The sequence below is a fragment of the Arachis stenosperma genome, chromosome 5, assembly GCF_014773155.1.
Source record: "Arachis stenosperma cultivar V10309 chromosome 5, arast.V10309.gnm1.PFL2, whole genome shotgun sequence".
Taxonomy (NCBI): domain Eukaryota; kingdom Viridiplantae; phylum Streptophyta; class Magnoliopsida; order Fabales; family Fabaceae; genus Arachis; species Arachis stenosperma.
This window is the reverse complement of record NC_080381.1, coordinates 51,035,213-51,107,301: the sequence shown is the minus strand read 5'-3', so window position 1 is coordinate 51,107,301 and position 72,089 is coordinate 51,035,213. Positions and strand designations below refer to the sequence as shown.

Here is a 72,089-nt window from a genome sequence, read left to right as displayed (position 1 = left end):
TTCAACGCTCCATCATCCCTACTAGCAACCGATCTGAAGTTACTGTGGATCGGGCCATCATGATTCATAGCATCATGATTGGAGAGGAAGTAGAAGTTCATGAAGTCATCTCCCATGAATTCTACAAAATAGCCGAAAAGCCCTCCACCATGGCAAGGCTAGCTTTTCCTCATCTTATTTGCCATCTATGTTACTCAGCTGGAGTTATCATAGAAGGAGACATCCTCATTGAAGAGGATAAGCCCATCAAAGAAGAGGGATGGAGCAAGCAAGAGAAACCCTCCACGGATCTCAAGAGATGCATGAGGAAGCTCATCATCAAGAAATCCCTGAGATGCCTCAAGGGATGCACTTTCCTCCCAACAACTATTGGGAACAACTCAACACTTCCCTAGAAGATTTGAGCTACAATGTGGAACAATTAAGGGTGGAACATCATGAGCACTCCATCATTCTCCATGAAATAAGAGAAGATAAAAGAGTAATGAAGGAGGAGCAACAAAGGCAAGGAAGGGACATAGAAGAGCTTAAGGACATTGTTGGTCCTTCAAGAAGAAGACGCCACTAAGGTGGATTCATTCCTTGTTCTTATTTTTCTACTGTTCGGTTTTTATATTATATGTTTATCTATGTTTTGTGTCTCTACTTCATGATCATTAGTGTTTAGTAACTATGTCTTAAAGTTATGAATAATTCCATTAATCCTTCACCTTTCTTAAATGAAAAATGTTTTTAATTCAAAAGAACAAGAAGTACATGAATTTCGAATTTATCCTTGAATTTAGTTTAATTATATTAAATGTGGTGACAATACTTTTTGTTTTCTGAATGAATGATTAAACAGTGCATATTTTTGATCTTGTTGTTTATGAATGTTAAAACTGTTGGCTCTTGAAAGAATGATGAACAAAGAGAAATGTTATTGATAATCTGAAAAATCATGAAATTGATTCTTGAAACAAGAAAAAGCAGTGAAAAACAAAAGCTTGCGGAAAAAAAAATTTAAAGAAAAAGAAAAAGCAAGCAGAAAAAACCAATAGCCCTTAAAACCAAAAGGCAAGGGTAAAAAGGATCCAAGGCTTTGAGCATCAATGGATAGGAGGGCCCAAGGAAATAAAATCCAGGCCTAAGCGGCTAAATTAAGCTATCCCTAACCATGTGCTTGTGTCATGAAGGCCCAAGTGAAAAGCTTGAGACTGAGTGGTTAAAGTCGTGATCCAAAGCAAAAAGAGTGTGCTTAAGAGCTATGGACACCTCTAACTGGGGACTCTAGCAAAGCTGAGTCACAATCTGAAAAGGTTCACCCAGTCATGTGTATGTGGCATTTATGTATCCGGTGGTAATACTGGAAAACAAAATGCTTAGGGCCACGACCAAGACTCATAAAAGTAGCTGTGTTCAAGAATCAACATACATAACTAGGAGAATCAATAACACCATCCGAAACTAAGTTCTAGAGAAGCCAATCATTCTGAACTTCAAGGAAAAGTGAGATGCCAAAACTATTCAGAAGCAAAAAGCTACAAGTCCCACTCATCTAATTAGAATTAATATTCATTGATATTTTGGAATTTATAGTATTCTCTTCTTTTATCCTAATTGATTTTCAGTGCTTGGGGACAAACTACAATTAAGATTGGTGTTGTGATGAGCGGATAATTTATACGCTTTTTGGCATTGTTTTTAGGTAGTTTTTAGTAAGTTCAAGCTACTTTTAGGGATGTTTTCATTAGTTTTTATGTTAAATTCACATTTCTGGATTTTACTATGAGTTTGTGTATTTTTCTGTCATTTCAGGTAATTTCTGGCTGAAATTGAGGGACTTGAGCAAAACTCTGATAGGAGGCTGACAAAGGACTGCTGATGCTGTTGGAATCTGACCTCCCTGCACTCGAAATGGATTTTCTGGAGCTATAGAACTCCAAATGGTGCGCTCTCAATGGCGTTGGAAAGTAGACATCCAGAGATTTCCAGCAATATATAATAGTTCATACTTTATTCGGGAATTGACAACGTAAACTGGCGCTCAACGCCAGTTCCATGTTGCTGTCTGAAGTAAAACGCCAGAAACACGTCACGACCCGGAGTTGAACGCCCAAAACACGTTACAACTTGGCGTTTGGTGCACGAAATTGCAATAACACTTTTGCAATCCCGCACAACTAACCAGCAAGTGCACTGGGTCGTCCAAGTAATACCTTGCGTGAGCAAGGGTCGATCCCACGGAGATTGTTGACTTGAAGCAAGCTATGGTTATCTTGTAAATCTTAGTCAGGATATCAGAAATTATCAGGAATGATTGTAAAAAGCAAAAGAACATGAAATGGTTACTTGTATTGCAGTGATGGGGAATAGGTTGGGGTTTTGGAGATGCTCCATCTTCTGAATCTCTGCTTTCCTACTGTCTTCTTCATCAAACACGCAAGTCTCCTTCCATGGCAAGCTCGTGTAGGGTTTCACCGTTGTCAATGGCTACCTCCCATCCTCGCAGTGAAAGCTAATGCACGCACTCTGTCACAGTACTGTCAATCACCGGTTTGGTTCCCTCCCCTACCGGAATAGAATCCCTCTTTTGCGTCTGTCACTAACGCCCAGTAGGTTACAGGTTTGAAGCACGTCACAGTCATCCAATCATTGAATCCTACTCAGAATACCACAGACAAGGTTTAGACCTTCCGGATTCTCTTGAATGCTGCCATCAGGTCCTGCCTATACCACGAAGATTCCGATTAAAGAACCCAAGAGATAACTACTCAATCTAAGATAGAACAGAGGTGGTTGTCAGGCACGTGTTCATAGTTGAGAATGATGATGATTGTCACGGATCATCACATTCATCCGGATTAAGAACAAGTGTTATCTTAGAATGGAAGCAAGCATGATTGAATAAGAAACAGTAGTAATGCATTAATCCATCAAGACACAGCAGAGCTCCTCACCCCAACCATGGGGTTTAGAGACTCATACTGTGGAAAGAAACGTGTACAAAAATGTTATGAGGTCATAAGGTCCGGATACAATGTCAAAAGATCCTATAAGTAGTAAACTAGTGTCCTAAGGTTTACAGAAATGAGTAAATGACAGAAAATCCACTTCCGGGCCCACTTGGTGGGCTTGGGCTGAGCAATGAAGGAATTTCGTGTAGAGACCTTTTCTGGAGTTAAACGCCAGCTTCCATGCCAGTTTGGGCGTTTAACTCCAATTTTTATGCCAGTTCCGGCGTTTAACGCTGGAATTTCTGTAGGTGACTTTGAGCGCCGGTTTGGGCCATCAAATCTTGGGCAAAGTATGGACTATATATATGCTGGAAAGCCCAGGATGTCTACTTTCCAATTCCGTTGAGAGCGCGCCAATTGGGCTTCTGTAGCTCCAGAAAATCCACTTTGAGTGCAGGGAGGTCAGAATCCAACAGCATCTGCAGTCCTTTTCAGTCTCTGGATCAGATTTTTGCTCAGGACCCTCAATTTCAGTCAGAAAATACTTGAAATCACAGAAAAACACACAAACTCATAGTAAAGTCCAGAAAGTGAATTTTAATTAAAAACTAATAAAAATATACTAAAACTAACTAAAAGATACTAAAAACATACTAAAAACAATGCCAAAAAGCATACAAATTATCCGCTCATCACAACACCAAACTTAAATTGTTGCTTGTCCCCAAGCAACTGAAAATCAAAATAGGATAAAAAGAAGAGAACATACTATAGATTCCAAAATATCAAAGAAACATAGCTCCAATTAGATGAGCGGGACTAGTAGCTTTTTGCCTCCGAACAGTTTTGGCATCTCACTCTATCCTTTGAAGTTCAGAATGATTAGCATCTATAAGAACTCAGAACTCAGATAGTGTTATTGATTCTCTAGTTAAGTATATTGATTCTTGAACATAACCAGTGTATGAGTCTTGGCTGTGGCCCAAAGCACTCTGTCTTCCAGTATTACCACCGGATACATACATGCCACAGACACATAATTGGGTGAACCTTTTTTAGATTGTGACTCAGCTTTGCTAAAGTCCCCAATTAGAGGTGTCCAGGGTTCTTAAGCACACTCTTATTGCTTTGGATCACAACTTTATTTCCTTTCTTTTCTTTTTCTTTTCTTTTTCTTTTCTTTTTTTTCGAAATTTTTTTTTCTTCACTGCTTTTCTTGCTTCAAGAATCAATTTGATGATTTTTCAGATCCTCAATAACAGTTCTCTTTCTCCTCATTCTTTCAAGAGCCAACAATTTTAACATTCTCAAAGCAACAAATTCAAAAAACATATGCACTGTTCAAGCATTCATTCAGAAAACAAAAAGTATTGTCACCACATCAAACTAATTCAACTAGTTCAGAGATAAATTTCGAAACCCTGTACTTCTTGTTCTTTGTGATTAAAGCATTTTTCTTTAAGAGAGGTGATGGATTCATAGGACATTCATAGCTTTAAGGCATAAACTTTATTAATTTTATTAATTAAGAACAAGACTCAAATATAGATATAAGATGAGACTAGAAATAGAAAAACAAGAACAAAAACGAAAAAAATAGGCTCCTAATGATAGAGGTGTTCACAAAGTTAGGACTCAACAACCTTGATTTTGAGAAGTGGATGCTCCCTCAGCTTGAGAGGAGAGCTTTTGGCGTTTCATCTCTTGAATTTCACGCCCCTGCTTCTCTTGTTCCTTCAGCAATTTGCAGAGCATGCAGTTCTGATTCTGCTGTTCTTCCTTAGTTGCTCCATAGTCTCTTGCAACTTGTTAATGGATGCTTCTAGGTTGGACCAGTAGTCAATTCTTGGAAATTCAGGGAGGAATTCCTGTGCCCTCCTCTTGATGGAGTTGTCTTGCACTTGTCCTTCCATTGACTTCTTGGTGATTGGGTGTTCAATGGGTATGAACTCATCTACTCCCATCTTCACCCCAGCCTCTTTACAGAGCAAGGAAATCAAGCTTGGATAAGCCAATTTGGCTTCAGTGGAATTCTTATTTGCAATTGTGTAGATCTCACAAGCAATCACATGATGCACCTCCACTTCTTTTCCAAGCATTATGCAATGAATCATCACTGCCCTCTTGATGGTGACCTCAGGATGGTTGCTAGTGGGCAATATGGAACGCCCAATAAAGTCTAGCCAACCTCTTGCAATTGGTTTGAGGTCTCCCCTCTTGAGTTGGTTTGGGACACCCTTAGAATTGGTTATCCACTTAGTTCCAGGGAGGCATATGTCCTCTAGAACTTGATCCAACCCCTTATCTACTCTCACCATCCTCCTATTAAAGGAATCAGGATCATCTTGCAGTTGAGGCAACTTGAAGATTTCTCTTATTTTGTCCAGATGGAAGTATATAACTTTCCCTCTGACCATGGTTCTATAGGTATGGTAAGCAGTTCCAGTCATTCTCTGCTTATCTGTTAGCCACAGATTTGAGTAGAATTCCTGAACCATGTTCCTTCCAACCTTTGTCTCAGGATTGGCTAGAACTTCCCATCCTCTGTTTCGAATTTGCTCTTGGATCCCGGATATCATCTTCTTTCAGATCAAATTTAACTTCCGGGATCACTGACCTCAGACCCATTATTTTATGATAATGGTCTTCATGTTCTTTGGTTAAGAACTTCTCTTCATTCCAAAGATTCTTTGAATTATTCTCTTTCTTGCCTCTTAAATGGTTTGTTTTCCCTTAGGAGCCATGATATTGATGAATCTTGGCTTAGTGATCACGGAAAAGCACACCAAACTTAGAGGTTTGCTTGTCCTCAAGCAAAAGAGAAGAGGGAAGAGAGGGGGAGGAAGAGAAAATTCGAATGGTGTGGTTGGAAGAGGGGAACAAACGTGTATTTATAAGGTGGGGAGGGGAGTTTTCGAAAAAAAAAGAGGAATTTGAAAGGAGATTTGAGAAGATATGAGAAGAAATTGAGAAAAGGGTGAAATTTTTGAACAATGTTGTAATTGATTTGAAATAAATTTGAAAAAAAAAGGTTTTGATTTTGAAGATTTGAAAGTGAATGATGAATGATTGAAGTGTGATTTTGTAGAAAAGTATGGGTGAGAAAAGGAAAGTTTGAAAAAAATCTTATTTGAAAACAAAATTGTGGTCCCCCCACCAAGCTGGCGTTAAACGCCCAGAATGGCACCCATTCTGGCGTTTAACGCCCATTTGTTGCCCCAATTGGGCGTTTAACGCCCAGCCAGGTACCCTGGCTGGCGTTAAACGCCAGAAATTCTTCCTCACTGGGCGTTTTTCTAAAACGCCCAGGATGCTGCACACCTGGCGTTAAACGCCCAGAATGGTGCCCATTCTGGCGTTTAACGCCCAAAATGGTACCATTACTGGCGTTAAACGCCCAGAATGGTACCCATTCTGGCGTTTAACGCCCAAAATGCCCCTTACTGGCGTTTTTTCGCCAGTAAGCTCATTTTCTCTGCTTTTTTGAGCTGAATCCTTCTGTAACTCTGTGAATTCCTTCATTTTTGATACTTGCCTTTGTAAGAACAATTCATACAACCTTCTAATGACTGGGTTGCCTCCCAGCAAGCGCTTCTTTACTGTCTTTAGCTGGACTTTCACTGAGAATCACTCAAGTCTCAGTTTTGAGCATTCCTGCTCAAAATTTCCTTCAAGATAGTGCTTGATTCTCTGTCCATTAACAATGAACTTCTTGTCAGAATCAATATCCTGAAGCTCAACATATCCATATGGTGATACTCCTGTAATCACATACGGACCCCTCCACCGGGATTTGAGTTTTCCTGGAAACAATTTGAGCCTGGAGTTGAAGAGCAGAACTTTCTGTCCTGGCTCAAAGACTCTGGTTGACAATCTCTTGTCATGCCACTTCTTTGCCTTTTCCTTATAAATTTTTGCATTTTCAAAGGCATTGAGTCTGAACTCCTCTAGCTCATTAGCTGGAGCAGTCTTTTCTCACCAGCTAACTGTGCATCCATGTTTAGGAATCTGGTTGCCCAGTAGGCTTTATGTTCCAGTTCCACAGGCAAATGACAGGCCTTCCCATACACCAATTGGTATGGAGAGGTTCCTATAGGAGTCTTGAATGCTGTTCTGTATGCCCACAGAGCATCATCCAAGCTCTTTGCCCAATCCTTTCTTCGGGCCATTACAGTCCGTTCCAGGATTCTTTTTAGCTCTCTGTTAGAGACTTCAGCTTGCCCATTAGTCTGTGGATGATACGGAGTTGCCACTTTATGGCTGATTCCATATCTAACCATAGCAGAGTATAGCTGTTTATTGCAGAAATGAGTGCCCCCATCACTGATTAGCACTCTGGGGACGCCAAATCTGCTGAAAATGTTTTTCTGGAGGAATTTCAGTACGGTTTTGGTATCATTAGTGGGTGTAGCAATTGCTTCTACCCACTTAGATACATAGTCCACTGCCACCAGAATATAAGTGTTTAAGTATGATGGTGGGAATGGTCCCATGAAATCAATTCCCCATACATCAAACAATTCTATCTCTAATATTCCTTGTTGAGGCATGGCGTATCCGTGAGGCAGGTTACCAGCTCTTTGGCAACTGTCACAGTTACGCACAAACTCTCGGGAATCTTTATAGAGAGTAGGCCAGTAGAAGCCGCACTGGAGAACTTTAGTGGCTGTTCGCTCACTTCCAAAATGTCCTCCATAATGTGATCCATGGCAGTGCCATAGGATCCTTCGTGCTTCTTCTCTGGGTATACACCTACGGATCACTCCGTCAGCACATCTCTTAAAGAGATATGGTTCATCCCAAAGGTAGTACTTGGCATCTGAAATTAATTTCTTTCTTTGCACACTGCTGTATTCCTTGGGTATGAACCTTACAGCTTTATAATTTGCAATGTCTGCAAACCATGGAGCTTCCTGGATGGCAAAGAGTTGCTCATCTGGGAAAGTCTCAGAGATCTCAGTAGAAGGGAGGGACGCCCCAGCTACTGGTTCTATTCTGGACAGATGATCAGCTACTTGATTCTCTGTCCCTTTTCTGTCTCTTATTTCTATATCAAACTCTTGCAGAAGCAATACCCATCTGATAAGCCTGGGTTTTGAATCCTGCTTTGTGAGTAAGTATTTAAGAGCAGCATGGTCAGTGTACACAATCACCTTTGATCCCACCAAGTAGGATCTAAACTTGTCAATGGCATAGACCACTGCAAGTAATTCTTTTTCTGTGGTTGTGTAATTCTTCTGTGCATCATTTAGAACACGGCTAGCATAATAAATGACATGCAGAAGTTTGTTATGCCTCTGTCCCAACACTGCACCAATGGCATGATCATTGGCATCACACATTAGTTCAAATGGTAATGTCCAATCTGGTGCAGAGATGACTGGTGCTGTGACCAGCTTAGCTTTCAGGGTCTCAAATGCCTGCAGACACTGTGTGTCAAACACAAATGGTGTGTCAGCAGCTAACAGGTTACTCAGAGGTTTAGCAATTTTCGAAAAATCCTTGATAAACCTTCTGTAGAATCCTGCATGCCCCAGAAAGCTTCTGATTGCCTTAACATTGGCAGGTGGTGGTAATTTTTCAATTACCTCTACCTTTGCCTTATCCACCTCTATTCCCCTGCTTGAAATTTTGTGCCCAAGGACAATTCCTTCAGTCACCATAAAGTGACATTTCTCCCAGTTTAAAACTAGGTTAGTCTCTTGGCATCTTTTCAGGACAAGTGATAGGTGGTTAAGACAGGAGCTGAATGAGTCTCCATATACTGAGAAGTCGTCCATGAAGACTTCCAGGAATTTCTCTACCATATCTGAGAAGATAGAGAGCATGCACCTCTGAAAGGTTGCAGATGCATTGCACAGACCAAAAGGCATCCTCCTGTAGGCAAACACGCCAGAAGGGCATGTGAATGCTGTTTTCTCTTGGTCTTGAGGATCTACTGCAATTTGGTTGTAGCCTGAGTAGCCATCCAAAAAGCAGTAGTAATCATGACCAGCTAGTCTTTCTAGCATTTGGTCTATGAATGGTAAAGGAAAATGATCCTTTCTGGTGGCTGTATTGAGTCTTCTGTAGTCAATACACATGCGCCACCCTGTGACTGTCCTTGTAGGAACCAGTTCATTTTTTTCATTATGAACCACTGTCATGCCTCCCTTTTTGGGAACAACTTGGACAGGGCTCACCCAGGGGCTATCAGAAATAGGATAAATAATCCCAGCCTCCAGTAATTTAGTGACCTCTTTCTGCACCACCTCCTTCATGGCAGGATTTAGCCTCCTCTGTGGTTGAACCACTGGTTTGGCATTATCCTCCAACAGGATCTTGTGCATGCATCTAGCTGGGCTAATGCCCTTAAGATCACTTATGGACCACCCAAGAGCTGTCTTGTGTGTCCTTAGCACTTTAATCAGTGCTTCCTCTTCCTGTGAATTTAAAGCAGAGCTTATAATCACTGGAAAAGTGTCACCCTCTCCCAGAAATGCATATTTCAGGGATGATGGTAGTGGTTTGAGTTCAGGCTTGGGAGGCTTATCCTCCTCCTGAGGAATTTTCGAAAATTCCTTTGCCTCCTCTGGCTCTTCCTGATCAGTTTGAGCATCTTTGAAGATGTCCTCAAGCTCTGATTCTAGGCTTTCAGCCATATTGATCTCTTCTATCAGAGAGTCAATAATGTCAGCGTCCATGCAGTCCTCTGGTGTGTCTGGATGCTGCATAGCTTTTACAGCATTCAACTTGAACTCATCCTCATTGACTCTCAAGGTTACTTCCCCTTTTGTACATCAATGAGAGTTCGTCCAGTTGCTAGGAAAGGTCTTCCTAGAATGAGAGTTGCACTTTTGTGCTCCTCCATTTCCAGCACCACAAAGTCAGTTGGAAAGGCAAATGGCCCAACCTTGACAATCATGTCCTCTATTATGCCTGATGGGTGTTTAATGGAGCCATCAGCAAGTTGGAGGCATATCCTGGTTGGTTTGACTTCTCCAATCAACCCAAGCTTTCTGATAGTGGATGCAGGTATTAAATTGATACTTGCTCCAAGATCACATAAGGCTATCTTGGTGCAAGTGCCTTCTAATGTGCATGGTATCAGAAAGCTTCCAGGATCTTGAAGTTTTTCTGGTAAGCTTTTTAGAATGACTGCACTGCATTCTTCAGTGAGAAACACTTTTTCAGTTTCTCTCCAATCCTTCTTATGACTTAAGATTTCCTTCATGAACTTAGCATAAGAAGGTATTTGCTCAAGTGCCTCTGCAAAAGGAATCTTTATTTCAAGAGTCCTTAAATAATCTGCAAAGCGGGCAAATTGCTTATCCTGTTCCGCCTTGCGGAGTTTCTGAGGATAAGGCATCTTGGCTTGATATTCTTCAACCTTAGATGCTGCAGGTTTATTCCTTACAGAAGTGGTTGAAGAAGCCTTGTTAGAGGGATTACTGTCAGCACTCTCAGGTGTCTGATTTTCCCTTGGCGTTTGGACGCCAGGAATGGGTGGAAAATGGGCGTTTAACGCCAACTTTTCCCCCTTTTCTGGCGTTTGAACGCCAGAACTGGGCAAGGAATGGGCGTTTAACGCCAGTTTTCCTTCCCTTTCTGGCGTTTGAACGCCAATATTCCTCTCTGGGCTCTTATTGTCCTTAGAGGGATTTTGAACAGTGGTTTGGTTGTCCTCTGTCAATTGTTCCTTGTTTGGCTTTTTGCTCTTTTGAGCAGTGTTATTCAAGGTCTTTCCACTCCTCAATTGAACTGCTTGACACTCCTCAGTTATCTGTTTAGATATTTGCTGTTTTGCTTGATTCAACTGTAGTTCTATGCTTTTATTAGCAACTTTAGTTTCATGGAGCATCTCTTTAAATTCTGCTAACTGTTCAGTCATCAGGAGTAGTTGTTGATTAAGCTCCATTATCTGTTTTGAGGATTAGAGTCAGTGACTATTGTCATGACTTCCTCTTCTGAAGAGAACTCATTGCTAGAGTACAAATATTGGTTTCTAGCAACAGTGTCTATAAGCTCTTGAGCTTCTTCAATTGTCTTCCTCATGTGTATAGATCCACCAGCTGAGTGGTCTAAAGACATCTGAGCTTTTTCTGTAAGCCCATAGTAGAAAATGTCTAACTGGACCCACTCTGAAAACATTTCAGAGGGACATTTTCTTAGCATACCTCTATACCTCTCCCAGGCATTGTAAAGGGATTCATTATCCTCTTGTTTAAAGCCTTGGATGTCCAGCCTTAGCTGTGTCATCCTCTTTGGAGGGTAAAAATGATTCAGGAATTTGTCTGACAACTGTTTCCATGTCTTTATGCTTGCTGTAGGTTGGTTATTCAACCACCTTTTAGCTTGATCTTTTACAGCAAATGGAAACAGTAATAGTCTGTAGACATCCTGATCTACCTCTTTATCATATACTGTGTCAGCAATTTGTAAGAACTGTGCCAGAAACTCAGTAGGTTCTACCTGTGGAAGACCGGAATACTGACAATTTTGCTGCACTATGATAATGAGTTGAGGATTTAGCTCAAAGCTGCTTGCTTTGATGGGAGGTATACAGATGCTACTCCCATATGCAGCTGTAATGGGGTTGGCATAAGACCCCAGAGTCCTCTTGGACTGATTAATTCCACTTAAGTCCATAATGGACAAAAGGGAAATGAGAATGATTGCAAAGAGATAAATTTTGTTTATTTTTATTTTTTTTTATTTTTTTTTGAAATAACCGAAAAAATTAAAATAAAATAAAATAAAACAAAAGGAAAATAAAATAAAATTCGAAAATTAAAAATAAAATAAGATCAAAGCAAATTGAGAACTAAATCAATTAGTAAAGAAAAAGATTTTGAAAACAGCAATTAAGAGGATATGATTGAAAGATTTTTATGAAAAAGATTTGATTTTTATAAAGAGGAAAGAGAAAAACAGCAAAAAGACACCAAACTTAAAATTTTTAGAAATCAAACACTAATTTTTTCGAAAATTTTAAGAGAAAAACACAAAGAGGACACCAAACTTAGAACTTTTGTGAATCAAAAAGGGACTAAGAACAAGAAAAAAAATTCGAAAATCACAAGAAAAACAACAGCATGCAATTGACACCAAACTTAAAATATGAAACTAGACTCAACTAAAAGACTCTAAACCAACAAAAAGAAAACAGTCCTAATCTAAGCAACAAGATAAGCCGTCAGTTGTCCAAACTCGAACAATCCCCGGCAACGGCGCCAAAAACTTGGTGCACGAAATTGCAATAACACTTTTGCAATCCCGCACAACTAACCAGCAAGTGCACTGGGTCGTCCAAGTAATACCTTGCGTGAGCAAGGGTCGATCCCACGGAGATTGTCGACTTGAAGCAAGCTATGGTTATCTTGTAAATCTTAGTCAGGATATCAGAAATTATCAGGAATGATTGTAAAAAGCAAAAGAACATGAAATGGTTACTTGTATTGCAGTGATGGGGAATAGGTTGGGGTTTTGGAGATGCTCCATCTTCTGAATCTCTGCTTTCCTACTGTCTTCTTCATCAAACACGCAAGTCTCCTTCCATGGCAAGCTCGTGTAGGGTTTCACCGTTGTCAATGGCTACCTCCTATCCTCGCAGTGAAAGCTAATGCACGCACTCTGTCACAGTACTGCCAATCACCGGTTTGGTTCCCTCCCCTACCGGAATAGAATCCCTCTTTTGCGTCTGTCACTAACGCCCAGTAGGTTACAGGTTTGAAGCACGTCACAGTCATCCAATCATTGAATCCTACTCAGAATACCACAGACAAGGTTTAGACCTTCCGGATTCTCTTGAATGCTGCCATCAGGTCCTGCCTATACCACGAAGATTCCGATTAAAGAACCCAAGAGATAACTACTCAATCTAAGATAGAACAGAGGTGGTTGTCAGGCACGTGTTCATAGTTGAGAATGATGATGATTGTCACGGATCATCACATTCATCCGGATTAAGAACAAGTGTTATCTTAGAATGGAAGCAAGCATGATTGAATAAGAAATAGTAGTAATTGCATTAATCCATCAAGACACAGCAGAGCTCCTCACCCCCAACCATGGGGTTTAGAGACTCATACTGTGGAAAGAAACGTGTACAAAAATGTTATGAGGTCATAAGGTCCGGATACAATGTCAAAAGATCCTATAAGTAGTAAACTAGTGTCCTAAGGTTTACAGAAATGAGTAAATGACAGAAAAATCCACTTCCGGGCCCACTTGGTGTGTGCTTGGGCTGAGCAATGAAGGAATTTCGTGTAGAGACCTTTTCTGGAGTTAAACGCCAGCTTCCATGCCAGTTTGGGCGTTTAACTCCAATTTTTATGCCAGTTCCGGCGTTTAACGCTGGAATTTCTGTAGGTGACTTTGAGCGCCAGTTTGGGCCATCAAATCTTGAGCAAAGTATAGACTATTATATATTGCTGGAAAGCCCAGGATGTCTACTTTCCAATGCCGTTGAGAGCGCGCCAATTGGGCTTCTGTAGCTCCAGAAAATCCACTTTGAGTGCAGGGAGGTCAGAATCCAACAGCATCTGCAGTCCTTTTCAGTCTCTGGATCAGATTTTTGCTCAGGACCCTCAATTTCAGTCAGAAAATACCTGAAATCACAGAAAAATACACAAACTCATAGTAAAGTCCAGAAAAGTGAATTTTAATTAAAAACTAATAAAAATATACTAAAAACTAACTAAAAGATACTAAAAACATACTAAAAACAATGCCAAAAAGCATACAAATTATCCGCTCATCAGCGTTCAACTCCAAAAGAAGCCTCATCTCGTGGATAGAACAAGCTCAGCCCAAACACACATCAAGTGGGCCCCGGAAGTGGATTTATGCATCAATTACTTACTCATGTAAACCATAGTAGCTAGTCTAGTATAAATAGGATAATTTACTATTGTATTAGACATCTTTGGTCTCAGTTTTATTTTATTATTCATCTTAGGAGACTATTGATCACGTTTTGGGGGCTGGCCATTCGGCCATGCCTGAACCTTTCACTTATGTATTTTCAACAGTGGAGTTTCTACACACCATAGATTAAGGGTGTGGAACTCTACTGTACCTCAAGTTTCAATGCAATTACTAATATTTTCTATCCAATTCGATTTATTCCTATTCTAAGATATTCGTTGCACTTCAAATTGATGAAAGTGATGATCCGTGACACTCATCATCATTCTCACCTATGAACGCGTGTGATTGACAACCACTTCCGTTCTACCTTAGACCGGGCGCATATCTCTTGGATTCCTTAATCAGAATCTTCGTGGTATAAGCTAGAATTGATGGCGGCATTCATGAGAATCTGAAAAGTCTAAACCTTGTCTATGGTATTCCGAGTAGGATTCTGGGATTGAATGACTGTGACGAGCTTCAAACTCCTGAAGGCTGGGCGTTAGTGACAGACGCAAAAGAATCAAGGGATTATATTCCAACCTGATTGAGAACTGACAGATGATTAGCCGTGCTGTGACAGAGCATTTGGACCTTTTTCACTGAGAGGATGGGATGTAGCCATTGATAACGGTGATAACCTACATACAGCTTGCCATGGAAAGGAGTAAGAAGGATTGGATGAAGCAGTAGGAAAGCAGAGATTCAGGAGGAGCACAACATCTCCATACACCTATCTGAAATTCCCACCATGGAAATGCATGAGTAACTTTATCTTTATTTTACGTTTATTTACTATTATTTGATTTTCCAAATTCCATAATTTATTTAAATCTGCCTGACTGAGATGTACAAGATGACCATAGCTTGCTTCACACCAACAATCTCTGTGGAATCGACCCTTACTCACGTAAGGTTTATTACTTGGACGACCCAGTACACTTGCTGGTTAGTTGAACGGAGTTGTGTCCACACATAGCAAAGAGCCATTATAATTATTCCATACAACAACAAAGAGTACAACATTGATGATCACAATTTCGTCCACCAACCCCCAAATGTGCAAATGCTTTATATTGGGCATTTTTCCAATCCAATTTTCATAAGGTTTTGTTAACTGCTTTGCTTGGCACCCTATTAAATATGTATACTACGATCTTTAAGACTTCTCCCTATAGTGATTCAGGCAAGGAAGAATGACTAATCATACTTCTCACCATGTCCTTAAGAGTTTGGTTCCTTCGCTCTGCAACACCATTCATGCTAGGTTTGCCTGGCATAATGTATTACGGAACAATACCGCACTCCTCTAGAAAAAAGAGCGAAATGTCTGGGACATTGCTTACTTGAACCGTCATATCTTTCGTAGTATTCACCACCACGATCAGATTTGAAAGATTTAATTTTTTCCTCAAGTTAAAGTCAACTTCAGCTATGAAAGACTTGAAAACATCCAAAGCTTGGGACTTTTCATGAATTAAATATAGTACATGTAATGAAAGTAATCATCTATGAACGTAATAAGATACTGTTGTCCATTCCAAGAGACAATAGGGAATGGGCCACATATATCGGTATATATCACTTCTAAGACATCTTTAACTCTTTGGCACCTAATTTCCTTTCGTTTATCCTTTTCCCCTTTATGCACTCAATGCGGACTTCAAAGTCTGCCAAATTTAGGGGTCCAAGAATTTCATCCAACACGAGCTTCTGAATTCTCTGTTTAGAGATGTGGCCTAGACGTTTGTACCATAAAGATGCCGAATTCTCATTTAGTTTTCATTTTGTACTTGTTTATAGTATTTCATTATTATCGGAATTCAAATCAAGCTTATATAGATTATCCACCAAACAACCAGAGCAAACATTATTTGAATTATAAAAGAGAATGACTTTATTATTTCCAAACGAATAAAAATAACCTAATTTGTCCAAACAAGAAATAGAAACTAAGTTCCATCTAAATGATGGTACACAAAATGTCTCAAACAAATCCAAGTAAAATCCACTCGTGGAACATAATCTAAAGGTTCCTATAGTTTCGACTACAACTATATTACCGTCTGTCACATAGATATATCTTTTAGCATCATTTGGTGGTCAGCTCCATAGGCAACCCTACATAGTAACACTTATATGAGTAGTAGCAGTAGAATCTACCCACCAAGTATCAATAGGTGCATAACTTGAACTAGTCTCAGAACAAACGAAAGTAAGAATCATATCCTTCTTTACACGCCAAGTGGCATATTTGGTACAAGCCTTCTTCATGACTTCATGTGTCCCACCTTCTTACATAAGAAACAGGTTGAAGCTTGATCCTGTTTCTTAGCCTTTTCTGCTTAGAAGGTGTATCCGCAGTAGTATCACGCTTTTTTTTATAATGAGAAGATGAAACTATGTGAGCACTTTCAGTCTTATCTTGCTGCAACCTCTCTTCTTGTTGCACACAGTGAGATATAAGCTCATTTAGGAACCAAGTGTCCTTCAGAGTGTTATAATTCACTTTGAATTGCCCAAAGTGTGCAGGAAGGGAGATCAAAATGAAATGCACAAGTAAATCTTCAGACAACTCTAACTTTAGTACTTTCAATTTAGAAAAAAGATGAGACATTTTCATAATGTACTCCCTTATGTTCCCTTTACCTTTATACCTCATGGAGACAAGTTTGCTCAAAAGGCTACTTGCCTCTGCCTTTTCATTTTTAGCAAAGAAGTTTTTTAACATCTTTCAGAAACTGTTTGGCATCTTTATCCTCAGTAATTGAGCCCCAAAACGCCTTGGGAATTGAGCGTTTCATAATTATAATACTCATTCGATTGGATCTCTCCTACTTCTCTATTTTAACCTCATTGAGATTTTCTAGAGTGAAAGTGGGTTTATCCTCTTGAAAAGATATATCCAGATTCATACAACTGAGGACAATCTCTACGGTATCCTTTCAAACTTTAAAGTTTGAATCATTCAGCATAGAAATATTGCTAATTTGTGCAGAAACATTAGCAATTGAAGCCATAGTTTTTGAATTAGGACAAGAAAAACATGCAGTAAATTTTAGTTAAATAGTGAGAAAAAAATCCATATTGAGATATCCAGAACAACATTAATTTTTAATTTTTAGATAGAAAAATTAACTATAAGTGATATTCTCATTGCAGTAATCAAATATTGTCAAAATTCATATCACACATTAAGCCTTTTTTTGAACCGACTAAATGCGCACATGGAAACTTAAACTTTGCAACTTTTTTATTACCGCATATATTTTTTCTTAATTGGCTAAATAATAACCTTTCTTTGACCGATTATTTATCGCAAGTATGTAATGCTTATTATTTAGCTAAATAATAAACTTTTTTTGGATCGATTAATATTTGCATAAATAATAAATAATATTTTTTATTACTTAAATATTATTAATGTGTACATATAACTTAACCAAATATAAATTTTTTTTAAGTAGAATAATATTCATATAAATAACATATACATAACAATCCTTATATCCTAAAAGGATAATCAATTACTTTACACCAAATTAATAGTGTGCACACAATTAAAACGAGACAATTCTAATTCAATAATACGAAAAGTATATATATACAATTAATATATCAATTGTAATGCTTGACGTGACAATATCGAAATTCATAAAGTTTCCTTGAGAAACTCGTAATATATATAAATCCATAGTATTGCGTCAATATCAAAAGGGCAATAAAAATAAAAAATTTCATATATTTGAATGATAATTATAATAATAATAATAGGATTGAATGATTCTTTTCTCACTTTTTTTTATTCAATGTATATAATACCATTCCATTAATGAACATTGAAATCCGCTTTTACGCAAGAAAATAGAAACACCAAAGATTTAAATTTGATTTTACAAATCTAAATCGAAAACATCGAATACGAACAAAAATAAATTTATTATTTCTTAATGATTCAATCATAGATGATTTTAAAACCACTTGTTAAAATTTTCTTAAAATTCGTTAACCCAAAAATTATTCATATTGAAATAAAATACTTGAATACAGAAGCATACCTAAATTCATGAAGTTGAATCATGATTGGAAAAGTTTGAATCTTATGGTTCTTTTGATCTTTCTCAATTAAAATTTTCTGTATTTTTAGGCGGCTGAATTGCAACTTCTCTTATGGAAAAAGAGTTACTGAGGCGACTTTGGTATATTGGGGCTGAGAGCATGGCACCCATTAAATCTTAAAGCCCAAATAAAATAGTATCTAAAGTCCAAAAGATAATTATATAAAGAATAAAAGATAATATCTGATTTTATTCTCATTTAATTCCAAATAAGAAGTAATTATGACTTATCCAATTTAGCATTTATAACAATAAATAAGACCACCATTATATAAGTCATTTAATTTGAAGAGGTATGCTACACATACAAGTCTTTTTGGCTTACAAGTCTTACAAGTTAGGTCAAATCTAACAAAAATAACATTTACCCACTAGAGTGTGATAACATGCGCGACACTTCTTCTTCTTCACGTTCCTCCTTCTCCTCCTCTTCCTTCTTCTTCTTCTCCTTTTTCTTTGCGTTTCTCCTCCTTTTTCTTCGCGTGTTTCATTTTCATCGTTGTTTTTTTATTACCGTTGTTGTTGTTGCATTTTTTTCCTCCTCTTTCTATTGATTTTGCAATATTATGTATTTTTTTCTTCTTTATTTGATTTTTTCTCCCAAGAAAAATTATAAGAAAACGAAATAAGAAGATGAGGAAGAAGAAGCAGTAGAAGATCAAGAGGCAGTAGAAGATGAAGAGGAGGAAGAGGAAGAGTTTTGAATTATGTAGAACTTATCAGAATAAAAATACACCCAAATATCTTCGTATTACACCCAAATGTCCTTGCGTTACACCCAAATTTGCTGTAAATACAGAAAAATATTTTCAATGTTGCATTTTTTTCTTCTTTTTTTTCTTATTTCTTTCTTTTTTTTAGTTAAATGAATGTAAGTTCATCCTCTTTCAAGTAATTTTGCAGCATTATGTGTTTTTTTTTGTTTGATTTTTTTGTTTTTATTCTTGTTAAGAGAGTAAAACAAGAAAAAACTTGAGAAGGTAAAATAAAATAGAAAATATGAATAAGAAAAAAAAAGAAGAAAAAAATTGTGATGATGATAAAAAAAAAAAGAAGAAACAGTAGAAGATGAGAAGAAGGAAGAGGAAGAGTTTTGAATTATGTAGAACTTATCAGAATAAAAATACACCCAAAAATTCTTAAAATACACCCAAATATCTTTGTGTTACACCCAAATTTGCTGCAAATAGAGAAAAATATTTTTTCTAATGCTACGTTTTTTTTTTCTTATTTCTTTCTTTCTTTCTTTTAGTTAAATGAATGTAAGTTCATCTTCTTTCAAGTGATTTTGCAGCATTATGTATTTCTTCTTCTTTGTTTGATTTTTTTGTTTTTATTCTTGTTAAGAGACTAAAACAAGAAGGAACTTGAGAAGGTAAAATAAAAAAAAAGATAAATAAAAAAAAGAAGATGGTAATGATGATAAAAAAAAAAGAAACAGTAGAAGATGAGAAGGAAGAAGAGGAAGAGTTTTGAATTATGCAAAATTTATCAGAATAAAAATACACCCAAAAATTCTTGAAATACACCTAAATATCTTCGTGTTACACCCAAATTTCTTCGTACTACACTCAAATTTGCTGCAGAAAAATTTTTCCTCTAATGCTATATTTTTTCTTCTAAATTGAACCACACCTTAGTCTTGGATTCAAAATAATAATCAATTTCGTTCTAGTTCAATTGACAATCTGAACTTGAATTATTTATTATCTTCAACAACGAGATAACTAATGATGAAGGAAAAAGAGAAAACGAAAAGAGGAGAAGAACTTTCAATGAAAAAAGATGGAGGAAGAGAAGGAGGAGGAAGATGTGGTGTTGATGACGACAATAATGAGAGAGAAAAATTACAAAAAAGAAGAAGAGGCACGGAGAAAGAAGAAGAAGAAGAAAAAGAGACACGGAGAAAAACATGAAAAACGCGTGAATATAAATGACTTGTATGACTTGTATGTAAAAACGCTTGTATGTGGAGAATAATTCTAATTTAAAATAGCATAATTTATTATTATAATTAATATATGTATTGTTCACAAATAAATTAGGACAAAATAAGGTATATCTGCCATAACAAAGTACAATCATATACTTTAATACCAAAATATATGGAGAGTCAAACTTTATTATAGAAGTAGCATATATGTGCCAAGAATTCAATATTAAATCTTTAGTCGATCAATAGGGAAATAAAAAAAATGACCCAAAAATAGAACATTTGTGTCTACAATATAGTGACCGAAAAGTTTCAAAAATAATATGGTGAAAATTTGAACAGCAAGTACATAGATATATTCTTCATGAAGTCTTTTAACTAGAATGGTGAAGTTTCTCACGAAACTTATATAGTAAACTATGTGTAATATAACAAAAACAATGGTAGTTATGCATTTATGCTCATCCTTCTTACTTCTGAATTCCATATCTTGAAAAACTTGGTGATAAATAAAGGAAATTTATAAGATTTTCACACTTACTTCAGTGGTGACAACATGTTCTCCTGCATTCCCCTTCCTATATATAATTTTGGCTGTAGTGAAGTCATTGTTAGATACATAACATTTAGTTAGAAAAAAAAATGCAAAGACTAATAGCTTGTGCTACTCACCTGAGCCCACTATATTAAGAGTGTGATGAGTCGCATATTAGATCGCTCCAACTTTCGCCGCAGAGGTGGAAGGAAAAAGAGTAATACAGTCACTATGTTTGGCAACATATATAGCAAAACCATGTAGGTGTAAAGTGACTGGTCACCCCAATGCCCTGCCCAACAAGAACCATATATAGTAGAACCATGATTTTTTATGGATTATAAAGACAATAAAACTTGCATTATATATATTCAATTACAAGAACATGCAACCTTGTTAGAAAGCAAGCACCATGAACTTCTAGAACTTGACCACCATTTCAGTGAAGGATTGAAAATTCAGTTAACATATCTTTTTAATTGACAAAAATTGAGAAGCAATTGCATGATTATGTTAAAGCAATAACATGATCTATATTGTTGTTGACAAATGAGTTCTCTTATATTAGATTGTTCTTCAGCTATGGTAATTTCATTCAATTAAAATTAAAAGAAATGGTCTACAAGACTACAAGAAATATGGTCAAATTTTCAATTGTAAATTGGCATCAATCCATTAATGTGGTAGAAGGAAAATAAAGATTAGAACATGAGACACATGAAGATAGATTGGTTTATATTATTGCAGAGGGAAATATGACAATGATCTCTTTCTATGCACTATGATAGCTGTAAAGTTGTTATGTCCCCATCTTTGTTACTACCAGCTTTAGGACATTGGCTTTGATTAAAGCAGATCTGCATGAAATCTCATGTTGCAAAGTTTTTATCTGAAGCGAAACGCATCGAATCGAAATTAACAAAACAATTCGCATTTCTAAAATTAAGAGTGCAGTGATGAACTCATTGCGAATGCTTACCCTATTCCTTCCCAAATTAAGCTCCTGCAAAAATCAACATAAGAAAATCATCAATCACCATGATCAAATCGCAGAACAAGAACAAGGAAATGAACAAAACGCTGAAGGAACTAACCGCTGAACAAGAGATAGCAGAAAGCTGAAATTGATAAATCCAAACTAAGTATTAACTGAATTAAATTTCTGTTCTAGACAACTATAGCATATATCACACCATTCCATGAAATTGAAAAGAGAAATTACAAATAGGTCAGAGATTATGAACAGTATATATCTTGCTGAATTATATCACACCATTCTATGAAATTGAAAAGAGAAATTAATTGCATGAAATTGAAAATCTAATCACCAAGTGAAGAAAAACGAAAGGCTTCAGTTTCGGTTAATTAGCAGAATGAAAATCTAACCTCCAAGCAACAGAATCACAAAAATAGTGTTCGGATTAGAGCAGCGGCGGAGAGAGCTCTGCGACAACGGCGATGAAGGGAGCAGACGCGACGAGAGCGGCGGAGAGAGCTCTGCGACAATGGCGACGAAGGGAACAACGCGACGAAAGCGGTAGCGAAGGGGGCTCATGAGATGCGAGTGGTGGAGGGGGCTCATGCGATGCGAGCAGCGGCGGCAGCAGCAGAGAGAAGAAGTAGCTCATTGACAGAGAGTGGAACTCGATAAAAGTGATGTGTGGTGTGAATGGAGCTCGATAGGGTGGGGACAATGCTAGGTTTAACTCAATTTTTTCGACGGAATATTTTAAATTACAGACAGAATTTCTGTCTGTAATAATTTAACAAAATACAACGTTTTTATTCATTTAAATATAGACAGATTTTTCGTCGGTAACTACTTTCCATTGAAAAAAAAATTTGACAGAATTATCGACAAATTCTTTTTTTATCTATAATTTATGCTAATTCATTTTCCTTCGTTTCCAACAAAAATTCCCTCGCAAAATCTGTCTGTACTTCCATAGGATAAAATCTGTCGGAATAATAAATAATTTTCTAGTAGTGGATGCTAATAGTTCTATTCTGCATTCTCTTCACCAAAATAGAGGGAATGGCTCTTTCTTACTTTCTGCATCTCCTTAATGCTTCTCTTTGCATTTGACTTATCTCTAGTATCTCCATAGCATCTTCTGGGTTTTCCTCTTCTGAGTCAGTCTCTGAAGAGTCTTCTGCACCACTAGAGTTTCCTTTCTATGCATGGGGATCAGCATTACCATGCATGACTAAGTCAGCATAGGTTCTCCTCTTTCCATTGGGTCCTACGAGGAGGTCTTGATAAACATCCATTCTTCTTCCCTTACCACTCTTGAGGTTTCACCTCCAAAGCCTCTTTCATCATTCCGGAGTTTTTCTTGTTCCCGATGAAGTTGGTCAGCTTCCTCGATGGTCGTAGTATCCAGCATTAGTTTGTAAATTGAATAAGGCTATATATGGGCTAAAACAAGCTCATAAAGCCTAGTATCTTGCTATTACTCTCACATTTCAAAAGTTTGGTTTTAAAATTACAAAATTTGATCCCACTTTATTTACTAGATTTATTGTCAATTCAATCACCTATATTTTGATTTATAATGATGACGAGCTCGTTACTAGAAATAATGACACAAAGATTACATACATTATTAATTAGCTATATTCTACTTTCATACTTAAGGACTTGGGGGATTTAACTTTCTTTCACGGTATTGAAGCTATTAAACATTCTGATTCCCTAATATCATTCAATCAAGCTAAATACATCAAGGAATTGCTGTCAAAAGCTAGCATGCATAAACCTAAACCTATGAGCACTCCTATGGTTAGTTCATCGTTCACTCTATTATAGAAAAGATTGCAATATGCAATAGTTATTCCACCAGATATTTCTCTTTCTTTGGATAAAATTAGCCAATATGTCTTTAATAAGACTGCTAATTTACGTTCATCTTCATTTTCAGATTCTAATTGGACAGCTGAGTTGGACGACAGAAAATCAATTTCAGGGTATTGTGTTTTATGGTCCCAATTTAGTTTCGCCACAATGCAGCAAGTAAACTACAGTCAGTCGCAGGTCTACTAAGCCAGAGTTTAGAGTATTAGCAACAGTGTTTTCGGAGGTTCTTTGGATCCAACTTTACATCAATCATGTCTCACTTTGTCCAGTGTTTTGTGACAATACGCCAACAATTTTTCTGGCCTATAATTCAATACAACATAATCTCACCAACCATTTTGAACTGAATCTATATTTTGTTCCAGATTGTGTTATTAATGAGGTAGTGGCAGTAACTTATGTTCCAACAGTAACAAATTACAGATATATTGACTAAATCTTTCTCACTTTTACCAGTTGATAAGTTTAAGGACATATTTCATATTACTTAATTGGCAAAGATGAGTCAATTATAGCTCATAACTGTTTCTATTATGACATTTATGAATAGTTAAGGTCCTTGGATTAATGTGATGTATATATAGACACTTGTATCAAATCTTAAGAGAACAGTATTCCATTCATTTATTTTTGCATCTCAATTCTTCTATTCTTTCTTCTCTGTTATCACTCTTTTAGACAAGGTACCACGTATCAGGAATGAAGTAGAGTGGGTTTTGATGCCCATCTCTTTTTTTCAACTTGAATAAATGACCATTTGTACCCATGAAAGCTCGAAACTAATCTTGTACCCATGATAGATACTCTCCGTGTGACAAAAGTGCCCTGGCTTGGATATGAGCTTGGTTCGTGGATTTCCGAACCTACGTGGCACTCCCTCCCTCATCTTCAACCCCTCTCTCTCTCTCTCTCTCACTCACACACTCTCTTTCTCTCTCTCTCTTCACTCTCCAATACCCACTCTGGCCCCTTCTTCCTCAACACTCCGCTCCCTCACCATCCAATTCTGCACAGTGCCCTCACATTCTCTACTATACTTCAATAGCCGTTACACTGTCTCTTGTGCCCAGTTTTTCAAACCAATACCCGAATATCCAACCCCAATGAACTCTTCCCACCACTACTAACCTTCTGAAACTTCAATCCTCTCGCATTGTTTTTTCAAACCTCCATATGGGTTGCTGCATCAGCAAATCCCAAACCCAAAACCAAAATCTATATCACCAAAATAATCAAACCTCTCAACAATACCTTACACCCTCTCTCCCCAACTCAAACTTTAACCAACAAATACCACAGCGGCAACCACCACCAGTGTTAGAGGAAGAGTCTGTGAAAGAGGTCCTATCAGAAACACCCATTGCCAAATGAAATCAAGTTCCAATTTTGAAGCCAGAATCGGACACCCTTCTGCCTCATCTTCAAAACCCTGATAACAAAATCGAATCAAAGAACCCACATCCCATTCTCAACCCCATTATCATCAACAAAAGAGAAGGTGAAGTCTCAGAGGTAGTGTCTCAGCTCTCAGAAGAACCATGCAGCATCAGCGGAAGCTTCTCCACGACTCCACCGCTACCACAGTTACGGAGAAGAGAGAAGAAGAAGTAACCAGCAAAAGAAGCATCAGGGAGGGAGATGAGTCTCCGCTTTGACGAGGTCGTGGCTGAGCTAAACGACGTCGTCGCTTTGAAGCGAGAGGCAAGCGAGCTTAGTGTTCGGTTGAATGTGGAGAGGGACGGTTTCAAGAGTGAACTTGAATGTGCTGTTCGCGAGGTTAGGAGTGTGAGAGAGAAGCTTCTAGAAGCTGAGATGAGAGAGAGGACTGTTCAGGAGGAAGCGGAGAATTTAGGACTTGAAGAAGGAGAAGGATTCGTCTGTGAGGTCACATGAGAAGGTGATCCTGTGATTGGGAAATTGAAGGAGGATATTGAACGTGCTGTGAAGAAGGGGTCAGAGTGGGTATTGGAGAGTGAAGAGAGAGAGTGTGTGAGTGAGAGAGAGAGGGGTTGAAGATGAGGAAGTGAGTGCCACGTAGGATCGAAAACCCACGAACCAAGCTCAGATCCAAGTCAAGGCACTTTTGTCACACGGATAGCATCTATCATGGGTACAAGATTAGTTTCGAACTTTCATGGGTACAAATGTCAGCGTTTTCATCTATCATGGGTACAAATGGTCATTTATTCTTTTTAACTTAGTACTAAATGGTATTTGTAAGCTTTTCTCAGATCAAGTGCATTATATTTATTTATTTAAGTCAATAAATATCATTGATTAGTAATCAAGGAAACTTGATACAATATGAACATACAATAATTTTTGTATCTAGACATATAATCATATAATCAATAAACTTTATACCACTCTAAAGAACTAGTAAATTATCAAAGACGATTCTCCATAACATTTCGAATGATGATAAGAGTACATCTGAGCTTGTCATGAATCTTGGTTCCGGTTCATTTTATTTATTTCACATGGGAATGGTTTTGGTATTTGAATTTATATTAGAAGTGATAGGGAATTTTACAACTTCCCAATTAACATTCATAAAGCATAGTATTTTTTATCATAAACGAAGTAAGAACAAAACATAGCATAATACATGATAGAATTCAATGACAAAATTTGATCTGTGTAATCAACTTCAACTAGTAGGCAAAGGTTCTTTATTTCTTGTTTCTTGATGTACCAAAATTAAAAATAAATGACAGTGATCATAAAACCATAAAAGGGAACTGAGAGAACAATATTACACCGTGCTACGACGGAAGCTATATGGGTGTTTAAGGACTTCAATGTCCAATAATGGGAAGTCAGCTACAAAACTATACAAGATGGTCACTGCTCTGACAAAAAAATAAAAGATGGTCACTGTAATCATCACCAGTATGACTTAATCAAATGTCTTGGAATATTAGAAAGCAATCAAATCTTGTTCTGTTTAGTTGTTAAGATCACATATATTAGGAAGATAAATCATTTCTGAAATGGATTTTAAATTCAAGTTGGCAATTGCATGATCATAGGCCAAAATAACATTTCATGCAATGCAATTATGAAGACCGAAGGCAATAAATAAATAATAAAATATGCTTCTATGGCTGAAGAGTGTTTGAAGCAGCATAGTAATCTTTGCTAAAAACTTTTCATGAAAGCCCGAAAACCAAAAAGAATGTTGATATGTAGTTTCAAACATTTAGCTCTTTGGCATTCTTGCATCAAAAAGAACAAATCCATAATTAAATAATGGGTAAAGTACTATTTTGGTTTCCAATATTTGGAGTGGATCCTATTTCGGTCCTTAATATTTTAATTATCCTATTTTTATCCCAAAACTTTTAAAATGGCATCAATGTTATCCCACCGTCAATATATATACAAGCTATGTATATATATATCAGAGATCAATAAACAGAAAAAATGATCAAGACTTGAAATACACACAAAAAACTAATAAAAATAACAATAAATTACATAATTAGAGTTGAAGCTTCGTTGCCACAGATAAAAGATCCAAAACACACCTTGCATATCTTCCCAGCATTAGAACCCAAAACCGAATATATATGTCATTTATAGCAGGTTTGGTTTTCCATTTAGAAATCTCCAAATCATATAGTTTGAACAAAGTTTCTCTAACACAGTTCTATTGCAAACCTTGATTGATTTTGGAAATTCAAATGAAAAAGAACCTGCATGTACTAATAGTTATAGTCTTCTTACGAACAAGGTCTACACTAAATGAACTTTATAAACATATATCAGCTAAGTTCAGGTAAGATTCAAGACATGATGTGGCATTTGATCATATAGTTGATCTCACCTAGTGGGACAAGTCTTTGTTGTTGTTAGGCCACCACCTTGGACGAGGGAAATCAATGCCATCAATCTCCACAACATTCAAATCATCATCATCAGCAGCAGCAGCAGCAGGGGCAGCAGCAGGGGCAGCAGCACCACCCGCTTCCTTGTTATCAGAGTTCAATTTCTCAACTTCTCTCTCTGCTAGAAACCTCAAAACATCGAAAATAAAGGAGCTCTTATTTTTCTTCTGAACATTTTCTTCTGGAGAAAACTCCAATCCACAAGCTGAATTCTCCATGTTTTGATTTTCTTCATTACATTCATTCTCAAGCATTGAGACTTCATTGGCCCCACTCACTTGTCCCTCAGCAGGAAGAACTTGCAGATGTTCAACATCAACAAGCCCCATGCAATGCTCATTACTCTCTGGGGTTTCCAGAGATTCAATCCCCAAATAAGCCCTAGAAAAATCACTACCTGATTGTGGCTCGGAGATTTTCGATTTTTTAACCTGCAACTCATCAGTATCTTCATCAACACCATCTCGTTTAATTCCCCGATGGCTCCAAGAGACCAATTCCTTTTGATCCCTTTGTGTCTCCGAAAACCCTAAATCAGAGTCCCTATCCAAATTGATGCCCTGGGAATCACCAAAATCGACGAACTCCAGAGACTCATCGGAAGCATCAAGCTCCGGATTGAGCGTGCAGTCATCCAACGGCTTCTCGCCGGAGCTGGGAACCGACGACTTCTCAGGCGGCGTGTGGAAAACGTCGTCTTCCTTCTGAGTGCTTTCACCGGCGTCAAAGCTTTCAGAACTCTGAGTCTCCGGCATCGAAGACATGAAGATGCCGACAGATTCCGTCTTGAACATGGCAGAACTCGGTGGCGTAGCCTCGTTGCCGGTGTTACCAGATTCTCCCTTAAAGGCACACTGTCGCATTACGTCTTTCCTGCGAGGGCAAAGTTTCATGAAATTGGGAAACGAAATGTAAGGGATTTTTTTCCTTCCAGTTTGCGAAGCCAAAGCTTCAAAGTTCAAAGTTCAAAGTTCAAACTCTCTAACAAGTAATCACAAACATCGAAAATTCAAAACTCGTTTCGTTGCTTCTTCGTAATTCTCACTCATACTTTCCCGCCAAAACTTCTACCAGAGAAATTTTTTTTTTTTGGTAAATATCAGAGAGCTTTTTTACTGTGATCTACAGGTTTTCTTTCTTGGACTTGCAACACTAGTTATTCACAACATAAGGCCCAATATATTAATAGGCTTTGTTATCACACTTCACACAAAAGACAAATAAAACAAAAACAAAAACTTTGCTCTTTGTTTACTTGTTTACACATCAATTGTCACTATTATTCTTTCTAAGAATGATTGATTTTCGGACCATACTTCCATCACTTTGGTGAACACAATTCAACGCTATTCTGTATAGGGGGCTAAAGCAATGGGTATGGTAGGGTAAAATCTAAGTCCTAACCTTATTCGCGAGTTAAAAATTTTATTAAAACTCTATTTTACTTTACTCGTAAATTGAGAATCTCTCATCTCTAACTCTACTCGCATCCTAAAGTTATAAACCCTACTCTATATTATTTGCAGAAATATCAATTTTTTTCAAAGTAAATATAAAATTCAATCATTTCGTATTTCATACATATTAATAAAATAAAAAATAAAAAACTAATTCTCTAAATTATTAAATTAACTAACTAGTATAATAGTTGTTCACTTATTGTAAGTTATTACATGAAAAAAATTGTAGATTCAACTCTCACCTCCTTTACTATATACCTAATTTTTATAAAATATGTGTTATATATACAAATTTTTTGATGTACCAAAAAAAAAATAGTGATGATAAAAGCATAAATCAAGATCTAAAGTGAAGGAGTTGATAAAATAATAAAAATAATCACTTTTAAATTAGAATAATAGAACATACATATAATAAGAATTACAAATTTAATAATAATTAAGCTCTCACTTTATCACTTTATTATAATATAATGGGGAACTGAGAGAACAATATTACACCGGGCTAGGATGGATGCTCTATGGGTGTTTATGGAGTTTAATGTCCAATAATGGGAACTCAGGTACAAAACTATACATTTAAGATGGTCACTATAATCTTAAAATATGGCTTCATGAGAATGCAATTATGAAGCCAAAAGGCAATAAAAATAAAATAAAATATGCTTCTATGGCTTAAGGGCCTTTGAAGCAACATAGTAATCTTTGCTGAAAGCTTTTCATGAAAGCCTGAAAAACAAAAAGAATGTTGATATGTAGTTTCAGGCATTTAGCTCTTTGGCATTCTAGCATCAAAAAGAACAAATCCATAATATAATACTATAAAAAAGGAAAAGACAAGAAAAATCTATCTGCGCAAGTAATGAATGAAATGGTCACATACAAAGTATACAATCCGAATCCATCATTAATTCAAATAAGAAAATTGGTTTGATACATAATTCAAAATTGATGAACAACTCTAAGAAAGTTATTTCATTTCTTCAATCTAAGAAACTTTGTGATCATTAAATTCAAATGTCTAGTTTGTGTGTTCTCAAGATTAAAATCTTTTAAAACAGACAGCACCAGTCACCTACATTTTGTGTTGGAACTTCTCAATTATTTAACATACTCCTTTTCTTGCTTTTGTGCTACATGATACCAAGAAAATTTTCATGTCAATGTAAATGGAGGCAACTAAATCGAACAAAAAAGTAATCGGAATTTTTGGAAACAAATACTGATGAGTTCCTCCCCAGCAAACTTTTCAGCCAATCTTGATAAATATCTTGAGTCTCCTCCCCAGACTTCGAATCGAAATATCATAGAAAGAGAGACGGGGAATGGTACCAATTAGCAAAACTCCTATGTCAATGGGTGAATCACCATTGTACAATTTCATAGGACTTTGAAGTGTCAAGATGTGTTAACCTTCACACAATTCAATTATTCAGCATCCCATCACGGCGCAGTTATAGACAAAGTTACCGGACCGTTTTCTAGCGAGTAGATTCCACTGTGGAGGACCTTCACCCGGCACCCATGAATTGAGTTCGATGAATCCCTCGCCATGAGTTCTAGGTCCACCAATAACCATAAGCCTATTTCCGCAGGCCCTGAATGCGAGACCCCAACCATTCATCGACACTGCCCGCTCCGGCAGTCTCCCAATCACAATCCACAATTTTCTTTCCTTATCGTATTTCTTAACCTCCATGTCAGCATAATCAGCAGCATACAATTCATTATTTACAACTGCAACCAATGGAGGTGCCTCGGCCATTGCAGGCATCTCCGACCCCCTGTTGCTACGTCCAGGGGACATGCTAGGAATCTCGGTCCAAGTCCTAGTCTGTAAATCATACTCCTCACCACATGTAAGAAGCTTCGACTCGCTTCCTCCGATTCCACCTATAACATAAAACTTCCCATCCATGAATACCCCGGAACACATCTTCCGGGGTTTCTTCATGCTTGGGAGTAATTCCCATGTTTGAGTCTCAGAATTGTATAGCTCTGCAGAGTCAAGGATACGCCCATCAGAATCACACCCACCAGCTAAGATTGCAACCTCTCCGAGGCTAGCAGAGCCAAACAAGCATCTCGGAGCATTCATCCTCATTCCGGAGGACCACGAGTTTGTCAAAAGACTATATCTGTATATAACAAGAGATTGCAGCTCCCTCCCAAATACAAGAAGATCGGTACCTACGGCTAAAGATTCCTTATCCGAACACATGAAGCACTCATTAGAGGCCATCCTTGGCAAATGCATCCATCGCTGACGGATCGGATCATAGGCCTCCCATTCAAGGAGAGCATAGGAGAAATAAATCCAATGTTCCATGATACCATTTAGTCTCCTCCATTTATAAAGCTCACCGCTTCGGATTACATTGCGGAAGCCCCTATTCAGAGAGGCAAGAGAGCCATAATCTGACCTTGAGCAACGGCTGAGACAGGTGATTGAGCTGTCCCGGTTCATGCGTGGCAAGAGAGAGCCAGAATCTGATGAACCCCCAGCATGGTTCTGCTGGTGGTCATCAGATTGCTGACCACATGATTCCAATAAATTCACAGCAAGCTCAAGCTGAACACCGGAATCTAATAAATCCCTGAGTTCAACCCGCTGCTGTTCTTCATTCGGTTGCCGAACACCAGAATCTAATGAATCATCTGCCACAAGTTCATCCTCTTGCTGTTCTTCGTCTGATTGATGAATACTTGAATCCAAGAAATCCTCATGTTCACCCTGCTGCTGTTGATCAGATTGATGCTCACCAAATTCCAGTGAATCATCATCATCATCATCATCATCATCATCATGCTGTTCTTGTTCAGCCAATGACTGGTCATCAGTCCAATCACCAGCTTCGTTGCCATCTTGGCAGATACTCAATGTCTCAATGGTTTCCTGATCCTCTTGGGAAACTACAGAATTCTCATTATCCTCAAGGGATTTCTGTTTGGAGTCCAACATCCTAGTATACTTCCTCGGACGATTCTCATCCTCGGATGCAATATTTTCCGCAGGGCGCTTGCCATTATTCTTGATGTCCAACTCAGGCAGGTATTTCATGTAAGACCAGTTGTTCTCTGCCTGGCACGAGCTAGGAAACAATCTCGAAACCACACAGGAACGACCTTCGAACATGTCTCTCTCTCTAACTCTCCGCAGAAAGCAACAACAAATGGGCACTTTACGAAGAAAGCCTCAATCCAGAAATGACCAATTCCCAGCAAATTCAAGAATCTGTCCAACAAAATAGAAGAAATTCAATTCATTAGTTTCAAATTTTAATTCTTGTTTGCAGAAACAAAATCAACACCCTGAAATAAATCAAGCAAAAAAAAAAAAAATACATGATTCGGATTGAAATCCAATCAGCTAAGCACTCAGATAGACTCCAAATAATCATTTATTGGAGAAAAAATATGAGAGATTCCAGGACATGAAGCAAAAGAACAGAAACAACACACAGTTCAATTGAACATACCAATAACCCCCTCCAAAGCAGAACCGGAAATTTCAAAATTTGAATAAAATCCATTAATCATGATGCCCATGTCCCAAATGATTCGACAAACCGAAAACAAAATTAACCAAAAGATCATTCAAATAAAAACGCAAGAGCCTTACAAGGTTGGATAAAAAAAATAGGAACAAAAAAAATCCCCAAAAGATTAATATTTGATGGCCAAATTTTCAAATTGAATCAAAAAATAATCTTCCAAACACTTTCTTCACTCACCATAATCAGCAACTCAATCTCACTACTATAGTATTCCATGGAGTCCTCACAGAAAGGAACCACTCTATGAAGGTTGTCTGGAACGAGTGCCTTCACAGGCACGGAAGGAGAATGCAAGAACGAAGAAAATAATCATAAATAGAACCAAGCCATCTTTTATGATAGGTACGTAGGAACTGAACATAGGAACAAGCCTCAAACAGAAGCATCTACTACGACAAATAGCTCTATTTATTAATACAAATATATATCTTAATGATAAGTAGAAAAAAATAATCATAAATATCATTATACCATATAATAACACAATTAGAGAGAATAATCACAAATAGAACCAAGCCATCTTATATACATACCCGCACAATTTTTTCTATTAAAAAAAATAATTAAACTATGCATTCATAGTTATCTCGTTTGAGAAATAAGTCAATTTTCCTGTTCAGGATCCATGATAGATAGGGCTTGCTTTACCGATCAAACAATGCAGGAAACAAAGTAGAATGATCAATTCATAAACTACAAGAGAATTATCAATTCAAATCAACTATAGAAATTAGAAGAAGGCAAGCAAACGGTGGTGATAGACCCGGTCATTTGATTTCTTTTCTTTTTTTTCTTTCTCTCTCTCATTCAGACACCAAAAACGAAACCAGAGAAATTAGAAACTACTCAAACAAGTAACAAGATTACAAGACAACAAGTGAATCTGTGAATAACATACATACCCAGCATTAAAGAAAAGAAGAAGAGAGAAGCGAGTAAGCTGAGCAGAACACAGAGAGACAGAAGCACAGAAGAAGAAGAAGAAGAGAAGAAGCGTTTCTTTTGTTGTGATTTTGGAGCAAAATCTGATAGAGGGGGACCTTCACTTCCATGCCCTTATCTCTCTTAAATCACAACCTTAATACCCAATTAAATAATTAAAAAATAATTATTATTTTAGAAATTGTAATTTTGTAATAGTAACTTCCATATTTTTAAAATTACTAAAGGAATCTTTTTATTTTTGGAAAGGAGGATATGTGGCGGTGGTGGAGGACGGTTGCGAAAGGTGGTAGGTGGGCCCAAAAGATGTTCGCCGCGCTGCTCGCAGTTAACAGAACCGGTAACCGGGAAATGCCGGTGGACCAACGTGTTTAGTAGAGAGAAACAGATAGACACGAAACAAGAGGGAGAGGGAGAGAGACTGTTACGTTTCTGCGCCGTTCGATTTTGATTCCAAAATATCGGCTAGTCAATTTCTCGTGTGAATTTGAAGAACGGGGAGAAGGATACCTGCAACGCAGCGTATAATGACGTGGCGCGTCCAGATTGGTTAATTGTGAAAAAGTGTTTGTTGAAAATCGCTCTCCGAATTTTGACTGGTCAAACTTGAGTGTTAAATTATAATTATATGATTTTTCAGTTTTAACAGTAAATTAACAAAAAATCACAATCAATCAATAAAGTAACTCATGAATTAACTATAAATAGAGAAAAATTAATTCTATAACAAAATTATTTAACATAATAATCTTCTTTTCTTATTTACTGGTTTTCTTATTTTTTGTTGTTTAAAATCTTTTTTCTTTTTTTCTTTTACTCCTACACTATTGTTTAAGTATAGAGGATGATAATGATTTAGAATTGGGTTGTGTTACACGTTCAAATATTTTTTTATTTAAGTTTTATTTAAATAGGTTTAACACAAACAAAAATTACTCTCATTAAAAGAGCGTCATTACACGCATTTTTCACGCTGCTTTTTCCTCTTTTTTCAAATACACAGATACGTCATCTTCTTCTTTCAAATTCACGTATACCTCCTCCTGCTCCTCCTTCTTCTTCGTGCACGCAGATTCTTCTTCTTCTCCTTCTCTTTCTCCTTCTCCTTTTTCTTCTTCTCCTCTTTTCTGCTTTTCCTCCTCCTCTTTCTCTGCTTCTCCTTCTCCTTCTCCTCCTTCTACTTCTCCTTCTTCTTCTTCTCTTCTTTTGTTATCGTCAACAATATCAATAACACCAATATTTTGCTGATGGATTATTTTTTTCAATCGAATTGAATGGAATGCAATTGCTAAATTGAATTGAATTGAATTGAATAAGCGCTGGTATTCTGAATCTGAATTGAATTGATAATCTCTAAATTGTAGATAGAGGTGTTTCGAATTTGATTTTATATAATAGATTATGTTTCGTTCATCTAGTACTATACAATTGTTTAACCATGAATACGCGTTCGGCTCATTATGCAGAAAGTTGTTTGAATTTGATTTTATATAATGGATTATGTTTCGTTCAACTAGTACTATACAATTGTTTCACCATGAGTACGTGTTCGGTTTATTACGCAGAAAGCTGTTCGAATTTGAATTTATATAATGGATAATGTTCCATTCATTTAGTACTATACAATTGTTTCACCATAATAACATGTTCGGTTTATTTCTGTTCTGCACAATTCAAAATTCTTCCTTCTCACCTTCTACTGCTTCTTCACCAGAACAATTAAGTTACAAAAAATATCATTATAAGATAAATTAGTCCTGTTTCAAATCAATAAAAAAATCAATTTATCAGATACACATAAATAATTTTCAAAGACTTCTACATAATAAAATAATTTTAAAAAACAAAATTTTGATTTAAAATTTTTTGAAAATCAATTAAATGTTTACTCTTTTATAATAAATTTCATGAATTAAAATAAAATACTTAGAAATTTTTATAATAAATATGAAGAAATGAAATAAAACAAAATGAAATATTAGTTTGGAGTAAAAGATAACAAACTTATTTTTTTTACTAATTCTAACACAATTAGTATATCTAAATCATATTCAATTTGGAATAATGGAATTTAAAAAGAAGATTAAAATACAGAAAAAATTTTATAACATAAATTAAATATGTTCTAAAAATATTTAAAAAGAAAAAAAAAACTTCTCTATGAATGAGAGGTTGATATTGGTATACCTCTGCAAATAAACAAAGAAATTAAGTTCAAATCTTCTTTTTGTAAATTCACTTTCAAAGAGCACCCCCAGTTGACTTGTGGGCATTTAGAATTTTCTATTCTCTCTCTTCTTAATTTAACATGTGTCTTTGATGTTAATTTCAACCTTCGCTTATTAATTTTTCTAATAGCTCTTATATTATTGCCATTTTTGTTGTAGTCCGTTGGATAATAGAGGTTTGCTTTTTTTTTTTTACTTTTAGATGAATTTTTTCTTTCAGATTAAGGGTTACTGTGGAGAGGTGCAGCAATCCTGAAATTTGTGAATAATCTAGCAATTTTCCTTTTAATTGGTTGATATAAGAATGTAATGGATTACGAAATGTGTTACTCAAACCCTAATATGGATTAACCCCTGTCTACATGAGTTTGAATTTTTCGCACTTAAGAGCAGGATTCAAAATTCTCTCTATGAACAATGTTATTTAGAAGTTCTATATATTTAGAAATTACTTCTCTTGTCCGCTACACCCATTTTTTAATTTGTGTCTCTTGTTTTTCAATTTAGTTTTGTTACGGACCACCTTAGGTCCAGTCTGCCTACTCGCCAGATCGGAGCGCCTCCGGCCCAAACCCGGAACCACAAAGAAGCCTTACGGGTCGATCCTCAGATACCCGACCCTGGCGTCATACAACCACGCCCATCGTATGGGCCAAACCGCCTAGCCAGAACAAGCGGGTCGGAGTCATCAGGGTCTGACCCGATCATCCGACCCGACGGTTACGATCACCAGCGCTCCTCCACGTGAGCAGGAGCAGCACAAAACATCCTGGGCATTGGGTCGAATCCCCTTTCAGGCCCACCCAGCACAGTATATAAGGGGAGAGGTCAGCGCTCCCCCCAAGGTATGTGACATCGGGATCTTTACCAGTAAAGAATTTCATAAAAACAGTCGCATTGTAGATATAGTCTCTAAGCCGACAGAAATCCCTTCGTACAAACGTTTTGGTTGTCACAAGTAACAAACCCCTAAATAAATTGATAACCGAGTATTTAAACCTCGGGTCGTCTTCTCAAGGAATTGCAGGGAGGTATGTTCTTATTATTGGTTATGGAGATTGTAAATTTGGGGGTTTGAGAAAGTAGTGGTAGGGTTTTTAGAAATTAAGGGAGCAGTATGTTGAATGGCAAGTAACATGAAATAATAATAATAAAATCTCTTGGCAAGGTATGGAGAACTGGAGGTCCTATCCTAGTTATCCTTATCAATTGTGATGAGAATTGGATTCTGATGAGAATTGGATTCTTCCCCCACCTTATTAACCTCTAACTATGAAGGTAAGTTAAGTGGACAAATTAATTCCAATTTTCAATCAACAATGAGTTTGATAACTCAAGAGTTACCAAGGTCTCAACCAAAGCCAAAAGGAAAGAAAATTGAAACTGCTCAAATAAAAATGCCTTCAGATGGGAAGCAATAATCATGTAAATAAAAGAAAGTAATATTAAACTGAAATACCTCAAATTATAATAAATAGAACATTCAAATCTTAACATGAAAAGTTCATAAGCCAATTGGAAAAATAAGTAAAAATAAGGAACCTGGGATTGAGAGTTACTCCTAAAACAGAGAAATCCTAAATCCTAAGAGAGAGAGGAGAGAACCTCTCTCAAAACTAATCTAAATCATGAGAAGTGAATTATGAATGGCCTCCTCTGAATGGATGCATTCCCCCACTTTATAGCCTCTGGTCTATGTCTTCTGGACTTGGATTTGGGCCAAAAAGGGTCTCAGAACTCGTTATGAGCGTTTTCTGCAATTTCTGGTGCGTGGCCTCTGTCACGCGTCCGCGTGGGTCACGCGGTCGCGTCATTCGGAGCTTTTCCTTGCCACGCGGTCGCGTCAGTCATGCGACCACGTCATGTGCGTTCTGCTTAAGGCACGCGGTTGCGTCAGTCATGCGGCCGCGTCGCTGTTGATTCGTGCTTGGCACACGATCGCGTCGTCCATGCGATCGCGTGGATACCAGTTTTCTTAAAGCTCCGTTTTGCTTTCTCCTTTCCTTTTAGTATGTTTTCTTTTTCATCCTTTAAGTCATTCTGCCTTAGAAAATCTGAAATTACTCAACACACTAATCACGGCATCGAATGGAAATAAAAGTAATTAAAATAATTAATTTTCAAAGCTTAGGAAACATGTTTTTCACAATATGACATAATAAGGAAGGGAAAGTAAAACCATGCAATTAATGTGAATAAGTAGGTGAAGGATTATATAAATCACTCAAATTAAGCACAAAAGAACTCATGAAATATGGGTTTATCAGTATGTCACAACCCTGACCTAATTCTGCCACCCTCAGTACGGACTCTGACTTGAGCGTCGGAGTGTCCTTGCAGGTGGCCATCCCATCCCTCCCAGTCAACCTCCGTCGTCACCAGCATACAACTTCCCTCGCTCCGCGTATCGTCCGGGATTTCTCTCTCACCAGCTCATCATCCACCGACAACCCGAGGTGCCCAGGTACCGAACATTCGCGCCGTCTGTGGGGACCCAGACGCGAACATGGAGCGACCCATCACTTCGGAGGAGCTCCGTGAAGGAGGCGGAGCCCGTTTGAGCAGAGCAAGCTCGACGGTCCATGCTGCCGAGCACCCGAGACCATCCGTTCAAAACAACCAAATGTACACCCAAACCCCCGAAAGGCGCCCTTTCGGAGGAACTGGAGCTGACAGCGCTAAGATCATGCAAGAACTTAGGCACAGAGTACAAAACCTCGAGTGGGAGTTGGCAGCGAGGGGCCAGTCCCATGAAAATGTCGGCCACTCACACGGCGGTGCAAGCCGGTCCCACACCCGCACCCGCTCCCCCTCTCACGCCCAAGACAGCCAGGGTAGAACCCTGACGAGGCACGAAGAGGTGCACACGCAAGCAACGTCCAAACCCACTCGGAGCAGGTCGGAAAGCCGTGGGAAGTCCCAAAAGGGAGAGACCGGGAGACAAGAAGACCCCATCATGATGGGCGCAACCCCTTTTCACCCCGCAATCCTCAAAGTCTGGCTTCCGAGAAATTTCGACAAGCCGACGGACATGAGGTATGATGGGACCAAGGACCCCCAGGAGCATGTTACAGCCTTCGAAGAAAGGATGAACTTGGAAGGAGTAGGCGACGCCGTCAGATGCCGGGCATTCCCTGTAACGCTGGCCGCACCCGCGATCCGATGGTTCAACATGCTCCCACAAGGGTCCATCACAACCTTCGCAGACATATCCCAGAAGTTCCTAGCCCGGTTCACGACACGTATAGTGGTGCACGAAATTGTGATCAATACTTTTCAAAACATAAACAATCCCTAGTAATGGCTCCAAAGACTTGGTGCTCAATACCATGGCATAAACACAACTTCGCACAACTAACCAGCAAGTGCACTGGGTCGTCCAAGTAATAAACCTTACGCGAGTAAGGGTCGATCCCACGGAGATTGGTGGTATGAAGCAAGCTATGGTCATCTTGTAGATCTCAGTCAGGCAGACTCAAATGGGTATAGTGATGAACGAATAAAGCATAAAGATAAAGATAGAGATACTTATGTATATCATTGGTGTAAGAGCTTTAGACAAGCGTATGAAGATGCCTTCCCTTCCGTCTCTCTGCTTTCCTACTGCCTTCATCCAATCCTTCTTACTCCTTTCCATGGCAAGCTCGTGTAGGGTTTCACTGTTGTCAGCAGCTACCTCCCATCCTCTCAGTGAAAATACGTCCCTGATGCTCTGTCACAGCATAGGCTAATCATCTGTCGGTTCTCGTTCAGGCCGGAATAGAATCCATTGATTCTTTTGCGTCTGTCACTAACGCCCTAGCCTGCTAGGAGTTTGAAGCACGTCACAGTCATTCAATCATTGAATCCTACTCAGAATACCACAGACAAGGTTAGACCTTCCGGATTCTCTTGAATGCCGCCATCAGTTCTTGCCTATACCACGAAGACTCTGATCTCACGGAATGGCTGGCTCGTTTGTCAGGCGAGCACTCGGTTGTCAGGCGATCAACCATGCATCGTGTTATCAGGAATCCAAGAGATATTCACTAAGCCTCAGATGCTTGTAGAACAAGAGTGGTTGTCAGTCACCTTGTTCATGAGTGAGAATGGTGATGATCCGTGACGATCATCACCTTCATTAAGTTGAAGAACAAGTGATATCTTGGACAAAGAACAAGCGGAATTGAATAGAAGAACAATAGTAATTGCATTAATACTCGAGGTACAGCAGAGCTCCACACCTTAATCTATGGTGTGTAGAAACTCCACCGTTGAAAATACATAAGCATAAGGTCTAGGCATGGCCGAATGGCCAGCCTCCCAATGATCTAAGATAGCATACAATTCAAAGATAGCTACCCCGATATCTCAATACAATAGTAAAAGGTCCTACTTATAGAAAACTAGTAGCCTAAGGTGTACAGAGATGAGTAAATGACATAAAAATCCACTTCCGGGCCCACTTGGTGTGTGCTTGGGCTGAGCAATGAAGCTTTTTCGTGTAGAGACTCTTCTTGGAGTTAAACGCCAGCTTTTATGCCAGTTTGGGCGTTTAACTCCCATTTGGGTGCCAGTTCCAGCGTTTAACGCTGGGATTTCTTGAGGTGACTTTGAACGCCGGTTTGGGCCATCAAATCTTGGGCAAAGTATGGACTATCATATATTGATGGAAAGCCCAGGATGTCTACTTTCCAACGCCGTTGAGAGCGCGCCAATTGGGCTTCTGTAGCTCCAGAAAATCCACTTCGAGTGCAGGGAGGTCAGAATCCAACAGCATCTGCAGTCCTTTTCAGTCTCTGAATCAGATTTTTGCTCAGATCCCTCAATTTCAGCCAGAAAATACCTGAAATCACAGAAAAACACACAAACTCATAGTAAAGTCCGGAAAAGTGAATTTTAACTAAAAACTAATAAAAATATACTAAAAACTAACTAGATCATACTAAAAACATACTAAAAACAATGCCAAAAAGTGTATAAATTATCCGCTCATCATATAGCCAAATCGAAACACCCAATCAACCTATTGGGGGTCACCCAAAAACCAGGGGAGCCGACTAGGAAATTCCTAGACAGGTTTAACGACGAGTGCTTGGAGATTAACGGCCTCACGGATTCAGTTGCTAGCCTATGCCTAACAAACGGCCTACTAAATGAAGACTTTAGGAAGCACCTCACACGCCACTTACGGCGCCCATAGTAGAAGTCTATCAACAAATTGCGGATAAGGGGATCCTGTCAACGCCCAGACCACTAAAAGAGAGAACATGAGGCAACAAAAACCGTTACTGCGATTACCACAAGGGATATGGGCACAAGACCCAAGACTGCTTCGATCTCAAAGACGCCTTGGAACAGGCCATTAGAGAAGGAAAACTAAGCGAATTTTTCTGGCTCCTCAAGGAGCTGAGGAGGCAGGAAAGGGAGCGCTCTGAGGAAGAACGGAGCCGAGCTGTCAAGCCAAGGCAAGAACCACCAGGAGACACCGGCAACCCCCCAACGTTCGTAGTTAACGTTGTGGTCGGGCGTGACGGCCCCCCAAGTCCAAGTCGGCAGTAAAAAAGGACAGCCGGGTACTCTCCATTTCGACGGATAACCCCGCCACCAGCAAAGGGCACCCTACGATCTCCTTTGGTCCAGAAGATAAATGGTTCAACGACCTTCCCGAAAACCCTCCTATGGTGATTACAGCAATCGTCGGAACAGAACTAGTCTGGCGCATCCTTGTTGACACAGGAGCTGATTCTAACATCCTGTTCAGAAACGTATTCAACGCCATAGGACTCAAGGAATCTGACCTCAAAAACCACCAACATGGAGTCATGGGACTAGGCGATAACTACATCAAGCCCGACGGAACGATTTCCCTCCCAATCAGCCTTGGAACTGGTAACACCAAGAAATCGGTTATGGCAGATTTTGTAGTCCTCAGAGACTCCACTGCCTATAACATCATCCTAGGAAGAAAAATCATCAATGAGTTCTCAGTTGTAATATGCACCAAGTTCCTGACAATGAAGTTCATAACGGACAAGGGAACGGTCGGTTCTATAAAAGGAGACCTAGAAACGGTGCTCGCCTGCGACAGCGCCAACCTCTCCTTAAGAAAAGAATCTAAAAAGGCAGCTGGCATGTTCTTAACAGATCTAGACGTCAAGATGGAAGACAAGCCAAGGCCCGAACCAGAAGGAGACATGGAAAATTCCAAATAGGGAAGATGGCAGATCAATTTACCTTCATCAACAGAAACCTACCTCACGAACTCAAAGGCCCCCTCATGAAAATTGTTAGGGCAAACAGCGACCTCTTCGCTTGGACCCAATCAGACATGCCGGGACTGGATCCCGAGGTCATGTCTCACCGATTAGCCATCAAACCTGAGGCCAAACCAGTAGCTCAACGGCGAAGAAAAATGTCACAAGAAAGAGCTGGAGAAGTTGCCAGGCAAACAGCGGGGCTATTAGAAGCAGGGTTCATCAAAGAACTTGAATACTCGACATGGCTATCTAACATTGTCTTAGTCAAGAAGGCCAGCGGAAAATGGAGAATGTGTGTAGATTACTCCGACCTGAACAAGGCATGCCCAAAAGACTCCTTTCCCCTCCCCAACATTGACACCCTAGTGGACTCGGCAGCGGGATATCGTTTCCTCAGTTTCATGGATGCGTACTCTGGCTACAATTAGATCCTGATGTACCAACCCGATGAAGACAAGACAGCCTTTATAACGCCAGGAGGCACCTACTGCTACAAGGTGATGCCTTTTGGATTGAAGAATGCAGGGGCCACCTACCAAAGGCTGATGAGCAGAGTTTTCCATGATCTTATCGGCAAGATGGTAGAAGTGTATGTCGATGACATCCTGGTAAAAACAGTAGAGCCGAGCAAATTGATAAGCGATCTCCAGGCCGTCTTCGAGGCGTTGAGAAAATTCAAAATGAGGCTCAACCCACTTAAATGCGCATTCGCCATGGAGGCTGGGAAATTTCTAGGGTTCATGATAACACAAAGAGGGGTAGAGGCCAACCCAGACAAATACGAAGCCATTCTCAAAATGACAAGCCCTGGAAGCATTAAAGACGTACAACGGCTCACCGGGAAGCTCACGGCCCTGTCCCGGTTCCTCGGAGCCTCGGAGCCTCGGCTGAGAGAGCCATCCCATTCTTCAACTTAATGAAGAAGGATCACCTTCAAGTGGACCCAGGAGTGTGAAGAAGTGTTTAACCACTTTAAAAAGATACTCTCGGAACCTCCCGTACTCAGCAAGCCCAAAGAAGGTGAGCCCTTATACTTGTACTTGGCCGTGACCACGCAAGCAATGGCAGCGGTCCTAGTCAGGGAGGAGGACAAAACCCAACATCCAATATACTTCATCAGCAAGATACTTCAAGGGGAAGAGACGAGGTACACCAGATTGGAAAAACTAGCCTACGCCCTACTAATTTCATCAAGGAGACTAAAATAATACTTCCAAAGGCATACAATCATCCTGAGAACCGACCAAGCCATTCGACAGGTCCTCCAAAAACCCGACCTAGCGGGAAGAATGATGGCATGAGCAATAGAGCTATCCCAATTCGATCTGCAATATGAACCAAGGCAAGCGATCAAAGCCCAAGCCATGGCAGATTTCCTCATAGAGGTCATAGGAGAAGCTTCCGACCTACCGAACACACGGTGGAAACTCCATGTTGACGGAACGTCCAACCAAACGTTCGGCGGAGCCGGAATTATCCTCGAGAACCCGGCAAGAGTAGCCTTTGAGCAATCTATCAAGTTTGAATTCCCAGTTTCAAACAATCAGGCTGAGTATGAAGCCTTGATAGGGGGACTAATACTAACTAAAAAAGTCGGGGCGTCAAGAGTGGAAGTTAGCAGCGATTCCCAAGTCGTCACCTCCCACGTGAACGGCAGCTACCAAGTCAGGGATGTACTACTACAAAAATACTTGGAAAAAGTAAAAACGCTGTGCAAGAGTTTTGAAGAAGTCATAATCCAGCATGTCCCCAGAGAGAGAAACGCCCGAGCTGACCTCCTCTCCAAACTCGCAAGCACCAAACCCGGCACGGGGAACAGATCCCTAATCCAAGGGTTAGCCACGGAGCCCGCAATTATCATGTGTGCAAATGAGGTGCCAAGCCCCCCTCGTGGATAGACCCCATCTCCCGATATCTGGAGCACGCGGAAACACCCCCCGACGAAAAGGAAGCACAAGCCGTTAAGAGGGAAGCTCCTAAGTACACAATCATACAATGACAGTTGTACAAGCGAGGGCTCCACCAACCCCTACTCAAGTGTCTTCGCCCCGACCAAATGGACTACGTCCTAAAGGAAGTACATGAAGGGTATTGCGGCCACCACATCGGGAGAAGATCCCTAGCAAGAAAAATCATCCGGGCTTGATACTATTGGCCCACAATGATGTCGGACGCTCAGGAATTCGTGAAAAAATGTAAAAAGTGTCAGGAAAATGCCAGCTTCCACAAGGCACCTCCCGAGGAGCTCAGTCTCATGATGGCCCCTCAACCTTTCGCCCAATAGGGAGTCGACCTCCTGGGGCCATTCCCACCAGGACCTGGACAAGTGAAGTACCTAATAGTGGCCATAGACTATTACACCAAATGGGTGGAAGCGGAACCGCTAGCCAGTATAACCGCAACAAATTGCCAAAAATTCATGTGGAAGCAAGTGGTCACGAGGTTCGGGATCCCGGAAGCCGTTGTATCAGACAACGAAACATAATTCACTGACAAAAAGTTCAGAGGGTTCCTAGAAGAACTAAGTATCAAGCAGAAGTTCTCGTCAGTAGAGCACCCTCAGACAAACAGACAGGTCGAGGCGGCCAACAAGGTCATCCTAAAAGGGCTTAAAAAGCGACTTGAAGGGAAGAAGGGTTCATGGGCAGACGAGCTCGCCTCAGTCCTGTGGTCATACAGAACCATCCCCAATCATCTACTGACGAAACCCCCTACCGACTCACCTACGGGGTTGATGCAGTCATCCCAGTCGAAATTGGGGAGCCAAGCTCGAGGTTACTCCTCGAAGGAGGAAATGAAGCAATCGAAAAAGACCTGGCCGACGAAACAAGGGAGATGGCCCACCTAACGGAAGTGGCGATAAAACAAAGAATAGCCCTCAGGTACAACGGCAAAGTAGTGAAGAGGAGTTTGGCAGAAGGCGACCTAGTCTTACGGCGTAACGACATAGGGCCACCAATCCCAGGAGAAGGCAAACTAGCCACAAACTGGGAAGGACCTTACAGAGTAAGAGATGTCCTCGGCAGAGGGGGTTACAAGCTTGAAAGGTTGGATGGAAACGAGATACCAAGAACATGGAACATGGCAAATCTCAGGAGATTCTACTCGTAGTAAGGGGCGATCACACGACCTCAACCCCCCTTATGTTCCACTTTACTCTCTCTTTTTATGTCTTGCGTGAATCATACCTACTATCATTTTTTCACCTAGTTATGAATTACTATTATTTGCTCATCTAACAACGATAAATGTACCTCTTTGCAAATCTCAAGCCAAAATAAAGGACACAACAAAAAAGTAAACGGTCGACCCGACGGAAACCCGGGACTGATCACCCTGGGAACTACAAGGGACCAAACAAGAACAAATCGGCTTAAGCAAAAATACCAAGATAAACGGTAAAATAAAAGCCGTGACGGCCCGAGCAAACAAAAAGTAGAAACAAGGCCACGATGGCCCGAATGAAAACTAGCATTATCTAAAACGACAACGAAAAGCAAAAAGGAAAATGTTCATTACAAGCAAAGGCGCCGACACAGGCCCAAAACACAACAACAAAGAAACAAGAGGGACCTCAACCTTAAGGCTTTAAGAGATCAATGATCTTCCCGTCCTCAACAGTCTTGAGGGCACCCACCTGCGTAAGATCAAGGTCGAGAGCAAGCACAGCCACTTGAAGCTTAATCCTCTCTTCAGTGAGCTTCACGGCCTCCCGAGCCCCTTGAGCAAGCTCCTTATTCTTTCTCATCAAAGCAATCACCTCCTTGCGAGTGGCCTCCGCCGAGCTCTCCGACAGCTTAAGCTTTTCCTCCAACTCCTCCACTTTCTTCTTAGCCATCTCAGCTTCACCACGAGAGGTGTTCAGATCCTTTATCAAGGCGACATCCCGCTCCATCAACCTACTTGCCTCTTCAGCATACTCTTTAGATTTCCCCTCCAACTCAGATATCTTCTTTTTCAAAGACTCCTCCTGGGATCTCGAGTCTGTCAAATATTTCTGCAAATCCCGGAGCTTCACCTCCATGGTATGATAGCTCCCCAGGACGGGCTCCACCTTCTTGGCAATGGCAGCTGCTCGGAGAAGGCTGCGATAAATCCACCTCGCCTGCCTAGAGAGATTAGCGTCATGAAAGAACTCTTCCGTACCAGGAAGCAGCTGAGACTCGATAAAACCCCCAGCGTCAAAATTTTTCTCCATAACCGAGTGTGCTTTTCCGGAATCCCGTTTCTTCTTCTTCGAGCTATCGGCAGCTCGCAAATCATCCCCAAACCCCAAGTCGCCATTAAAGATCCTCTCTGTCTCCATATTTGCCTTGTCTAGAGGATCCACAGTAGAAGCCCCAGCCTTGACGGACTGACCTTGGTTAGCCCCGGCAGCCTGACCGTCGCCCTTCCCGGCAACCTCACGATCTTGGCTCGCCGAATGAGTCGCTGACGAATCTTCCCCACCTTCCTCACTCCCCTGAATGAGACTCATCAGGTCGGCAAGGGTTTTCTTCCCACCAGCCATGGAAACTAGAAAAGCAAAAGAAAAAGACATAAGAAGCAGAAGCATGTAGAAGTAAAAAACATAAGGTAAAAGACTCACCAACATAAGACCGACCGGCCTCCTGATCACCCATAACCATATGGGGGCTAAGATTCCTCTCACCAAAAATTGCCAACAAGATGTCAGCAATATTGCAATCCTCCAGGCTCAGTCCATCATAGGAAATCTTAATCAGGTAGTCGGATCCCGCCCCAAAACTCCAGTAAGTCGGGATCCGCCTATCCCCCTTAAGCGTCAGCCAGAAGGGATGATGACCTTTGATAGGCCTAACCTTGAAAAAGGTGGATTTGAAGCCATGATAAGAATCCTCGAAGAGGCTGAAAATCCTGCGACCTTGCTGGGCCCTAAAGGACATATATCCCTTTTTCGCCCTCTGGCGGGAAGGATTTGTGAGAAGAAAAAGGTAGAGGAAGATATTTACAGAGGTCGGCAGCTCCAAGTACTCGCAGACCATCTCGAAACAGCGGATGGCAGCCCAACTGTTCGGATGCAGCTGCGACAGGGCAACATCGCAGCGGTTAAGAAGACCCATAACGAAAGGGGTGAAGGGCAGTCGAACCCACAAAGTCGTGAACATAGGTTCATAGACCCACATCCAATCGGCAACTCGGGGAGCCACCAAATTTTTGTGGCATACACGCTCCCGATCAGCAGGAACATAAACCTGGTAAAACGCCTCTTCGGGACCACCCCCACACAGAAGCCCCGCTTGACGCAAATTTTGAAGACCCTCCTTCATAACCTGGGAAGGGGTTTCCCTCACATCGGAGGACACCTAAGCGTAGTGATCAACGAAGTCGGCTAGCGGTCGCTGAGCCGGGATCGGGAGGATAGAACGCTCAGCCATACCTACAGCGGGGGCACCGCTCAGTCGGAATGGAAGATCGGGAACCCGCACAAAACACAAGCAAAGCTAGAGGTCCATCAAAACACCCCTTTCAAACTTATCCCTACATTAGCCCAGAACATGAAAATCCCTAGAAAAACCCAGAGGCGCCCCCTCTAAAAAGAAAAGGAAGCAAGAACTAAACCCAAGCGTGCACACAGGAAAAATGCACAACACACAAAATCAAGAAAAATAACTAGAAAGAATAGGAAATGTACCAGAAATGGAGAAACCTCAAAAGAAAGGAGAACACCAAGCAAGAGCAAGAACACCCGAAGGAAGAGGAGGATTGAGAACACCAGCGACGCAGGAAGATGGAGGAAAGAAAAAGAAAGCAGCAATGCAGAGAAGCGGAAGAAAGAAAATGAAACTATGAAGGGTTTTACGAAACAAAATAAGGAGAGACGTAACCGCCGAAGAAGGAGCGCCAAAAAGAAGGGGCATACCTATCTTTTCACAAGCTTTGAAATGATGAGGCATTTAATGCCCCGCGCGGAAGCCAAGGAGACAGCACCAAGAACGACGCAACCACGCGTGCGAAACACAAAACGCCACCGACGAACTTCCGAGGAGAACGAAACGCTCCTACTCGGCGAGTAGCGTAAACACGCCTAACCGCGAGCTCCGAAACCTCGAGGCTAGCGCGTTAGGGGCACTGTTACAGACCGCCTTAGGTCCAGTCCGCCTACTCGCCGGATCGGAGCACCTCCGGCCCAAACCCAGAACCACAAAGAAGCCCTACGGGTCGATCCTCGGATACCCGACTCTGGCGTCATACAACCACGCCCATCGTACGGGCCAAACCGCCTAGCCGGAACAAATGAGTCGGAGTCATCGGGGTCTGACCCGATCCTCCGACCCGACGGTTACGATCACCAGTGCTCCCCTACGTGAGCAGGAGCAGCACGAAACATCCTGGGCATTGGGCCGAATCCCCTTTCAAGCCCACCCAGCACAGTATATAAGGGGAGAGGTCAGCGCTCCCCCCAAGGTACGTCACAATCCTGACCTAATTCTGTCACCCTCAGTACGGACTCTGACTTGAGCATCGGAGTGTCCTTCCAGGTGGCCATCCCATCCCTCCCAGTCAACTTCTGTCGTCACCAGCATACAACTTCCTTCGCTCCGCGTATCGTCCGGGATTTCCCTCTCACCAGCTCATCATCCACCGACAACCCGAGGTGCCTAGGTACCGAACAAGTTTGAAAATAGCTATGATGATATATTAGTTTTTGAATATTTTGTGTATTAATATCTACATGACTTTTTTAAATGGTATAAACCTAGAAATTGATGGTATTGCATATGTGAAACCTACTAACTTATCATGATCTTTGGTGGTTAGAGTTGTACGACTATATGAAACTCCAAATCAGTTCAATGCGAATGATATTTGAGTGTGAAAACAATGCTTCAAAATGAAAAGGTTCAGTTTTTTCTTTGTGGTTCTTGGTTTTGTTGTTGTTATTCTTATGTCATTTTTGGAATTGTAGTATGACTTAAATTGTGACAATTATTTTTTAGACTAAACCACAAAATATAACCATGAAAGATTGATTCGCTGACAAAAGTAACCATGGAAGATCACAACTCTTCAGATACTCACAATTGATTTGCTCCGTTTGCCAAAAATAGCCAAGTCTGATGTAGCCTTAGCAGAGTGGCATACGTGGACTGTTTACTTTGACGATAACACGTGTTGGTAGGCATACGTGTATTTAGTATCATTTAAGGTCAATATGAACACTAATTCTTTGTTCTTCTTAGTTAGAACCCAATTTTTGCAGGTAAAATTATACCCGAGCACAATCATCCAAGGTAACTACAAGTGAAGAACCCTAATTCCTGAATTAATTTATTCTCATAGAATTTGAGCAATATTAAGGGGAGAAATAACTACAAGTGAAGGAAGCAGGTTTTCAGGAGCTTTACATTCGAAGATGAAGAAGAAGAAAATTATGGATGGACGATGTCACTGTGGTGAGTATGTTGTCTTGTTGGAATCTTTGACGGTTACTAATTCTAAAAGATGGTTAATTTATTCGTTGCCCCTTTTCGAAGGTATGGAACATTATTTATGATAATTAGACAATTATAAGGTTCCTCTGCATCTCTGATATTTTGATTTTTTTTTGCTTCTGTAGAGTCGAGATTGCAATTATTTTGTTTGGGTTGATGAAATTGATAGGGGATGGCAAAGTTTGGCAAGGTGTTTGATTAGAAGACTCAATGAGCATGAATGTGGTATTGCTAATCAAGATGTGACGATTGCTCTAACAGACCACAGTGAAAGAAATGTTAACATGGCCACAAAGGTTGAGAAGAAGATTGAAGGTGAAATCAAAGCTATGAGAGTATGGCTTGTGTCCGTGTCTTTAGGATTGTTTTTGCAGTTTACGTTTTTTCTTGTTTGTAATGGTCATATACAAGTGATTGGGAAGTTTGAGTCCAAAATTTATGCATAAGTTTAGAACTAGTTTCGATACAGGTTGTTTTCTACCAATGAAGAACAATGTAATTCATGTTTGAATGGAATGATATATTTGCTATTTATTATATTTTTATTCTATCACTATTTTCAATAATTGTTATTCTTTTCCAACATTGTTTAAGCATTCTGAGTTGAGAAATTAGTTAATCATAATAACATCAATATCAGAATATAATATGTATTAGAAAATCTGCATAGCCACAAGCACTCATAAGCATTCATAAGGTTCTAAAAAGGTACATCAATAACAGTTTAAGTAGTGTATGTAGCATACGAACACCACATGATAATCCAAAATAAAAAGTAAACATAATTGATCCTTATCAATAAAGTATTGAGGTAAATTACATAAATATAGATTCCAAAAAAAAAAGATAAAGACTGTTAATTTTTTTTAACTTGGTGTTGAATTGCTGCTCCCACTGGATAATCCATAGGCTGTACCTTGCACAGTAGTAGATGGTCTGGGTGATCTGAATCCAGGAACTGGCCATCTTGGTGTAAGGTGTGATCTTGGTATTGGCATAAACTGTGCAAACCTGGAAGTTGCGCCTGCACTGGCTCCTTGCATTGTATGTGGAGACACGGTGGGTGGCCTAACAGATGCATTGGATGGCTACTGAGGAGTGTTCAAAATTGGAGCCTGAGGCACAGGGGTCTGAACTTGTGATGGAGGAGGCTTCTTGGTGGATCTCTTTATTCTCTTTATTTTTGTGGTTGGTGGTCTAATTGGTAGTGGCACTTGCGGTGTATGCGGCATATTAGGAGATGGATTCAATGTGGTAGTGGCCTATGAATTAAATTATACATGAATGTAAGTAAAATTAATAGCTCAAAAAATGCTTTAAAAAATTAACAAATTTAGATTTTACCTGTGTTGGATTCCGATAGTCAGAGATGCCTCAGTTTCAGCTGCTGCAGCATCCAAGGCTGCCTCTGCCTCTACATCCTCCAAGGTTTTCTCCCAATACATCTCATCCAATCTTTCATCATCCTCATCCTGCGCTACATTAGCAGGTGGTACATGTGCAGTTGTTGCTGCAGAAAAGTTTTGACCATGTGTTACAGCATCCGCAACAGTAGCAGCTGCTGCCATGGCTTCCTTTTTAGCCTTGCAACTTCTAGAATTGTCCCCTTCCTGTATAATAATTAAGATTTTATAATAGTTCACAACACAAATAGACACAAACAAATATCCCTAACAATTGTTTTGGTGAACAATATTTCACAAATCTTCAAACAGTATTTGCATTTTATTTGACCGTATTTTCTCTTTGTCTTGTAAGGGTCTGAGTTAACCTTAGGAGCATCCCTAGTGGTGTCTCTCTTATTAGTGGGCTGTCAGATAGGCCGTTTGTAATATGGAGGCAAATTTGGTATAGTGTCTAGCTGTTGCCAATACTCTTGACTAGGCACTGGCTGAACCAAAAATTGGTATGTTGCATTGTAAGCATCAATTGTCAGCCATGTGTGTGCAATTTCTTTAGCTCTTCTATTTTAATGTGCCAATGCTGCACATGCATGCTTGCAGGGTATGCTAGTGAGCTGCCATAGTCTACATGTACAAGTATGCTTCCCGAGATCAACACTTCTTCATAGGTAAGCATTGAACCTCAAAGATATTTTCAGCATCATCTCCTGTCCACAATTGCCTCCAACTACTGCTCGATTTCTTATTTTTCTCCAATCTACTCTGTTGTACTAGACAAAGATGTCCATTGTATCCCCTCAACTCCTTCTTAATTCTAGCCAAAATTCTCATAACATAACACCTTATCTCTTCTAGGAGGGTAATTATTGGCTTTCTGATAAGGAAAAATAAAACAAAAGGATAGATAAGGGGGGTTTTTCTACTAGACCTCTAAGATACCTGTTCTTAGCAACCTAGGTCACCGGAAAGGATTCCCTACTAGACCTTCAAAGAACTTGTCCTTGACAACCTAGATCAGAGGGGCAAAAACTGAAAGAAACCACCACGCATATCACCTTAGTGTTGGATCCTCCAATCTTCCTCATGCAACAAGTGAAGCAAATCACTCACCTCACTTCTCACACAATAAAAACTACTTAAAAACAACTGAAATTTATTCATCAAAATTATGTAAATTGTCTCACTAAAGGTGTTTAAATAGGCACCTAACAATTAACTAAAAGATAAGATAACTAACTTAAATCAGATTTGATCTTATTGGATTAAATCAAATTTGATTTAAATTTTAAAATCCTAAAGATATGATAACTAATTTAAATCAGATTTGATCTTATTAGAGTAGATCAGATTTGATTTAAATTTAAAATCCCTAAAAATACTACTAAACCTAGAAGATTTAAAATAAGTCTTCTAATAAATTTTTGACCACATAACAAACTAAAACAAATGTCTAGAATTTCGAAATTTAAAAATAAATTATGCCTCCCACTGAATTCAGAAAGCATTATTGGGCTTCTTGTTGTCCTGACTTAGCCCAATGGGCCTTGTCCATTCTTCCTTGGTTAGAACTCGATGTAACTCCATATGTACAATCGCTGCCAGGTTCCCAAAACTCTCCTTGAGCTTCTTTGCACGTGCTCTAGTGATAGGGCCTTCTGGAAGTGTGAAATTTCTATTCTACCCTTTTGTCTTAGAATGCTCCTGTTGTCTTTCCGAGCATGTATCATTCCCTCCTTCCTAAAAAAGATTCGTCCTCGAATCTGTGTCCATATCAAAAGGAGAGAGATCAGAAATATTGAAAGTAGCAGAGACATTATACTCACCTGGTAGGTCAATCTTGTAGGCGTTGTCATTAATCTTCTCAAGCACTTGGAATGGGCCATCCCCTCTAGCATCAAGTTTAGTCTTCCTCCGAGGAAGAAATCTCTCCTTCCTCAAATGTACCCAAACCCAATCTCCTGGTTCGAAGACTATATGCTTTTGGTTTTTGTTAACCCTTTCAGCCGTGGTTTTGTTCTTCCTCTCAATTAGGCCACGAGCCTTCGCATGTATTGCTTTAACTTTCTCAACCTTGCTAGCTCCATCTAAACTAATAAGATCACTCAAAGGTAAAGGCATTAAATCTAAGACAGTGAGAGGATTAAAACCATAGACAAGTTCAAAGGGTGAAAAACCAGTGGAAGAATGGATTGTCCTGTTATAAGCAAACTCAATAAAAGGTAAACAATCTTCCCAGGTTTTCAAATTCTTACCAACAACAGCACGTAATAAGGTTCCCAATGTCCTATTTACGACTTCAGTTTGACCATCAGTTTAAGGGTGATAACTAGTTGAGTATAACAATTTTGTTCCCAGCTTACTCCACAAAACTTTCCAAAAGTGACTTAAGAATTTGACATCACGATCAGAAACAATAGTTTGGGGAACACCATGTAAGCGCATAACTTCTCGAAAGAATAGGTCAGCAATATGTGTGGCATCATCAGTTTTATGGCAAGCAATGAAATGAGCCATTTTACTAAATCTATCTACCACAACAAAAATGCTATCTCGACCTCTCCTAGTTCTAGGCAAACCAAGAACAAAATCCATAGAAATATCAACCCATGGATGCACAGGAACAGGTAAAGGAGTATACAAACCATGTGGTAAGACTTAGATTTAGCTTGTTTACATGCAATGCATTTAGCACAAAATTTCTCAACATCTTTACGCATGTGGGGCCAGTAAAAATGCTCAGATAAAACATCCAAAGTCTTATGCACACCAAAATGACCCATCAAACCCCCACTATGTGATTCTAGAAAAAGTAACTCCCTAATAGAACAAGTAGGTACACAAATCCTATTACCCTGAAAAAGAAAGCCATCATGCTTATAGAATATGTTATATGCACCATGTTCAAATGCAGCATAGATAGAGGCAAAAGCAGAATCAGTTGCATACAATTCCTTCATACACTCAAAACCTAACAGTTTAGAAGTAAGGATTGTGATTAAGGAATACCTTCTAGATAATGTATCAGGAACCACATTCTCTTTACCTTGCCTATAGGCGATTACATAGGGAAAGGATTCAAGGAATTCTATCCATTTTGCATGTCTCTTGTTCAGCTTCCCTTGGCCCTTCAAGTGTTTGAGGGATTCATAGTCAATATGTACCATAAATTCCTTAGGTAGCAAATAATGTTGCCACACTTTCAAAGCTCGCACCAAGGCATAAAGCTCTTTATCATAAGTGGAGTAGTTGAGGCGGGCCCCATTCAACTTCTCACTGAAATAGGTAATTGCTCGCTTTTCCTGCATCAAAACAACACCTATACCAATTCCGGAAGCATCACATTCAATTTCAAAAGTTTTAAAAAAATCTGGTAAAATAAGAATGGGAGCAGAACACAATAATTCTTTCAAGGTGTTAAAGACAAGTTCTTGTTCCTGATCCCATTTAAAGTTGACATGTTTCTTGATGATTTCAGTTAAAGGTGCAGCAATAGTAGAAAAATCTTTAACAAACCTCCGATAAAAACCCGCAAGACCATGAAAACTTCTAACATCAGAGACACTCTGAGGTGTGGGCCATTCTCTAATAGCCTTCACCTTCTTGTCATCTACCTCAATTCCTGCAGAACTTATCACAAAACCTAGGAATACGATTTTACTCAGACAAAATAAGCACTTTTGGAGATTAGCATACAATTTTTCCTTTCTAAGTACCTCTAAAACAGATTGAACATGCAAAATATGATCATCAAGACATTTACTATAGATAAGGATATCATCAAAATAAACAACTACAAATTTACTTAAAAACTCTCGCAAAACATGATTCATTAGTCTCATGAATGTACTAGGTGCATTAGTCAAACCAAATGGCATAACTAACCACTCATACAAACCATATTTAGTTTTGAAAGCTGTTTTTCATTCATCACCAAGTTTCATTCGTATTTGATGATAACCACTCCTTAAATCTATTTTAGTAAAAATAACAGAACCATGCAATTCATCAAGCATATCATCAAGTCTAGGAATAGGATGGCGATACTTTACCGTAATCTTATTTACAGCCCTGCAGTCAACACACATCCTTCATGAGCCATCCTTCTTGGGTACCAATAGTACCGGAACAGCACAAGGACTTATGCTTTCTCTCACAAAACCCTTAGCCAAAAGGTCCTCGACTTGCTATTGCAGTTCCTTCGTTTCCTCAGGATTGGTCCGGTAAGCTGGCCGGTTAGGAATGCTTGATCCGGAGACAGTCAATCTGATGTTCAATGCCTCGTAATGGAGGTAAACCTGAGGGCATCTCATCCGGAAATACATCGCCAAATTCCTGCAAGAGTGAAATAAAAGTACTAGGCAGGTTATGGTTAGTTTCAATGGTAGAAAGTAAAGTCTCTCTAAATCGTACTAACACCAATATTTTTTCCCTAAACTAGCATGCTTCAGATCCCTCTCTTTGGCATAAAAACATATTTTGTGAGCACTCTCACTCTCCACAGATGCTTCTCTTTTAGAACTCTCTTTTTCACTCAAACCCTGACTCTTTTTCTCACACGTTTCATCTCTCAAAGCCCTCTCTTTACCCTCTTGTTTTTCAATTTTCTCACATCCTAAAGACTCTTTAGTAGATTTGTGCATGCTCAGTTGCTCTAGGTACACTTCTCTAGGTGTCAAAGGTGCAAGGGTAATCTTCTTCCCATGATAAGTGAAGGAGTATCGGTTTGTGAAACCATCATGGACCACTTTCCTATCATACTGCCATGGACGGCCTAGGAGTAGATGACAAGCCTGCATGGGAACCACGTCACAAAGTACCTCGTCACTATATCTCTCAATAGAGAACTGTATGCGGGCTTGCTTCATAATCTTCAACTCACCAACATCACTTAGCCACTCCAGTTTGTAAGGGTTAGGGTGTTTGGTGCATTTCAACCCCAATTTTGTGATTAAAGTAGAGCTAGCAACGTTTGTATAACTTCCAGCATCAATGATCATGAGTCCAACCTTACCTCCCAATAAAACTTTTGTATGAAAGATGTTCTCTCGCTGTTCTAGACGATCATCCTTGGCTTGTACATTTAAGATCTGCCTAGTAACAAGGGTCTCACCACTAACAGCATACTTAACTATATCTTCATTATCTGTAGCGTCATCTGCATGTGGCATGTCTTCATACCCATCTAAGTTATCAGATTCTGAGAAAATATCATTTGATTTAATTACCATGGTCCTTTTAGTTGGACACTCGGAATGGCCTAATCTGCGGCACTTAAAGCAGGTAATATCACGATGCCGTGCAGGAGGTTTAGAAGTGGAATTAGGTGTCTGCGGCTTTCTGTGATGCTTTGTGGGCTTCTCCTTTGATTCGGTAGGTTTGGATCCAGTCTTTTTCCTGAAATTAGCACCTCTCGAATCCCACCTTGAAGTAGAATTACGCAGCCCTTTCGCCTTTTGGTGTCTTTCCACTTTGATAGCTAGGTTCACCAAGTCTTCTATAGTCACAAATGGGAGATGTTCTACAGTATTTGCAATGTCTCGATTCAGCCCACTCAAGAAATGTGCCATAGTAGCCTCAGACTCCTCCTCAATATTTGCTTAGATTAGCAGCATCTCCATCTCCTTATGATACTCATCTACAGATTTAAAACCTTGGTATAACTGTTGAAGCCGTTGATGTAGCTCCCTATAGTAGTAAGAAGGGACAAACCGTTGTCGCATGACCTTCTTCATCTTTTCCCAAGACAGAATTGGTGGTTCTCCATTCCGCCTCCTCTGTTTGTCCAGCTCGGCCCACTAGCCGCTAGCTTTACCTTTTTTTACATCAATGTAGTCATGACACTGAAATAGGAGCTCTACCTTGCGTTCCCATTCCAGGTACGCCTTAGGGTCACTTCTGCCTTTAAATTCTGGGATGCGCATCTTGATAACATTAAGATTATTATCAACATCTATCGGTTGTCTATGATGCCGGGATCTGGATGAAGTCTCATCCTCAGACTCCGTAGAATCATTATGAATAGATTCTCGTGACCGTTCTTTTTGCCTAGAGGAAAAAGAGTTAATTCGAGAATCCATGTCATCAAGACGTTGTTGAATCCCTGTAAGGATGCTGGCAAATGCGTCGAGGCGGAAAGTTAGTTGTGGATCGGGGTTCCCTTCAGTGTTAGCCATCAATGAACCTGTAAAAGAAAAGACCTTACAGCACTCTTTTCACGTGTTTCACTCGGAATAGGACACTCGTGTTTCACTCAATACATGGCTTTTACCCTCTGATGAGCTTACCACTCTTGTCTTTTTCCACTCTTGGATTGTCTTAACAAGTTGCACTTCGGAAGATGAGGAATTGAGATAAGGAAAAATAAAACAAAAGGATATATAAGGGGTTTTCCTACTAGACCTCTAAGATACTTGTTCTTAGCAACCTAGGTCACTGGAAATGATTCCCTACTAGACCTTCAAAGAACTTGTCCTTGACAACCTAGATCAGAGGGGCAAAAACTGAAAGAAACCACCACGCAGATCACCTTAGTGTTGGATCCTCCAATCTTCCTCATGTAACAAGTGAAGCAAATCACTCACCTCACTTCTCACACAATAAAAACTTCTTAAAATCAACTAAAATTTATTCATCAAAGTTATGTAAATTGTCTCACTAAAGGTGTTTAAATAGGCACCTAACAATTAACTAAAAGATAAGATAACTAACTTAAATCAGATTTGATCTTATTAGATTATATCAGATTTGATTTAAATTTTAAAATCCTAAAGATATGATAACTAATTTAAATCAGATTTGATCTTATTAGAGTAGATCAGATTTGATTTAAATTTAAAATCCCTAAAAATACTACTAAGCATAGCATATTTAAAATAAGTCTTCTAACAAACTTTTGACCACAAAACAAACAAAAACAAATGTCTAGAATTTCAAAATTTAAAGCCTCCCACTGAATTCGAAAAATATTATTGGGCTTCTTGCTGTCCTGACTTAGCCCTATAGGCCTTGCCCATTCTTCCTTGGTTAGAACTTGATGTAACTCCATATGCACAAGCGTTGCCAGATTTCCAAAACTCTCCTTGAGCTTCTTTGCACGTGCTCTAGTGATGGGGCCCTCTGGAAGTGTGAAATTCCCATTCTGCCCTTTTGTTTTAGAATGCTCCTGTTGTCTATCACTTTCCCCTAAACTTCTTACACTTAGCTTAAAAACTTCTCTGTTGTTGTTGGTGATATTATCCACCTTTGGCCATTCACTGAAGTGGGATCTTAACCATTGTTCTGGTGGAATACGGCTCAGATACTCCCAAGTATCTGGGTTTAGTTTTCTAATTGTTGTCATGGCTGCTGCAAAGTCTTGGGGGGAGTTGTGCTCCTTGCACACACCCAAACTGCACCCTTGAGTTATATGCTTTTCCATCTTTTGTTCTCTCAAATTTTCCTTTGTGATATATCTCCAAAGTGATATGTATTGTAGCCATCTATGTAAAAGAATAAAAAATCCACCATTAGTGACAATCTCACAAACTCCAAGTTAGTCAAAACCTAACCATCATGGTACCTAACTTCACTATCAATTTTGTTTCAAGAACAATAATTACCACAATATTCAAATCATAAAAAATTTATACAGCTTAAATAGAGGAACAAGAATATAATGAAGTTACCACAAATCCAAACCCTATCATAAATAACCACAACAGAACTAATTTTTTCACATTGAACTAACAACTCTTATAACTTAGAGGTTACAGTCATTGAATCACTTAGTTTATGAAAGTATTACCTCTTAGAGCCTTCGAGTGTGACAGAGTTCACCTCTAAACACTATCCATTGGAGAAGCAGCAACCTCCCTCTCCAATGTCGTCGCTGGAATGGAATCAGAGCACAATGGGATTATGCTAGAGAAGAAGAAGATGAAAAATTGCTCTGTTAGGGTATGGTTGATTTCCTGCTCAAAAGGGAGGGATTACACCTCTTACTGTTCTTCTAATTTCAATACTTGAAGGAGTAACCATTTTTTTTAATAAACTAAATAAATACAATTTTAACAAAAAAATTAATCCATGTAAGACATCCTTTTGCCACGTTGCTATGGATGTGGACAGATTATATAATTTAACAATATTCTTCTAACGTTTGGTCACATTTGACAAACAGAGCAAATCAATTGTGGGTATCTGAGGAGTTGTGATCTTGCATGGTTACTTTTGTCAGCGAATCAATCTTTCATGATTACTTTTGGTGGTTTAGTCTATTTTTTATTATCTTTGTTTTGTTATTTTATTATTAAGGGTGTATTCATTATAGCATTTCTAAAACAAGTGTTGTTGTGTTTAAAACTCTCATTCGTGAATATGAAATCTATTCTATGAGAACTTTTATTGTCCAGATAAAAACCAAACTAATTAGAACTACTTTTCACAAGTACAAATTAAGTTTTTACACCAAAATTTTAGTGACTATTCTTTCCAATAATAGTTCACATTTTGTCCTTTTTTTTTACTCTTTATTGTGATATTGGGTTCATGGCTACTCTGAATCAAAATTACTTTATAAGTAAATATGATAATTTTCATATTTGGTTAATGTTCTGTGTTTTGTTAGATTATTTTTACTTGTAAAGTAGATGATTTTATAAAATGGTAGTTTATATGATTTTGTAGATTATATTAGTTATGTTATTGGCAAGGAGGATCCAAAAGACTTAGTAACAACTATAAGAAACCATAATAAACACATTGCGGTTTACTCAAAAGACTTAGAATTTATTTTTTCTCTCACATTTTATGTTAAACTACTTTTTTTTGTTTGATATATAGTTTGTTCTTTAATTAAAGAAAAAAATTATTTTATTTTGGTGTCCTTTCATTTTTATTGTTTTTTTTACTTTAATAAGGACATAGCGTGAATTTTTTCTGTGTATTTTTTCTTTTGTTGTGTCTTTTTTGGTCTCATAGAAGAAATAAAATGAAATGTATTGATGATTTAATTGATCTAATTTTGTCTTTTATAAAAGAATATGACGGTCAGCCACTGATGATGATGATACAACTCTTTAAACCTATGCGTATTTAGATGTGGTCAACATCCAAAATAATTATCAGTTTTTCTAAACTTTGATTAACCCAAACTTTTTTAATGTAGTTGCATTCAAAAATAGGTACATGGACGGGTAGTGACTATTTCATAATTTTTTTATCAATTTAATTTTTAGTTTAGTATTGTATAAACTTTTGCATGTATTAGAATTTTATTGTTCTTTTACATTTCAATTTATAGTTTCACTATTTATATATTGTGAAGTTTGAATTCATTGATTGAAAGAAGGTAATTTTATTTAATTCTCATTTTATTTTTGTCTTATTTTTCCATGCAGTTTAATAGTTCAAGGTGTTGTATGTTCTTAGGCAATTAGCCATAACAAAGACAACCACAAAATTTGGTCATTGATGATATAATGGGTGGTGCAACTCCAGTGAAGAGTATTAAAAAAATTCTTAACATGATAGAGATGATTACATTATAAAATATTTCTCTTTCATGTTTAAAGTGAAGCCGCTATTTTTATGATTAATATATAACTTGATTGGTATAGAAATGATATGCTGGGTTGTTGGTACCATTATTTCTATTGAGGCTGGTGCCAATAATGAGTTCTATTGAAAAGTACAAATGCATAAGGATTGATATTAGTGTGAACATTGTAGAAAAACCTGTTTCAAACAAACTTTAAGATCAGGATATGATTTAATATGAATATTATAATGTTGTTAATCTTCTTAGGCATGTATCATGTGTCAATTATAAGTGATAATAATCATTAGGATGGTTACTTTACAAATATCACATTCGTATTATATAACTAATAGTACTAGTTGCATTAAGATAATTCTTTGAAATTTTAAGTTTAGGTTAATTTTGAAAAAAAAAAAACTGCAATTGAAATAAGGGATATTAGTATAAGTATCTAGTTTACTCTCTCAATTGTTTTAATTTTATTCTATTATTTTTTCCTTTCAAAAAGAATGTAGGCAATCATAATTTTATTTTGATCAAGAAAGAACAAGGTGGATATTTTTACTCAGAAGCATTGGAGAAAATTATTGAGAAGCGATGCCTTTTAAAATTGCCAGTTACCTTTAAGAATATAAATTTGAATGATCAAGTGTATATTATGGTTAAAATAAGCGATGATAAGAAATTGATAAAGTTATATGGATCCCAAACTTCGTCCTTTGATGTTGGAGTATGTTATAAATACTTTCACTTGATTTTATGGTGTCATATTTTTCTAATATTTTTTACATTAGTTGCTTTGAGGTCTAACATACCCTTTTTTTTCAAGGGTGGTGATTAAAATATTTTCAACTATTACTTTCAAATGGTCATAACAAAATTGAGTCAGAGACGAATGAAGTACTAACTGTATCTTTATCTAATATTAGCATTTTTAAAGTATTAAAAATGTAGGTTACTAATATTTATTGTATTGAGTGTATTGTCTTTTTATTGTATTAGGATTCCGTTACAGAGAATAATTGCGATAATGACATAGAGACTCCTAGTAAATATGTTGTTGCTGATGTTATAAGGATTAATAATAAAGATGTGATATATAGTTTAAATGTTCAAGCATCTAGTAGCAAAACTTTTAGACGTGATATTGGTAAAAGAAAAATAAAGTAATTATTCTAGTAGTGGTTTTGTTTGACTAATGATGTGAGGTAGATCACAAATCTTTGTATATATATGGTAATTAATGTTTAAGAGATGCTTGGTTGAATTTGTTATATATGTTAGGGTGGCTTATGTTTTAGTTGAAATCCTGTTTACGTTATACACTTTTGTGTTTATGTTGAAGTGTTGTAAGTAATATATGTGGTGGATGTCTAATTTATAATATTAATAATATTATGTTAACTCCTTTTCGATAATTTTACTGTTTTTTCGTTGGCTTATATTTATTACTATGTATGTATTTTTAGATATATAATACAACATACTATCATAAAAATAGATTAATAAAAAAGGCATAAATTATTAGAGGTAATCTAAGTAAATTAAATTATGTTTAGTTATGAAAATTTTATCTTAATTAATTTGAAGTATATAATCGTATGAATAAGTACATTTGGTGATTAGCACTAAAGATTTTAGAAATGTTAGTAGAAAAATTAATTTTTTTTGTACTTTTAAGATTTGATAAAAAGAAAATAAAGATTTATATGTATTATTAGATATTAAATTGTTTAAATCCTATATTTTTTGTATTTTTAGAAGTAATAATTTATTTTTTTAGTGATTAAAAAAAATCTATAGTTACATTTTGAAAGATGTAAAAATATTTATGTAATAACATTATAATTTTAAATTTTTAATGCCTATTTTTAAAAAAATTAATTATTAAAGAATTATTTTATTTGAAGATTATGTCCTATGGTACCACCTATTTTTTAAATTCTAATTCAATAAATTTCAATAAATTTAGAATAAATATAAATGTTAACTAAAAAGATAAAAAATACAGGCCTTTTATTATATTTTTATTATTTTTTTGTTATTTAATATAAAAATATTTACTTTCCACCTTTCAAGTTTTAGTGTACATAGAAAAGGATAACGAAAACAAGTTTTTACTCAAGGATAAAATTGTCTCTATCTTATTTCCTTCTATATTTGTTGATGACCTAAATTGGTGGTCTACGCCAATAGGAGCGACAAAAATAAGTACTTTTTTGGATATCTCAAAAGATTTTTCCATAATTGTGTGATCTAATACTTTCTCTTAATAATATTTTTTAAAGTATATTGTGTCAATATGAGATAAAGTCGTAAAATTACTTTTAGTTTCAATTTTTAAATTTTTTGTGTATATGAAATTAGATCTATACAATTTTTTAAGAATATTATTTATTTAATTTTTGTAGTTGTGTAAAATTATTACCATAGTTGATTGGTAAATTTTTTATCAGAAATTATTTGGAATGTAACATATCTGCTTTGATAATACAGGAGATTTATGTGTACGAGTTTACAATGATCAGAATAAAAAGACAACTATTTTCTTTTTATTATAAAAAAAACATGTATGTCTTTTGTGTGTTATTTCTATTAGTCAGTGTCTTTGTTATATATTTTTCTAATTTTAATGTTCTAACTTTTGAACATAATGTTTATGGACAAATTCAATGGTTCGGTCAAAAAAACTTTGGAAAAAATGTTGGGTTTTACTATCAGATATAATCCAACATAACCAAAAACCATGTTTAATTCGCCAAATTTAAAATCAATAATTCTTTTTTTATCTTCTCGACACATGCATCTATCTTACTTAAATGTTAAGAAAAAAATTTACATTGACTTTTTATTTTGTTAAAAAGATCAATAAAAACTTTAATATCATTATGTCCACTTAACAAATTATTAACAAAAATTGCATTATTATATTTTAATGTTACTTTTTATTTTATATTACAGATTTAATTTTATCAAAAGATGAATTGTTACAACTTAGTCTTATTGAAATTGAGTATATATTTAATACCAATGAAAAAATAGTTTGAGATTTTTCAATAATATCATTTCCTAATATGAATAACATTTATGTTCCAACACAAGGTGATTCACAAAACAGATTAATAATAGGTGAACTTTCTTATGACCATCTTAGTCTGACCAAAGAGCATAACCAATATTTGTCACAATTGACAACTAAATAAAGAGATGTTTATGATAAAATTCTTATGACTATTAGTTCAAAAAGTGGAAAAGTTTTTTTCATATATAGATATGGTGGTACAAGAAAAACTTTCATATATAAGGCTTTATTAGCTGTTATTAGATCAAAAGGCAAAATTGTTTCAAGTGATATAGCATCTTTTTTACTACTTCGAGAAAAAATTACTTATTCCAGGTTTGCTATCCCTTTGACTCTTAATGAATGTTCAACTTGCAATATAAAACAAGAAAGTCGACTACCTAAATTAATTTCAACAGCCAAACTAATAATTTAGGATGAACCTCATATGAATAAGTTTTGTTTTGAAGAATTAGATAGAACAATGAGAGATTTACTAAGATTCAATTGAATCAAGCATGACATTACCATTTGAAGGAAAGAAAGTTATCTTTGGTGGAGATTTCAGAAAAATTCTTATAGTAATTACAAAAGGACCTAGACAAGAAATTTTTAATGCTCCAATAAACTCATCTTATCTATGAAATCATTGTAAAGTGTTGGAGTTAACTCAAAATATGCGATTAAAGGTTACCAGTCAACATTACAAGAAAGACATTGAATATCGGCTAATTTACCGTCGGATTTAGTGACAAACTTTAGCGTCGGCTAAACTGACGGTTTCGGGTAAAAAATTCGTTCTTGAAAAATATTACCCTCAGATTAGGAATTTTGTCGCTAAATCCGTTGGTAAGTTGTGGTGCGAAATTTCATGTTATTTGCGCCAATTTTACCGTCGAATTTTATAGCAAAATTATCCGACGGTAACAGATTTTAGTGAACGCATCGTTTAGGCCACAAGGAATGCATTACCGGCGAATAATCTATCTGCCGGTAAATTCGACGGTAAAATTGGGATAAAATTCAATCGCGAAATCCTTCCCTCTCACTTCTGCGAACTCTCTCTCTCTCTGTCTCTCTATCTCTCTCTCTCTTCTCTTCTCCGCTCTTTCTTCTCCCTCTCTCTCCTCTCTGCTACTCCATTGTAGTTGCTGTTGTCGCCACCACCTTGAGCTGCCATTGTCGCCACTACTGGTAGTCGTCAACGTTGCTGGAGTTGTCGCCGTTACCATCGTTGTTGGTTTCTGTTTCCATCGGAGGTTCTCACCTTGTTGCCGTCATTGCTACCTCCTGTCACCACCACGCTTCCACCATCTTACAGCTACCATCAAAGCTAATTTTTCTATATTTTTTATTTTTCTAGATTTTTTCTTTATGAGTTTAGAACTTTGTTAAGTATTTTATTAAATTATTGATTAATTTTTTTAATGAAGTGTGTGATTAGGATTTGTTATGTTAATTTAATGTTGTTAGAAATTACATAATGTTAGTATAGGTCATGGTACGGTTAAATTAAGAGTGCTTGAGTTGTTGGAAGATTTTATTTAAGTATTAAGAGTGCTTGAGCTGGTTGAAGATTTTTTTTGTGTTTAGTGAATGAGTTTCTTTTAATTACATTCAATTTATATTGTTTTTTATTATGTCTATTGTTAACTTGATGAAATTAAAACTATGTTTTAATTAATTACAAATTAGTTTTTGATGTAGTTTTATCTTGTAAATCTAATAAGTTATCCTTTTTATTAGGATAGTGCTATTTTCTCTGAAATCAATTGGAGTTCGCTTCTTTCTTAGTATGTGCAGTTGAATTCCAGGTTAGTATTCTATCTATGAATATACTGAATTGTTTAAGTTTTATGTTAGACTTACATTTCCTAGGATAGAGTTTTAGGACCAAAATGAGAGAAGGTTGCATAGTGGTTCCTTCTCGAAATCCTTATTTGCTAAAAAATTATCAAGTTATAAGGGATTGTGCACTAGAACAGCTAGGATTTGATGTTTTATTGAATGTGTATTTGTTCTACTTTATGCTTGTATTTCTTTCTTCTACCAAATTTCTATTTACATTTTTTAAAATATATTTGGTTTGTGAGAGAATGAAAATTGGATTTGGTGGGAGATTCTAATTATAGAGAAAACTCTACAAAATTTTCTAAAAATTTTAACAAGTTGCGTTATTGGTTGAATTCTAGGATTTTTTTTGCAAAATGATTCCCATACATCATTTGTAGATGTACGATAGGGAGAACAACGGATGGGGGAGAGGGGTTAAACCTAAGTTCTTTGAGGGAGTTGTCGAGTTTATTATGTATGTATTCAATAATAAACCATTTAAGTTTCAAACGGTAGCTAGGTGTCTGTGCTATAAGTGTCGACTGACTAAGTAGTTAGGACCTTCGGATATAACACGTCATCTTTATCGTAATGGGTTCAAGAATGGGTATTAGATGTGGACAGAACATGGAGAGGTAGATGAGCAGGGAATTAATTAGTCTGCCTTAAATTCTAATAGGTATAGAGGGTCAATCAACAAGAGTTCAGGTGGTTAGAGGACTAAACATGGAAGACATTAATTGGGAGGATAACCAAGAGAGATATAACAAGATGGTGTTTGATGCAACTGGGTGTGGCCCATATGGAAGATGCTGAACAATACCCTAACCTGGAGGTAAAGAAATTTTATCATCTATTAGAATCTACCATGAAACCTTTGTTTGAGGGGTGCGTTCATTCAAAATTGTCTGCATATGTTATAATAATGAATATTAAGTCTGTGTCAAATCATACACATGAGTCTTTTGGTAAGTGAGCTACCCTTTGCAATGAACCAGTACCTCTCAGGACTATTGGCATCTCATGGAGCCACTATGAAGCAAAAAAGTTAATGTAAAAGTTAGGTCTAAATTAAGTGAAAATAGATTGTTGTTTGCATGGTTGTATGTTGTTGATGAGCGGATAATTTGTATACTTTTTGGCATTGTTTTTAGTATGTTTTTAGTATGATCTAGTTAGTTTTTAGTATATTTTTATTAGTTTTTAGTTAAAATTCACTTTTCTGGACTTTACTATGAGTTTGTGTGTTTTTCTGTGATTTCAGGTATTTTCTGGCTGAAATTGAGGGACCTGAGCAAAAATCTGATCCAGAGACTCAAAAGGACTGCAGATGCTGTTGGATTCTGACCTCCCTGCACTCAAAGTGGATTTTCTGGAGCTACAGAAGCCCAATTGGCGCGCTCTCAACGGCGTTGGGAAGTAGACATCCTAGGCTTTCCAGCAATATATAATAGTCCATACTTTGCCCAAGATTTGATGGCCCAAATCGGCGTTCAAAGTCACCTCAAGAAATTCCAGCGTTAAACGCCGGAACTGGCACCCAAATGGGAGTTAAACGCCCAAACTGGCACCAAAGCTGGCGTTTAACTCCAAGAAGAGTCTCTACACGAAATTGCTTCATTGCTCAGCCCAAGCACACACCAAGTGGGCCCGGAAGAGGATTTTTATGTCATTTACTCATTTCTGTACACCCTAGGCTACTAGTTTCTTATAAGTAGGACCTTTTACTATTGTATAGAAATCTTTTGATCACTTTTAGATCAGAGGAGAGACTTTTGGGAGGCTGGCCATTCGGCCATGCCTAGACCCTGTTCTTATGTATTTTCAACGGTGGAGTTTCTACACACCATAGATTAAGGTGTGGAGCTCTGCTGTACCTCGAGTATTAATGCAATTACTATTGTTCTTCCATTCAAATTCCACTTGTTCTTTATCCAAGATATCACTTGTTCTTCAACATGATGAAGGTGATGATTGACACCCATCACCATTCTCACTCATGAACAAGGTGACTGACAACCATTCTTGTTCTACACGCATCCGAGGCTTAGTGAATATCTCTTGGATTTCTGATTGCATGATGCATGGTTGATCGCCTGACAACCGAGTGCTCGCCTGACAAACGAGCCAGCCATTCCGTGAGATCAGAGTCTTCGTGGTATAGGCAAGAACTGATGGCAGCATTCAAGAGAATCCGGAAGGTCTAACCTTGTCTGTGGTATTCTGAGTAGGATTCAATGATTGAATGACTGTGACGTGCTTCAAACCTGTAACCTACTGGGCGTTAGTGACAGACGCAAAAGAGTTATTCTATTCCGGTAGGGGAGGGAACCAAACCGGTGATTGGCAGCACTGTGACAGAGTGTGTGCATTAGCTTTCACTGCGCGGATGGGAGGTAGCTGCTGACAACAGTGAGACCCTATACGAGCTTGCCATGGAAAGGAGTAAGAAAGGATTGGATGAAGGCTGTAGGAAAGCAGAGAGACGGAAGGGAAGGCATCTTCATACACTTGTCTGAAGCTCATACACCAATGATATACATAAGTATCACTATCTTTATCTTCTATGTTATTTTCGTTCATCACCATATATATCTGAGTTTGCCTGACTAAGATTTACAAGATGACCATAGCTTGCTTCATTACTAACAATCTCCGTGGGACCGACCCTTACTCACGTAAGGTTTATTACTTGGACGACCCAGTGCACTTACTGGTTAGTTGTGCGAAGTTGTGTAATGCCATGGAATTGAACCACCAAGTTTTTGGAGTTCATGACCAGGGATTATGAGAGTTGTGAAAAAGTATTGTTCACAATTTCGCGCACCAAGTTTTTGGCGCCGTTGCCGGGGATTGTTCAAGTTTTGAGCAAGCTTTTGGTAACAATGCCTGGGATTGTTCTAGTTTGGACAACTGACGGTTCATCTTGTTGCTTAGATTAGGTATTTTTTTTTTCGAAATTCTTGAAGGTGAATTCTAGAGTTTCATGATGATTTGTTGAAATCTGGCTGGCTGAGAAGCCATGTCTAATCTGATTGGACCGAGGTTTCAACTTATCACCACAAGAGCTTGTTGATTTCGTATCAATCTTGCTTTTGGAGCAGTGATTTGCTAAGGTTTGGCTGACCTTTGGTCATGTCTAGTGTTTTGGACCGAAGCTTTCTTTGAAAGCTTGGCTGGCTGTGAAGCCATGTCTAATTCCTGGACCGGAGTCTTAGACTAGCATTGCACTGATTCCTGGAATTCTCATTAAGAATTTTGATACCTTTTTCCACTTAATTTTCGAAAAAAAAAAACACAAAACAAAAAAATTTTTTTTTTGCTGTTTCTTGCTTAAGTCTAGTGTCTCATCTTAAGTTTGGTGTCAATTGCATGCATTCATTCATGTGTCTTAAGGATCCTCAAGTAATTCTTGATGATTTTTGTGTTCTAATCTTTGAATTCTATTGACTTGAAGTATTTTGTGTGTCTCATATGCATTCTCATATTGTTAGTGTCAGTAGTACACAAACTGCTAAGTTTGGTGTCTTGCATGCATTGTTATTTGATTCTTGTTGCATTTTGATTATTAAAAATCCAAAAATATTTTTAATTTGTGTCTTTTCAAGTCAATGATACAAAGAATTAAAGATTCAGAACATACTGCAGAGGAATTATACAGAAAAAGTTGAGCATTCAAAAATGCCCAGTGAAGAAGGCAGACTGGCGTTTAAACGCCAGCCAGGGCACCTGGTTGGGCGTTTAACGCCCAAAAAGGGTGCATTTTGGGCGTTAAACGCCAGAATGTATACCATTCTGGGCGTTTAACGCCAGGATGGTGCTAGGGGGAAGATTTTGTTTTCAAAATCAATTTTTTTTTCAAGTTTTCAAAGTTTTTCAAAACCAAATCTTTTTCAAATCATATCTTTTAAATCAAATGTTTTCAAAATCAATTTCTTTCCTTTTTCAAAGATACTTACTAACAATTAATGATTTGATTGAACATTTTTTGCCTTTTCTATTAAGGAAGGTTTTATGCTTGAATCATATCTTTTCTTGTTAGGCAAGTCATCAATTTATTTTTAAAATCATATCTTTTTAGATTGTTTTCAAATCATATCTTTTAAAAATTGTTTTCAAATCATATCTTCTCAATCACATCTTTTTAAAACCATAACTCTTCAATCAAATCCTTTTAATCACATCTTTTTCAAATTAGTTTTCAATCAAATCTTTTCAATTTCTAATTTCAAGATCTTTTTCAAAAATCACTTGATTTCTCTTCCACTTTCAATTTTCGAAAACTATCAATCAAATTTTCAAAATGTTTTCAAAATCTTTTGATTGAATTTTCGAAAATTCTCTTCCCTCCTTCCCACATCCTTCTATTTATGGAGTACCACTCCTTCTAAATGCACAATTCGAACCTTATCTAATTAAAGTTCGAATTCTTCTTCTCCTTCTTCTTTCTATTTCTTTGTTCCTCTGACACTTCAAGGAATCTCTATACTATGACATAGAGGATTCCACATTTTTTTTTCTCTCCTATTTCATATGAGCAGGAGCAGAGACAAAGGCATTCTTGTTGAAGCTGATCCTGAACCTGAGAGGACCCTGAAGAGAAAACTAAGAGAAGCCAAAGCACAACTCTCTTTAGAGGACCTGACCGAACTCTTCAAGGAAGAAGAACACATGGCAGCCGAAAATAACAACAATGTCAACAATGCAAGGAAGGTGCTGGGTGACTTCACTGCACCTACTCCTGATTTCTATGGGAGAAGCATCTCTATCCCTGCCATTGGAGCAAACAACTTTGAGCTTAAGCCTCAATTAGTTTCTCTAATGCAACAGAATTGCAAGTTCCATGGACTTCCAATGGAAGATCCTCATCAGTTTTTAGCTGAATTCTTGCAAATCTGTGACACAGTCAAGACTAATGGGGTTAACCCTGAGGTCTATAGACTGATGCTATTCCCTTTTGCTGTAAGAGACAGAGCTAGAATATAGTTGGATTCTCAACCCAAAGAAAGCCTGGACTCTTGGGAAAAGCTAGTCAATGCCTTCTTGGCAAAGTTCTTTCCACCACAAAGATGGAGTAAGCTTAGAGTGGAAGTCCAAACCTTCAGACAGAAGGATGGAGAATCCCTCTATGAAGCTTGGGAAAGATACAAACAATTAATCAGAAGATGTCCTTCAGACATGCTTTCTGAATGGAGCATCATAGGTATTTTCTATGATGGTCTCTCTAAACTATCTAAGATGTCCTTGGATAGCTCTGCTGGAGGATCTCTTCATCTGAAGAAGACGCCTGCAGAAGCTCAAGAATTGATTGAAATGGTTGCAAATAACCAATTCATGTATACTTCTGAAAGAAATCCTGTGAACAATGGGACTAGTCAGAAGAAAGGAGTTCTTGAGATTGACACTCTGAACGCCATATTGGCTCAGAACAAGATATTGACTCAACAAGTCAATTTGATTTCTCAAAGTCTGTCTGGAATGCAAAATGCACATGGCAGTACTAAGGAAGCTTCATCTGAGGAAGAAGCTTATGATCCTGAGAACCCTTCAATGGAAGAGGTGAATTACCTAGGAGAACCCTATGGAAACACCTATAATTCTTCATGGAGAAATCACCCAAATCTCTCATGGAAGAATCAAGAGAGACCTCAACAAGGTTTCAATAACAATAATGGTGGAAGAAACAGGTTTAGCAATGGCAAGCCTTTTCCATCATCTTCTCAGCAACAGACAGAGAGTTCTAAGCAGAATACTTCTGACTTAGCAACAATGGTCTCTGATCTAATAAAGACCACTCAAAGTTTCATGAATGAAACAAGGTCCTCCATCAGAAATTTGGAAGGACAAGTGGGTCAGCTGAGCAAGAAAATTACTGAACTCCCTCCTAGTACTCTCCCAAGTAATACAGAAGAAAATCCAAAAGGAGAGTGCAAAGCCATAACCATGGCCGAATGTGGAGAGGAAAGAGAGGAGGAAGACGCCACTGAGGAAGACCTCAGTGGGCGTGTACCAATCTCTTCTGAGTTCCTCAATGAGGAACAATGGGAATCTGAGGCTCAAAATGAGACCATAGAGATTCCATTGGACTTACTTCTGCCATTCATGAGCTCTGATGAGTATTCTTCCTCTGAAGAGGATGAGTATGTCACTGAAGAGCAAGTTGCTAAATACCTTGGAGCAATCATGAAGCTAAATGACAAGTTATTTGGAAATGAGACTTGGGAGAATGAACCTCCCTTGCTCACCAAAGAACTGGATGACTTGTCTAGGCAGAAACTGCCTCAAAAGAGGCAAGATCCTGGGAAGTTTTCTATACCTTGTACCATAGGCACCATGACCTTCAAGAAGGCCTTGTGTGACTTAGGGTCAAGTGTAAACCTCATGCCCCTCTCTGTAATGGAGAAATTAGGGATCTTTGAGGTGCAAGCTGCAAGAATCTCATTAGAGATGGCAGACAACTCAAGAAAACAAGCTCATGGACTTGTAGAGAATGTTTTGGTGAAGATTGAAAACCATTACATCCCTACTGATTTCATAGTCCTAGAGACTGGGAAGTGCATGGATGAATCCATCATCCTTGGCAGACCCTTCCTAGCCACAGCAAAGGCTGTGATTGATGTTGATAGAGGAGAGTTGATCATTCAAGTGAATGGAGAATCCTTGGTGTTTAAAGCCCAAGGATATCCCTCTATCATCATGGAGAGGAAGCATGAAGAGCTTCTCTCAAAACAGAGCCAAGCAGAGCCCCCACAGTCAAACTCTAAGTTTGGTGTTGGGAGGCCACAACCAAACTCTAAGCTTGGTGTTGAACCCCCACATTCAAACTCTAAGTTTGGTGTTGGGAGGTTCCAACACGGTTCTGAGCATTTCTGAGGCTCCATGAGAGTCCTCTGTCAAGCTAATGACATTAAAGAAGCGCTTGTTGGGAGGCAACCCAATGTTTTATAGTTAACTATTTTCTTTTGTTATTTTATCTTTTTGTAGGTTGATGATCATAAGAAGTCACAAAAACAATGAAAAAAGCAAAAACAGAATGAAAAACAGGAAGAAAAACAGCACACCCTGGAGGAAGAAGCTGCTGGCGTTTAAACGCCAGTAAGCCTAGCAGTTGGGCGTTTAACGCCCAGTCTGGCACCATTCTGGGCGTTTAACGCCAGAAAGGGGCACCAGACTGGCGTTAAACGCCAGAAAAGGGCAACAACCTGGCGTTAAACGCCAGGAATGGGCACCAGCCCG

The 72,089-nt window shown here is 38.2% G+C and overlaps 2 protein-coding genes, 1 non-coding gene and 1 pseudogene across 4 annotated transcripts; all 4 read right to left on the bottom strand.

Moving 5' to 3' along the window:
* Positions 1 to 26,108: 26,108 nt before the first annotated feature.
* Positions 26,109 to 28,093, bottom strand: LOC130983127 (uncharacterized). Its single transcript, XM_057907309.1, has 2 exons — positions 27,099 to 28,093; positions 26,109 to 26,121 (listed from the first exon to the last, which is right to left on the bottom strand). The coding sequence occupies exon 1, from the start codon at positions 28,050 to 28,052 to the stop codon at positions 27,099 to 27,101; it is 954 nt and encodes a 317-aa protein (XP_057763292.1). The 5' UTR covers positions 28,053 to 28,093; the 3' UTR covers positions 26,109 to 26,121.
* Positions 28,094 to 29,506: 1,413 nt separating this feature from the next.
* LOC130981923 (F-box/kelch-repeat protein At1g26930-like) lies at positions 29,507 to 33,233 on the bottom strand. 2 transcript variants are annotated; one of them, XM_057905688.1, is made up of 3 exons: positions 33,079 to 33,225; positions 32,354 to 32,443; positions 29,507 to 31,854 (listed from the first exon to the last, which is right to left on the bottom strand). In XM_057905688.1, exon 3 carries the CDS (start codon positions 31,753 to 31,755, stop codon positions 30,052 to 30,054), a length of 1,704 nt encoding a protein of 567 aa, XP_057761671.1. In that variant the 5' UTR covers positions 31,756 to 31,854; positions 32,354 to 32,443; positions 33,079 to 33,225; the 3' UTR covers positions 29,507 to 30,051. The 2 variants fall into 2 exon arrangements, with proteins under 2 accessions (XP_057761671.1, XP_057761670.1); XM_057905687.1 differs by lacking the exon at positions 32,354 to 32,443 and having other exon boundaries at positions 33,079 to 33,233.
* A 17,052-nt stretch (positions 33,234 to 50,285) lies between these two features.
* On the bottom strand, positions 50,286 to 57,781 carry LOC130980788 (uncharacterized; annotated as a pseudogene).
* Positions 57,782 to 69,929: 12,148 nt separating this feature from the next.
* Positions 69,930 to 70,037, bottom strand: LOC130984076 (small nucleolar RNA R71). Its single transcript, XR_009088034.1, has one exon. It is a non-coding gene; the product is annotated as a small nucleolar RNA R71 (small nucleolar RNA).
* Between the last annotated feature and the right edge of the window lie 2,052 nt (positions 70,038 to 72,089).

Excerpts from the sequence above, each read along its gene's own strand:
- LOC130981923 (XM_057905687.1), bottom strand. The coding sequence starts at position 31,755 with ATGTTCGAAGGTCGTTCCTGTGTGGTTTCGAGATTGTTTCCTAGCTCG.
- LOC130983127 (XM_057907309.1), bottom strand. The coding sequence starts at position 28,052 with ATGAAACTTTGCCCTCGCAGGAAAGACGTAATGCGACAGTGTGCCTTT.